At 45.5% G+C, this 72,089-nt stretch overlaps 1 long non-coding RNA gene and 5 other non-coding genes across 6 annotated transcripts; 4 read left to right on the top strand and 2 right to left on the bottom strand.

Moving 5' to 3' along the window:
- Nucleotides 1–13,471: 13,471 nt before the first annotated feature.
- On the bottom strand, nucleotides 13,472–13,542 carry TRNAG-GCC (transfer RNA glycine (anticodon GCC)). Its single transcript has one exon. It is a non-coding gene; the product is annotated as a tRNA-Gly (tRNA).
- Nucleotides 13,543–17,436: 3,894 nt separating this feature from the next.
- Nucleotides 17,437–22,617, bottom strand: LOC135914721 (uncharacterized). Its single transcript, XR_011512480.1, has 5 exons — nucleotides 22,201–22,617; nucleotides 20,995–21,113; nucleotides 19,808–19,891; nucleotides 19,646–19,738; nucleotides 17,437–17,497 (listed from the first exon to the last, which is right to left on the bottom strand). It is a non-coding gene; the product is annotated as an uncharacterized lncRNA (long non-coding RNA).
- An 8,545-nt stretch (nucleotides 22,618–31,162) lies between these two features.
- Nucleotides 31,163–31,233, top strand: TRNAG-GCC (transfer RNA glycine (anticodon GCC)). The gene has a single exon. It is a non-coding gene; the product is annotated as a tRNA-Gly (tRNA).
- Nucleotides 31,234–40,956: 9,723 nt separating this feature from the next.
- TRNAG-GCC (transfer RNA glycine (anticodon GCC)) lies at nucleotides 40,957–41,027 on the top strand. Its single transcript has one exon. It is a non-coding gene; the product is annotated as a tRNA-Gly (tRNA).
- Nucleotides 41,028–50,618: 9,591 nt separating this feature from the next.
- TRNAG-GCC (transfer RNA glycine (anticodon GCC)) lies at nucleotides 50,619–50,689 on the top strand. The gene has a single exon. It is a non-coding gene; the product is annotated as a tRNA-Gly (tRNA).
- Nucleotides 50,690–53,997: 3,308 nt separating this feature from the next.
- On the top strand, nucleotides 53,998–54,068 carry TRNAG-GCC (transfer RNA glycine (anticodon GCC)). Its single transcript has one exon. It is a non-coding gene; the product is annotated as a tRNA-Gly (tRNA).
- Nucleotides 54,069–72,089: the final 18,021 nt, after the last annotated feature.

Consider the following 72,089-nt stretch of genomic DNA (forward strand, 5'->3'; position numbering starts at 1 on the left):
AGGCTTACTCTCACGGAAACGGGCCGCAGCATTCTAAACAAGCTTAATATTACCTACCAGCGTCAACATGGAGATAAACACCCAATACCAGGCGACATTCAGCAATGGATACACGCCGACCCTATTCCGAGAAACATGCACCCAGACTACAACAAAGAACGCAGGAAGGCACGAGCTACTTCCCTCATCAACGCTTACGCCAACACCGCGGGCGTCACCTTCGTCGACGCAGCTGAGTACCAAGATGGACGGCGCTTTGCGGCGCTTACCACAGCACGCGGCTTGCTCCGACATGCTGCCAGCATCATTACCGAAAATGCCGAGACGGCCGAGGAAGTGGCCATCGCCCTGGCCACTCTTGACCCAGCCTGTCACACCATAGTGAGCGATTCTCGCGCAGCAGTCAACAACTACATCAAAGGTCGCATTTCTCATCAATCACTCCGCATCTTACGACAAGCCCCGCATTCGTCTGAAAATCAAATCACCCTCGTCTGGATCCCAGCACACGCCGGCGTTGTACACCCGCACCTCACCAACCTCAACGAGGTTACACACTCCGTAGCACGAGGACTAGTCAACCGTGCCGGAGACGGTGCAGGTGCACCCGCAGGACGCGAGCGCCTTACAAGATACAACGACCTTATAAAGTCATTTTACCTCGCAAGAAGAACCTTCCCCTCCCCTCACTGCAAGTAAAACAGGGCACAGGCAACCACCCTTCGCCTGTTACAGACGAATACATACCGCTCCCTCACACGCTGTCACACTATATACCCCGACATCTACCCGAGCCAGACGTGCAAGGTCTGTAAAACTGAATCGGCAACACTCCCCCACATGCTATGGGAGTGCAAACACCAATACCTAGACCTTAATCCCGTGACCCTCTCGTCGAGATGGCACGCCGCCCTGCGCAGCTCCCACCTAGACGACCAACTCTGGGCGACCCATCAGGCCTACGAAGCGGCGACGAGGCAAGACCTCGACGTCCCATCGTGGGAGGCCTAGGCCCAGCCAACAAAACTGCTGGTGCTTATTAAAGTTCACTCTCTCTCTCTCTCTCTTTGTCACTGGCCGTTGGTCTTCGCTAATAATATGTCCAACGTCACCATTAGTTGGAATTTGCTCTGACCAACAAAACTTAGTTTAACAGTCTCGGAAGAGAACAGCAGTTTACAATAGGCAGCGAGGCACTGGAAGTCGTAAGGGAATACATCTACTTAGGGCAGGTAGTGACTGCGGATCCGGATCATGAGACAGAAATAATCAGAAGAATAAGAATGGGCTGGGGTGCGTTTGGCAGGCATTCTCAGATCATGAACAGCAGGTTGCCATTATCCCTCAAGAGAAAAGTGTATAATAGCTGTGTCTTACCAGTACTCACCTACGGGGCAGAAACCTGGAGGCTTACGAAAAGGGTTCTACTCAAATTGAGGACGACGCAACGAGCTATGGAAAGAAGAATGATAGGTGTAACGTTAAGGGATAAGAAAAAAGCAGATTGGGTGAGGGGACAAACGCGAGTTATGACATCTTAGTTGAAATCAAGAAAAAGAAATGGGCATGGGCAGGACATGTAATGAGGAGGGAATATAACCGATGGTCATTAAGGGTTACGGAATGGATTCCAAGGGAAGGGAAGCGTAGCAGGGGACGGCAGAAAGTTAGGTGGGCGGATGAAGTTAAGAAATTTGCAGGGACGGCATGGCCACAATTAGTACATGACCGGGATTGTTGGAGAAATATGGGAGAGGCCTTTGCCCTGCAGTGGGCGTAACCAGGCTGATGATGATGATGATGATGATGAACAAAACTTGCGTAAGAACATTTTTCTGTGAATTGGGTCCCAGTTTTGCGATTTTGCATGTTGAAACAGGGAAAGCCACGCGCTCAGTGTTTGCTTTCTGCATATTAACGATCCACCATATAGTGACAATAAAGCCCTGCGATTCATTTAGGAACCGGAAGTCGCATTTAGGAACCGGAAGCAACAACAATTTTGTGCGCAAGGTGTTCGTGTGTTACATCACCTTTCCCCGCAGCTCACTCGTCGAGCAAGTTTTCGGTGTGTGTCTGGCCTCAACAAACAAACAAACAAACAAACAAACAAACAAACAAACAAACAAACAAACAAACAAACAAACAAACAAACAAATAAATAAATAAATAAATAAATAAATAAATAAATAAATAAATAAATACCACGATTCACACAGCTTATTTTTTCTCGAGCGCACCTTGCCATCGGCCGTCCACGTTCACTGATGGCACGTCCAGCACACGGGACCCTCTATCAGACGAACGGTCCAGACTCCTCTCGTCTGAGCGGGCGTTAGAATTTCGGCAAATCCATTTCGGCGCATACCGAGAGCGTAGGGTCAAAGAAGCTCGTCCGCCTTTTAAATCTGCAATGTTTAGAGGCACTGTAGGCACCGGTGCATTAAGGACCCTAAAGCCGAGCATCGCGAACCGAGCGCCTCGCGCTTGTGCGTGCGTCGACGCGCCTGCGTGTCCACTCGTACGCGCCAGCCAGCGTCCGCGAGCAACGCCGCGCGTCGAACCACTTTCACGAAGGTCGGCGCGGCTCGCATGTCGCTGCGTCCGCCGCCTTTTTCCCCGCACCGCCGGTTCCGTGTCCGCCGGCGGTGGCCGCGATCGGCGAAACTTCGCGTTCGTTCGTGTTTCGAGCGTGTTCTGGTTTTCCCGTAACCAGCTGCTCTCGCACGCGCAGGGAGACGGTCGCCGGCGCTGCGAGTGCAGACCGCGCTAGGCGCGGCGTCTATATATAGGACACCGCATCGAGTGGGCACCCACGACACAACACGCCGATATCTTTCCAGCCTTGTATGTATGTATATACACTGCGTGCTCCCACCCACCTCCGTTCAGGAGGGTATACAACCAAATCGGACGCTGCAGCCTACTTAAAATGAAACTTATGAAAGCGGGCGAACGGTGAAACTGCATGTAGCCTTTCTCCAGGGCGCCTCGAACGACGACGACGATTCGAACGTGAGGTTGCCTGCGACGACGCGCGATAAGCTCTCCGAAGGGGGAAGTCACCGGAGACGACGTGGGAGGCCTGACATTAAAATGAAGCGAAAACCGTGAATCGTGTGCTAAGAAAGCGCAAGTAGTGGCGAAGAAAGATAACCTCGGTCAGCTCTTTAGACCAACTGCATGGAAGGAATACAGCCGGCGGCGTTTTGTCTGCAAGTGACTGCCTGTAAGGCGGCTCGCTCGAACTTGTGCCATTTCGTATTACAAAAGCTTTACAGCGATACTGACAGACACGACGAGATAACTTCAAGGCCAGCTTAAGAAAACATGCGCTACCCATCACGGTATAGCCCAGTGGCTATGACGGTTCGCTGCTAAGCCGTACAATGACGTGGTTTCGATTCTCGGCCGCGGCGAACGCATTTCGATGGGGGCGAAATGGAAAAATGCCTGAGCACTTACATTTATGTGCACTTTAATGCATTGCAGGCGGTGAAAAATAAACCGGAGCCCCTCACTACATCGTTGCTCGTAATCAGTTCGCGGTGTTAATTAGCCTGTAAGACCCCCGAATTAATATATTTTGCAACACGAGCTTCAACATGCGAATACTTTAGGTTGCTTCGTGCCAGATCAGTTAGGGTCAAAGACTGCGACGGCGCTAACGAACGGCATTTACTAGCAAGTAGTCCGCGGCGTCCATTTCACGCTGCCTGACCTGCCGGCTGAACCCGTACGTTTAACTTTGTTCCCTGTACTACTCTAAAAAAAAAAAATGGAAGATGCGCGAGTTGCTCAACTGGGACATTGCACCGCTCACATGTGCTTAATCAGGCGGTTGGTGCAGCAATCGATTACAATAATTGTTGCAATAGATACCATTGGAAAACGAGGTGTTTTTCTTAGGACCCGCTATTACACTTATATAAGGATTATAGGTTCATAATTTTTTTCTGCTTGTGCACTACAAATCCTGAAAAAATATATAAAAATCAACAGACCAGCAATTCCTCCCGCTACGAACATTTTTATACTGCGATAATGGGATGATTGTATAGCGGCACCGCTGTGTTCCCAGGAGCAACTTCCTCGCGGCGCACAAAAATTAACGCCAGCAGCGTTCGCTACAGTATCAGCCGCTCGGTCCACCTATGTACATGAGTGCACAGACGCCAATATTCCGATTGTCCACGTGGGAAGCAGTGTTCGCATAGTGGTAGCTTTCTATGCGTGTTTTTCTCGCTTTACTGTCGCCGTATATGGGCATCTGGTGCTCGCAATACTGTACATAGCTCCTGTACATACACCTTTTTATTTAATCGTACCAAAAACAATGGAAAATAAATTGCGCGATAGCCCCGCTTAAAGCGTGTCCGACCGCTCATTCTTTGTTGTCGCATGGCTGGCGCATGGACGTGAGTTCGAATGCCACTGGCGGTGTATAGTATACGGAAGGCGTGAACACGAGGATGCGGAGATGGCCTATACCTAACGGGGATGACCAGGGTCGCCTGAGGGACGGTATGTACGTAGGGACGCATCAAACAGAGGCAATCGGTGACATAGTAAAATTAGTTAAAGCCTAGTCGACTATACAGTGCATATTTGCTCGAGATAAAAAAGAAATTAACTAACAATGCATGCTTATATATAGGATACGAGCGTTTTTTATATACATGCAAGAATTTGCGTGAGTGCCCTTGGTCAGGCTGCTTTCGTGTGACTGTCAGGCCGAAGAGACTATTACAGCTTGTTTGCGTGCAGCCGGCAACCAGGGTGTCCGCATAATAACCCACACGCGCGAGTAGCCGTTTTCCTGTTTCGCGCCTATATATGGCGAAGGTTGTTGGTGCGATATAACGCAAACGACGAAACCGCGAGTCCCCTTTTTGGCGTTATTATGTAGGATGGTGCAGTTACTCATGCTGCGTGCAAATCGTGCATGTTTGATCTGACAGTGCGGAGCTTTGGACGTAGTAAAAGAAAGGGCTAAGAATACAGACGCCGCATCTCACGCTTCCTTGTTGATTTGAATTGACACTGCCGTGCACCTGCCGGCACTCATGCGGGGCGATAATAATATGCTGCCTTAACCACGCGCGCGCTGCGTTTCCCCTGCGACTCCTAGGTCGAGGTAGCGCATAAAATAAACTGCGCACGCTGGTATTAACATGCAAATAGCGGGGAGCAGGTGTGGAAGTCGCACAGCAAGAAATAGAGTAGACTAGCCGGGCTATATTTCAACTACAAGCAAGCACTGCAGTGCACGACGGTGGAGCAGGAAAACAGCCCAGTAGAATACAATGTGGACGGGGCAGTGCGCTGCGCGTAGACCCAAACAACAACAACAGCGTCGGCATTCCGTTCCACGCAAACAAGAAGAGGTCACGGGCCCCGACGCCGCACGCATTGAGGGCAGGATATAGTAGCCGGCAGGGAGCTCCCGAGAAAGAGCCGAGCAGAGCAGCGAAACGGAAAACGAACGCCGGCCATAGGACGCGAAATCAGGTTAATCACCACGCGCTGTAGTGCGTCTTGTGCCCTTAGCGAAGATGGGATGGAGGGGGGGGGGGGTATGTCGGTAAGCGTGTTGTGAGCGGGCCTCCCGGAAAAGAAATCCGCACCGCTGCCGCAGTATGAGCCTACGGCCTCCAGGAAAGAGCGAGTGTGAGAAGCAACGCCCAAATGCGAAGAGGGAAAGCGCTCACTCCTAGTGAGCTGGTAGGCTTGGGTGCTTGACCAGATAATGGACGCACGGAGCTGTGTAAGGTATCTGGCTGTGGGGCTTGCCGTTCCCCCCCCCTTTTTTTTTTGGGGGGGGGGGGTTCGCTCCGTGTATACGAGCCTCAGCACACCAGATTTCTTTCTTTCTTTTTTTGCGGCACGTGACGTAACCCTTAGCGTATCGTCTCGCTGGAGCATCATTGGTTGTTCGCGCGCACTGTGTATAGCATGCGCGGTTACGTGAAACCAACTAGCCTACGAGCATATCGTCATCAGGTCAGAGTCTGTGGCTATTGGTTGGTGGTCCAGACATTGGAACAAATAAGGCATCGTGGCACAGGGACCAAATAGAACACACGCAGTGCAGATTTCTGACAACTTCACCTACTCCAAAACAGCGAGGCTACATCCGCCTGCGGCCAACAACATCCTCCTCATTTGTGTTCTGAAACCGGTGTACATTTTAACCAGACATACAATATTGTCATGTCACTTCTGCCACTGACGTATAGATGCCGTCATTTTTTATGTACAGTGCCAATGATGTCATGTTAACGCACGACGCTCCCAAGTGACTAATCTCGCTAGCCTCTGAGATTTATCTACTAAACTGTTTGTCATGCCAATAAATGATTCTCGCGCCTTAAGATTCATGCCACAGCCATACAGCTATAGCAATGACCTGCCGATGAAGTATCTTCTTTTTCAACAGAGTTCCCTTCAATAATAATTACTAGAGGGAACTCTGGTGCTGCGATCGTTCAGCCACCTATGGGAACGATGTGTAGTGCATGGATTTGCCTGATCTTCGTCCCTGGGGCTTCAGACGTTCAGTGGATTTCTTTGTTACGCTTTATCTGGAGCTAAATTGGCCGCAATTTCAAAGCACTTTGTACTTTTTTACTTTTTCGTAATGCAGAAGTAATCACATGCCAAATCACTGCTAATTGCAGTGGTTCAGCTTATTCATGCGTCCATGGCACACTGATTTTAATATCAGGCTACTGTGCTTGAGCTCTGTTCGAATCCTGTGGTCGGACAATTTTCATAATGTTTCTGTAATTATTCATAACGCAGCATTTTTTCTAATTATGGTCACTTTGTCGCGAAGCCATATTTTAAAGTTAGAAGGACGAAGTTTAGGCAGATCTACGTACTGCCCATCATCCCCGTGCTGGCTGAAGGGCCCTTCTTGTAGCTCCCATAGACATTAGCGCCACAGTTCGTTCTAGTAATTGTATGAAATGCTATGTTCTTTTCTTCTCTGATTGTCTTCGTACTGACTGTGCCTATCGACACACCTTCCAGTGTGGCCGATGGAATATGCTTGCATGCCTCAAGATAGCAGAATACCATGTACTACTTCCCCTGCACATAAGACTTGAGGGTTGCGTGTGATGGCTACTTTTTTCTGAGATATTTCCGCGACACAAAGCAGGCAATTTGCGAGAAACCGAGCAGACGACATTAACCCACTCGTAATTTTTTTTTTGGGGGGGGGGGCTTTTGGCGATTGTATTAACGCATGGAATGACTGGTATTTCATTTCTTTGCTCGTTTATGACCGTGAATAAACCATACACGTTCAACTATGCCAACACATTACACATACCCCGCCTCTTGCGTTAATTAGTCAAATCTAAATGAGGTGCCCCATTTAGGCTACCGAGGACGCTGAGGGAACATATTGCAAACCTCGTATATATAACTCATGGAATTAAGCAAAACTCGATGGTTTTGTCCCTTTCTATTTCGCACTGACATACGTTCTAGCTGCAGTACGGACTCACCCAAACCACCACCTTGTTGAAAAAGGGTTCAGTAATTATTTGCAAAGCTCCAAGTTAAGCCACTCGTTGAACTTTGGTCATGCATCGCACTTGACACGACGCCTATTTTCACCAAACCTACGCCTGATATGACGTGAATTTATCTCAGAACACTAGACAGCTTCAGTTACACGTACGCAGAGGCTTCACGTACGCAAACGTGAAAAGCCTACGTACCTTACGTGCATGCCATCTGAAACGCTTTTAGCTACACGTACGCGACGCACGCCAAGAGGGACCGCGTAGCCCCAATGTCTACGTGCGCAAGAAACGCACGCAAAGAATTGAATCTCACGTACGTCCGTGAAGCGCGCGCGCACCCGCTAGGTTCTACGCATGCGCACTGCTGACACGTAGAAGCTCTACGTACGCAATGCCTCTACGTACAGGCGCCCAAATCTTTAACTGGCGTGCGCGAGCAGGGACTTTTCCGGGTGTCAGCGCCGTATGACGGGGCGAGGCTGGAAACAGCCTAGCAGACGATTGGCTCAGCTGAGCGGGCTTTGTCCGCATGCGCTTAGCTTCAGACTGTTTCCAGCCTCACCCCTTCACACGGCGCTGACACACCGAAATGTCGCCGCTCGCGCACACCAGTTAAAGATTTGGGCGCCTGTACGTGTAACTAAAACTGTCTACTGACAAACAGCGTTCCCGTCCAGCTCCCTCACTCGGCGTGTGACGTCACAGAGCGCCAAGCTGAAGTGACGCCTACGCTGAACCGATAGCGCTGATGCGATGCCACTGTGCGGGCTCCAGTTATCTTGTTCAATACGGTTTCACCTTCGCCGGCGCTGCCTATATAAAGAAGCAACGCCACCGCACGTGTTTATCTTTTGTCGGCGAATACGAAGCATTACAGCCGCGTTTGTTCTGCTTACAGCCGCGTCTCTGGAACAACGCTAACCGTAACAGCATAAAGGTCGCATAACGCCTTCTGACACTGGTTAAAGGAACTTTTTTTGCAATAATAGTAAGTGACAGTAAGGTTGGAATAAAAAACAAAAATATAGCCACGGAGATTTACATTTAAGGCTACATAGAGATGAGGAGGGGAAATCTTTACAATAACACAAAGGACAGTGCCTTGACATTTGATACCCAGCGTGACTGCCTGAGCACAAAAACGCACATAAAAAAGCTGCATAAAAAACGAAAAAAAAAGAAAAGTAGAAACGCCTCAGAAAATCGCGATAGACTGTCAAGGTATTCACTCAGCAGGACTCGTACAAAACATCCTTCGTCCCGAAGCGCTGGGATTCTAAGCTGATGGAAGCGTTAACTGGTCAGTACAGTACAATGATAAAATAGGGATGTTTGCAGTATCGGTCAAAAAAGCAGGGAAGAGATTGATAGAACCAAAGCCGTTACAGACATAGGTAAGTCAGATCCGACACAGAATGTTTACTGAAGATTCCAAGCGGTGGAGTGTTACGTCACTCCTCCTCGCCTGTGACTTCTCTCCCTGTGAGCCATGGTCCAATTACCATAGCCTGTGCTCGTTGCATCGTCATCAAGCCCGTCATCGAGCTCGCTGAAAGCCACGGACGTTGCTTTCTGCAAGAGCTCTTTTGCTGTCAGTAACCCTTGCTGTATCATTTCATCGTTCCTTCTCATCAGAATTAAAACGGTTAAGCTTGCATCCGGCTACTGGTCGTTTATCGAAGGCAACAATCTTCGCCAATGGCACCGCTACAACTTGGCTAGCCAGATGGAACGCCCGCCACCTAGGCAGTCGTAACACAGGGTAACCACCTGACCTCATCATCTCCGAAATATGCTATTGCTCTGCACTTCCCCTCAAGCCAGGGGAATGAGCTAACTATTAAAACAATTTCACACAGAAATTGTTAGTATGCATGAGCATTGTACCGCTTGCTCATGCATACTAACAATGCTAATTATCAATGTTATGCAACTTGATCCGACAAGTATAAACGAAAGCGCTGAAGGGACACGAGATGCTCCGGAAATAAAGCAGGCAAATGCCACTCAAGCTATTGTGTTCACCGACTCAATGAGCGTCGTTAGAGCCATAATGAGTGATTCTAATGAGCTGTGCACATTGCTATATGCGCAGTGTACATGGTCAACGAAGTCATTGCGCTTTGCTGATTACCTGGCCACAAAGGCATAAATGGCAGTGTATATATGGCTGCTGACGAAAGTGCCACATCGGCCGCCTTCAGTGATACCGAATTAAACCCACAGCGGCCACAGACCTCACACCTTTCTCACGGCATCAGTTGAGGAAGTACTGTAGCATGACCCCCCCTTGGAGGTTGTAGCTGCAATGGAAGTATATTTGTAGAGCACGTGCCTACGAGCCATTGTGCCCAAAGAGATGTGAGATGTTAGTGCTAACGTCACCTATACGTCACACTAATCATGCTTCGTCGGAAAACATGTATTTTCATAGCCCACATCCCTAATCATTGTCACTATTTTAATATATGTATCTTCTAAGCAATTTACAATGACTGATTTTAGGCCCCTTTACAGCCATGTTACATCCTTTGTTCCCACTGTTAACTCATCGCACCATGCTTTTGGAGCTCCTTGGCCAAAACTGGCCCTTCCACCTTAAAACCTATTAAGCAATTAATCATGTGCGTTCGAATATTCAAAATTTTTATTTCGAATCGAATATTCGCCGCTATTTGATTCGCATTAGATTCAAGAATACATGATATGCGTCATTAATTTGTCGAAATATATTCGTTTCTTTTGGAATATAACAACACTTGTTGGAGTCTCGAGGTACAGATATAGGTGTAATGCGAGTGAGTACTCTTTCGAATCATTGTGTAAAGGAGAGCCGCGTTTCTCGTGAAGTAGCACGAGACCTTGAGCCAATGCATGGGGCCGATAGGTTCCGCTCAATAACTTCGAGTCAGTCATTAAATATACCGCGCTTTTGCCCAGCGTATGCACGAGTTTGTTGTCTCGATTTGGCAAAGTACTATAATATCTGACCAGTCTCGCCGTGTTTGCATGCTTTTAGGACTATGCGCTGCGTCCTACGCACGAGTAGTATCGCGTTTCTCTCCTTCAGCGAACGCCGAACTGTACTTGCATTTGGTTACGTCATGCTCCCTTGCTTCCTTAGTGCGGTTCTCATAGTACATTAGGTAACTGAAAACGGCTCTTTCTGATTTACACGCTTTACAGTTCACCGGACTTCCATTCGCGAACGGCATTGCAAGCACGTATCGCATACTGTAATAAAGAATCCTTTGTTTACCGCACGGACTCCACACAAAATTTTTCTTTCGCTTTGTTTAGAAATGAAAAAAAATATCAGATACTTGCTTCGATACCCGGAGGTCGTCTTCCTCGAACATCCGTATACAAATATATTAAGAAATTTCACTATTGCAGCACTCCTCAATAATATTCAAGCTCTGTACAGGTTTTATTTTATCCAATGTTGATCTCAATGCATTGCACAGGTCGCAATATTTTTTTAAATACGTTGTCTGTTTGTTTGCCGCGCAAGTCACAATTTTATTTTATCCGATGTTTATGGAAATGCATGCAGCTGTTCGCAATTTATACCGAAATGTAAACGCCAATTCGTGTGGTTACATACTGTGACAACACGTCGACACAACAATTCAAGAAAATCGCTGCTGCTTGTCGTGGGCTGAAGAGTTAGCAGAAGCGCACGCACCGAGATGTACGACGGATACCCGAGTACATTTGCAGCTTCTATGCCCCCTTGTGTCACATTGACACATACCGGTGATGGAAGATTGGCGCACGATGGTCACGTGCCCAGTGGCACATACCCAGAAGACACCAAGGCTTCGAAATGTCATCGCAAACGCAAATTCCACCTCGAACAGACGCTTGTTTAGCCGCGACACGCGAGGGCCAGCGCTCTTGACCCCGAGAGAGCAGCGATGCCGAAAGGTTGTCGGCGTTGTTGACGAGCCGCGCCCTCCAGGCGTGACGGACCGCGCCTATCGCGGGCTAAACAATGGCGCGCTGGCAGCAGCCGTCGAGACGTTACGTCACAATGGCTATTGCACTGGCTTCCGCCCGCGTGAAGAGGCCTCGTGGGAAATGCTGCTTCCTTTTTTCTCTCGCGCGTTGTCGGGATATGTCCGCGGGGGTCCGCATTACATGGCGAGGTCTATTCGAGTGCAAACCGTGAAGAGACGCTGCCTGAGGCGGCGCGTTGTGCTACTCCATACAGCTGCGATCGTATGTTGACAACGGAAAACTTTCGCGCACTATGCAGAAAAAAATACTAATCTCGTCTTCGGCTACAGTTTCTTTTAGACTGATTGAGTTACGTTGAAATAGCTGTTTTTCTTAATTTCCTGGTAATATGTTGGCGATAAGGAGAGAAAAATTAAGATCAACGTAGCAGCCTGCGTACGTCAGGGCGACACCACGGCCTTCGAAATACCTGCTCGTATTTGGCCGATTGTGGCTCGCTATATGTAATCGAAAGTTGCAATTTGAATTTTACGATATTTTAAAACACAATGTACTACATCTTTACCGAACACAAATTAACTAGCCCCACGCTGAGGACAGATTAACTATATGCCCGGGCAGACATCGTTTGCAATAAAAGGCAAAACTATCCATTCACTTATTAAACTAATCACGCCAATTAACTTCTTGGTTACAAACCTTATGGTAATCATTTATATTCGAAAGTTGAACAGGATCGTCATAAAATTCGAGCTCCTTGTTTCAACACTTAACACCGCGCGCGATAAGGTGGTCCATATCACCCCTGCTGCTAGAGTGAGTGTGCATCCAATCGGAAGAAGTACACTGTGCCAATCGGAATACGATCGTGGGAAGAAGGAAGCGTGACGGCAGCTTCATTATGCACCGCCATTCCACGTCACAGGATGGTTGCACCGGGAACAACGCCCCTTCGAAGTGTGGCGTAAAAGATCTGCAAATTTGAGGACTCATTTGAGGTCACCTACGTATTTCGGTGTATATGGCCGCTATGATATATTGAAACGCTTAACATGATTTTGTTACAACCCCCTTCAATTGTTTAGTATAAACATATGCCGTAAAGTTCGTAACCTAAAATATCAATGAAGTGTTTGATTAAAGAATGAATTGCTTTGTTTTTTTCTCGCATATTGTGTCCACCTGGGCGAATAAGTTAATGTGTAGTGACGTATTTCGGTAACATTTGCAGACTTTTTTTAAAGAACAAGTGCTTGGGATATAGAGAAAAAGCACACTATGGAACGATGATGTTTCATGTGAATGGAGTTTTAAATTGTTCGTTGTAAATAGTGATGTTATATTCTAAATGTAAAACTTATGCTAGTAACAAAATGTTCTTATTTGTCATTGCTGTGTAGCGTTTAGTTATTTACTTATTTTTTGCAAATAGCCGATAGTTTGCAGTGCGTTAAAAAATGGTTTGTGTAAGTAGTTTTGATCTTTTCTGTTTTATTAGTTGTATTTGGTTTTATTAGTATTGACCCTTGTAAACTGCGACTTCTGTTGCTCCAGCGAAGTAAAGGCCTTAGTCAAGAGGTTTACGCCCTCCTTTTGCTTTACCTTGCGGCCGAACCTCCTATTTTTTTTCCCCAAATAAAGGACTTGCACTAAAGAAAAACGTTCACGAGAACAGTTATTAAAATGGTAAAAATACCCACCATGGTAGACTATAGTGGCCATGGCTTGCGCTACTTAGCTCGAGGCCACTGGTTGGACGGCGGCGCTCTCATTTCTCTGTGGTGCGTATTGCAATGTCGCCCGAGTACTTTTTGGTGCAGGTTAAATAATCCCAGGTGATCAGAAGTAATAATGCCGTGTGCCTCCCGATCAGATCGGGTTCCGACACATAAAGCCGCTGAAATAATTTCGAATTGAAGATTGCAGCCATACCATTTGGAAGCAACGAAACGAAGGAAAAAAAGAATGCATGCGTCGGCCGGGAATCGAACCCGGGCCACCCGCGTGGCAGGCGAGTATTCTACCACTGAACCACCGACGCCCTGTTCTCAGCGTTGCAGCGGTCAGCTATAGAAAGGCGAACCGGTTGCGCAACTTGCTCGCGGTATCGGGGTGATCGCGCCGATGAGCACTTGCCAGGAAAGGGCGGATGGCATACATCGGGGAAACGTGGGGCTACACAAATGCTGGTAATTTAATTTGAATTATTCCGAACAGCGCTTTTGAGACGCGGTATTCTGAAGAAAAGCTAATTATTTCCTTATGAAATAAAAAGAATATACAGATCCCACGCATTGTGGGAAGAGACGTTGTATGCGAAGCATTTTGAAGGTACCTGGATGTCTAGCTTTGTTTGGGGTTCCACTAAGCGATACTAGGCGGACCAGGGTGTTTTTTTTTTTTGCAAATTTAGTGGTTACGTGTGTGGGTCGCGAGATTACGTGTCCGTGAAAACAGCGGCACTATTTCGACGCCGGTCGTTCGATGTGAGCTCATGACATGGCATTTTTTGGTTTATACATAGGCAGTGGATGAGCGCAAACGAGAAAAACACGGATTGCGACGTCATCAGCGACGGCACGTTATGAGATTTCTCTTAGCGTGCTAAGAGAAAAGTGCTGGGAACGTCCACCAGTCCCGCAGATAGTAAAGCTTACTACACGGTGCCTCAGAGCGCTAACTATCACAAAAAAAAACAAGAAGACGAGAAAGTGGCACGAGGCGGCACGCGCCGAGCTTTTCGCAGAGCTAGCTGGCCGTTATAAGTCACCCTGATTTACTCTTTTGCTTTGGTCTTTCTCTCTCTCTCTCCCACCCCTTTAACCTTTAGCCTCCGGCTTCTTGGCCGATCCCATGCAGTGGGCAAGCACCGCAAATGAGGAACAAGCAAGAAAACAAGCTGGCTGGCTTTGAAAGGGCATGCGTGCGATCGTGGCCTAAAGCACAGCTCGCGTAGAAGCGGATGTATGCCATCGCTAACTGCCTTATAAGCAAATGTGCAAAGCCAAGACCATGCGGGAGGAACAGGTTATCTAGCGCCGTATCGCACATCATTCGCCTTCTTGTGTTGCGACCACTGTTGTTGAAAACGTTGATCTGTATGGGTTCGAAACGGAAATAGCTGATGCTCTCTTATTTCTTCAGATAAGATTTTACACAGCCTACTTATTTACATCCAATTGTAAGACCTTGAGGAGGCATGTTATTGACGTGTGCTTTCCCGTGCCAATGTACCGTACTATATTTGGTAAACATCATTTGTTCGTTCTATCGAATTGCGTTGAGAAAACGTGTTTCTCCGAGAGCCAAGACTTTCTTTCTTTTAAATGCATGCCTCCACGCTTCGTGGGAAGACGTGGCAGAAGGCTAAGGGATTCTTTCCTTCCTGGGATACAACTTACACATTGTGTAAAAAAAAAAGCAGGTACAATTGATCATTGGTTTATTTATTGACGCGTGACAGTACGTTTGTGAGATGTCCTAGAGGGAACATTGAAAAAAGCATTAAAAAGTGAAGCACATCACTTTCACATAGCTCGACGTGGCAAAAAGACAAATCATTGCCATACTACCCGATTGTCCTTAGTAGATTACATAGTCTCTGGAGATCGAGAATACCAGGCAGACATGCTCGAAATTTCGGAGTAAAGAAAAACGTCTTACAGGAAGAAAGAACACAAATACGCCGCATATACACTCTTAGCACGGTAACCTTTACTAAAGGGGTACATTCTCACAGATTTGTGCACCTTTAACTTATAAGTTACAAATCAACCTTTACAAATTTAACTTCTATTAAAGGTAAGAAAGCGTGCACCTCAACTAGAGGTTACAACACTTTAACCTCTAGTATAGGCATACAGTATTGAGTGTCTTTGCCTAAATATAAAGGTTACTTTTACAATATACCGGTTGAACGATTAAAATGTTCACACAAAGCGGCTTGCAGGAGGTCCCAGATGGACACCGTGCTGCGCATGCTCCGTATATAGAGCCGGAGTCGCCTAGCAACGGGGACGCGGCTCTTCTTTCTGCGGTATGTTTCATAAAAGCCCGTTGCTCTGCGCATGCTCCGCCAAGGCAGTTGTCGCCTAGCAACAAAGGCGCGTCTCTTCCTTCTTTCGCGCTTCTTTCTGCTTGCGCCTCTTCTTTCTTGCGCGCTTCTTTCCGCGGCCGGATTAAGCAGACTACAACCGGGCGCGGAGAAATGTGAGCCTTCGCGGAGGAAGCCCCTCGGCCAGTCCTTTCCGGACGCTGCCTTTACATGCGCTTGCGCTTCGAAATAGTTCACGTGTCCACCTCGTGCGGTTTTCGGGACAAAGGGTGTCGCTGTGTCTCTCTGAACCTAAGTAAGAAAAAAGAAAAAAAAAGAAACATTGCGTTTTGCAGGCAACTTAGACCTTACGCATACCGCAACATCTCTTGTTTGGCCTAAAAAATATTAAGACAAATGCAAAAAGTACAACAAAGGTGACCGCGGGAGCCAGAGAAATTTCTTTACTTTTGAATAGTATATTGTAAGTGACAGACTCATTTTTTTGGGCTACAGTTCTGTAGCTGCTAATCAATAAATGAGGCAAATTTTCGCTTTGCCAACGACAAGTGTTCAGACTTTTGGCTCACGCTGTTGCGGTTTTTATCCTCCTGCACATGTGTTTGTGTTTACTCGGTGGATTGTTCCTAAGGTATCATCTAGCACGCGAAAATGAAAAAAAAAATGAATTTCAGCTCACTGATTCTACTTTTTAATTTTTGCATGCTGAATGATACCCTTGGTACAATCCACACAGCAAACGCAAATGCATGCGCAGGAGAAAAACACAGCACGGGTAAAGGGCCTGAACACTTGCCGTTGTTCATAAGCAAAGCAAAAATTTGCTTCATTTATTGCTAATAGCTACACAATTGTACCCAAAAACAGTATGCGTCTGTCACTTGCTATGCCATTCGTAAGTGGAGATATGTACTCCCGCACTCCTCCTTGTTGTGATTTGTGATAGCTAGAAAATTTTTTGACTAGATATCATTGCAGTCGAAGAGATGTTACGGCTTGCGTAAGTTGCCAGCAAAACGCAGTGTTTTCTTTTCTTTTTTTTGCTTAGGCTGAGAGAGACACAGGGACACCCTTTCCTGTGGAAACTACACGAGGTGGATAGGTGAACTATATCGAAGCGCAACCACGTGTAAAGACAATGTCCAAAAAGGACTGGCCGAGTGGCGTCCTCCGCGAGGGCTCACGTTTCTCCGGGCATGGTTGTCGGCTGCTTAATCCGACCGCGAAAAGAAGCGCGCAAGAAAGAAGAGGCGCAAGCAGAGAGAACCGCAAAAGAAGGAAATGACGCACCTCTGTTGTTTGGCGGCAGCCGACTCGGTGCACCATGCGGAGATTTGGCCTTTCTGGAACAAAACCCAAGGTGGCGCCTCCCCGTTGCTAGGCCGCACCCGGCTCGTCGGACCATGTAAAGAGCGGGGCCCACATGAAATTCTCTGAAAAAAAAAAAGGAACGCTCAACTGAATGTGGTGTCAAAAGTTTACTTTCATTTAAATCACTTAAATCGTTGTATTTCAGCCAACGAAGGGCTACCATGATACTACTATACTGTATCCCTTGGGATTTCTGACGAAATGAAACTCCCCGTGCGGCACCTTTTGAGCAAATATGTAACGCTAATGTTCTCAAAAATACAGTTCAAAACACAATTTGAACGCCTGAGGAGGAGGCGCCGTTAGCTTGTATAAATAATCTGAGTATAAATTGACAGTTCCACAGGCAGTATAAGGTTAACTTCAGAATGCAACAACTTTATTTGAAAATACAACATAGAATACACCAGAAGTACAGCAGGCCTTGCTGGCACATGACTAGATCTGAAAATTCAACAGAATACTATCACTTGCATCATAACACAGGAATTTTTAAAATCATATCACTATGTTTCAGCCATGCATGTCGTCAATAACTTCGTGTTAACTGTCCATGTAAAAACTTGTACTGCTGTCAGGAAGCAAGAAAACAAGGCAAATATTAGTATATGAGATTGAAGGAACAAAAACTGGACACTTGTGTTCAGATCCACATTGGACACTACATAAAAAAAGCTTTGCACATCAATGTGCAGCATTAGAGCAGGTCAATAAAGACGTTGCCAATGCAATGTAGCCGATGCAAAGAATATAAAAAGTATTGGCTATAGGTGAACGTAAAAAAGAAGACTGGACCACAAGGCCATGCATGCATGCAGCCCATCTATACCTGAGCAACGTTTCCTTAGTGTTAGCATTGACCACCATTGGCATCAAAAGACAACTTGTTGCTCTTACAAACATCAGACAAAGCTTAACCAGGAGATGTGCGAAGTGCTGGCTTGTGGGCCAAATGACAAAAGGCTGGAAGTGGTTATGCTTACAGCATAGTGAACTCTCAGTTTAGATCCTTTTGACAATGCAAACGTGAACATTTTTTATTAAAATTACTACATGACACATTTTACTATCTAGCTAACAATGTCAAGGATGGGATTCAAACTTCTTGAATGCACTACCTATTTAAAATAAATATTGAAAAAGGTCATTTGGGCACTGCTATGCAGAGTACTGCACAATTACGCTATCATCTAGAGGCTAGCAGTTAGAATAACTCAGTGACAAAGAAAGGCCGCCATAATTCACATTGCACGAATTTAAGAATTTTGAGCAGCTAAATAAAATACTTGTGCACAATACTAAATGCCACTTGCATGAATGGATGTATTACCTCAGTAATTTTCAATAAAACAGTTATAGAAAGGCATGCAACTGTAATGCACAAAGTGATGCATCTGTTCACCACCTCCTGGCAACAAGTGAACATTAATGCAAGGTGAAAATTGTTAACTAGACTTTGAATCAAATCACATTCTTTTTCTTCAGAAGAGCAAAGAAACACTTCAATCTGTTATTTATGAGCCCTCTAGGCACAACATTGCTGGGAAGCACAAGTTTCTGCATCAGCGCCAGGAATGGTGCAAATGCATATGGATAATCGAGGTTCTTGATGTAGTAGGTTAAAATACAATAAATTACAGCTAGCTCCAGGCTGCCGTTCGAGACCCAAATTATTTCTTGCCTGCTGCCAGCATAAACACACGTTTGTTCGCTGCATGTGTAGACGTGGGGAGCTGCAATCTGGATATCACCACTGGGCAGTGGAGCCTACAAGGACACTTAGAGCCTATAAACATTCGCCTATCAAACATTAAATATGCACAGCATAATGTGAACTGACGAAGTAAAATTTATCAAAAACGTGCAGTACTGCAGATGCAGAGCACAACTCAACCCGAAAGAGCCCAACCATTCTACATCAAGGAAAATTAGAACTGGCTCACCTTTAGCTCTCATTAAAGCATGCAGGAAAAAGCAATGAAATGTTATTTTACCGAAAGCAATCAGTATAATACCAATTTTCGTTTGTTTGCTCAACTATATACAACTGAAATCTCACTAAAGGATACTACTGTTTAGCGCGTAATTATGCCCTGTTCCCACAAGATACGCATTAACGAGATTTCACCAGGTAAATTGGTGAAGCATCGCACACTTCATGAGCTGGCTGTGTGCACGTTCCGTCCGACAGGATGTCTCTTACGGTTTTTGCTTACCTCACCTTTATTAACTTTGAAATGCAATAAATCACATTTAAATTAAATTGTTAAATATAAATTAACAATTTCATCTAATTTCATTAATTTGCTCCTTCTCTACATTTTGTGCCTTCATGTGTTAATTATCGTGCAGTCTAGCTAAACGGAAGTAGTGAATAAAAAATAGCACCAAAATACTACCATACCTCAATTTAAGCGCATATAAAGTATGAGCAATGCCTCCATCCTTAGTATTATTTCAGGGGAAGAAAATCTAAGGCGACAACATTAAATCGTGTAATGATGCTCCGCTCGACTCGCACCACTGACCAATACAAATGATAATGCTACAATATAAGTACTGAACAGGAACACAGATGTGAGTAAAAGTAATCACAAGGTGAATGCAGAAAGCTTTCTGGACGATATGTGAAAAGTTTACAAATGAGTGTAATATTTAGTATCGTTACATTTGAGATGTTTTCCTTATGAACTAGTAAATTATATTTCACATCACATACCTTGGCCGCATTCAGTATCGCGGATCTCTTTGTCCATGGCAACCACTGGGCTGTCAAGTGGGGGCTCTTGCACATGGGACTACGGTGCGGAGTCTGGAACAAACAAGTGAAAACAAAGCACCCAATAAAACCAATTCTTTCCTGTATGCGCTATGCATTTACCTTTAGAGCAGCCAGGTTGTGATTCTTGCACAGGCATTCAGGCCGATTCATTTTCTATGGAGGCACCAACTGGGACAGTCCTCTCTAAAGCAAAAAAAAAGAAAAAGAATATATATAAATCCCACGCACTGTGGGAATCGATGCAAGCAAAGCTTTCTGTGCTGTTTGCGTTCAGTGGCAATATTTGGCGGTGATGTTGACGGCCTACGACAGTCGTCATGCGATGTTAAATGTTACCTTACGTGCACCACTTGTGTTTGCCTACGTAGTACACCAAACAGCGAGGCGTGTTTGCTCGAGGCATTGTTGTGCGCCATTGTTCGTATGCTGCAAGCAATTTAGCACTGCCATTCTTCACACGGGCGCATGGCATCGTGGCTGAAATGTTTATTTGCTCGACAGCCGCTTGCGTGTTGTCGTCTTGACGCTGCGGTACTGAGTGCAGCTTTGCGTCTGCACGCCTGCATCAGTTGTCATCATGTACAAACTTGCAGGGTGTTTATTTTTCAGAAATAGCAGAAACGTGCCGTTTCATTCTTAAACTAACATTTTTACAGTTTCTCCGCAACTGTTGCCATGTCTTGTAGCGACTCTTTTATTTAGGCGACCCGAAATGAAGCATGCTTTCTGGTGGCGTCTTTCCATTCTTCCACATCATACTATGTATGCAAGGCGCCATGAGCGAATATCAACTATTATTCATCCGTTTGGTCAGGACGTTGGGTTTACAAATTTTCTGTATTATCTTTCCATTGACTATCTCCCCTCTGGAAATTTGCACGTGAGTACAAAAGCGCTGCAGCTTCTACAATGCTTATACCGCAGGCTAACGCGTAATTACAGCGCTCCAGAGGTAATTGTGTCGATGGCCGAGGAGTTTCAGAGGACATTGTGACGACTAAAGAACTCCAGAGGGCATTGTGGCGACGCCCGCGCAGTTCTTGCTGGAAAGGGCTCACAGACGTCACTCCCGCGTCCCTACTATGTACAAGTACAATGTAATTTCTCGTACACTGCGTACATTATGTACATTACGTACTCAACCACTCCCCGACGCCGCGTGCAGGTCAGCGACAGCAGCAGCAGTGGAAAAGCCGAAGGAAGTGGCAAAAAAAAGCTTCGCTTTAAAATATTTGATACACTAGGCAATCAAAAAAGCTTTGGCCAACATTCCACATTATACTAACCATATTGCACTGAGGAGACTAGATGTGCAAGCTTCCACAGTTTCATGTGACACTGAGGCCTCGAACAACGGTGCCTGGCACATTGCATTGCACCTTTGCCTCGGCTGCATTTTTCGTTTCTGAAATTATAGACGCAACGAAACGACATCATTAGTGTTCACAAAGTAATGCAGAGCGCATTGCAGAGCTGTAGGCAAAAAAAAAAAGACGCGTACATAAGCAAAATTCGTGCGAAAGCTACACAACATGTATTCTCTGAAACAACGCTGTATATAATTATACATCATTGTGCGAAATTGGAATGCAAGTTGTAAGAGAAGGGGTGACGTTGCGGTAAAAAGAGAATTGTGTATTCTTCGCAGTTAGTCAATGCTAACCACCGATTCTTACGTTAAATTACTGGCCCGTTTGACTAAAAGAAAATAAAAAACACGCATTTTTACCCAAAAAGCGAAGCACTAATAGCGATAGCAAAGCATTAGACCACTACTCAAACTAAGGTACGTAGTTTTACCTGCCGTAACAGTAATCATTAGCTTACTAATAACAATGGTGTCACGCGAGCACAGGCATTAATGAACATATCTCATTTGACGACCGCGAACAATCGCTATCAAGTTGACTTGAAGAACGCAGAGGGGAGCGAACGTTTGTTTTGTTGCTCCCTTAAACGCGTCTCCGAACTTTTGAGATTACGCGACCTCCAGCACTACTCGCACCGAAAGAAAGCAGAAATGCAACCACGAACCGCCTCGGCTTGCCCGAACTCTGCACACACCGCAGATTACCTCCAGGCCAGGGCGCGGGCAGTCACGCACCACCACAGCATGGCTAACGGAGGGTGCACGAGGCGAGTTGTGCAATACTGAACGATTTCTGTCAAGCACATCAGCCCAAAGCACGGCGTCAGTACAAGAAACGTATTGTTGAGGTCATTTAGTTGCCCTGACACAACTCATCCCGCCGACAAGCTCAATATTTTAGAAAGGTCTAATCCAATATTTGCACAAAATGACAACATGACAACATCGAATTTAGCTCAATGTAAATCGAAGAGCATAAAGAAGCAAACATATCAACAATAACCTTTTTCAGAAACACTTACGCGAAGCGAGAGCATGCATCATGTCAAATGTTGAATTGCGAACTATAAAGAATTCACGTACTATCCACCCAAAAATAATTTAAAGCAAAAGTTCTGCTTACCGAGATCACATATTTTTCCGTGTGCATTTGGGACGTGGTCACAATAGTCACACCTCACCAGGTTGTCACTTTCCGACAGGCGCAGAATGGTGTATCGCTTGCACTCACAACCCGGCTCGTTGCAGCGACCGCGCAACACACCGAAAAGGTCTCTGCTGCACAAAGGCATGAGGGTGCAGAGGATGGCGCAAGTTCCCAGTAGAAGCGGTAATAACTACTGCAGACTTCAAGTGGTGGCAGCACACAATGGTGATCGGGTGGTATCCAAACACGTCAAATATAATGGCCGTCTCAGAACGACAACAACGACAGGACGACAGCGCGCTAACCACTCCCGCCGGCTCCGAGCCTCCCGCTCCCGCTTAAAATCTTCCCAGCGTGCAACTCGAGCTATCTCGATTGGGCCGAGGAGGAGAGATGATAGCACCGTGGATGGCCGCGCTCCGGTGTGGCTGATGCCTGGTCGCTGCTGCCATGTTAGAAAAAGGCACTTAGAGGCATAAGCAAAAATGAAAAAAAAATGAAAACAAGCAATGAATTACAGAAATAAATGTCAGAGGTGCCAGTGATGTTATTGGTGTGATGGTGGAAGCATTTCGTGTTTGGACAGTGGTAAAGATTTCATTTCTCAGTTGGCGGCTTCACACATTTAACGCTCTTTTCATCTGTCTATGTCTCCTAAAAAAGACAACGGAGCGGACGGCGCTCGCTTGTATGTGAGTGTAGCGGCATCCTGTTCATTTCACTGAACGTTTGGCGCGTTTCGTGTCTGCTGTAACTTAAATTTGCGGTCGTTGTAATGCCAATCTTCGGCACAGCTTATAATGCCCAAAGAAAGTTGGCAGTGGAATCAGTTGCTACAAGCTTTTAAAACATCCTAAGTGCAATGCAGAATGGTTCGCCGACATGTAGGTTGTTTATTTAAAAGCAGTTACGCCGGTCGCGTAGCGCGTACCGCATCCCCAGCTCCCTCGCCGCGCGTTTATACTTCAGTACGCACGCTGCCTAGCTGGTACCGCGTGTCAGCATGGTTTTCTTATTCACGCGCTTCTTGCACACTAACTATTAACCTCATCTTGAGCGCTTATGGTTGAATTAAGCATGGGAAATTTTTGGTTGACAGCATCAAGGCAGTGCAGGGAATGAAACGAACCCGGTTAAAGGCAGAAAATGTATGCAGACAACTGAAAGGTTCTGAGCAGGGACATTTTAGTAGACAAGTTGAATTATATTGATATGTGATAGAACCATCCAATGTTTTCAACAACCTTTTACTGAAAGACCCAACGCGTTCGTGTGCTTTTCATTTGCTGTTCTTCCTCGCCTCGTACATGAATTTTGTTAAAACATATTCACTTTTTCTAAAGAAACTCGCCCGCTATTGTTTCTCGTGTTGAAATACCGATGTTCCATGCCTGTCTCATGGTGGCTAGAATGCGTGCGAGAGCAGGGGGCTTCCGTCACGTTCGACCACTGGGTTTCGGCAGGCAGTGCACGCCACATCATTCGATGACACAGTCTTCGTTGCTGATATTTCAAATAAGGCTGTGTGCCAAGTATGGAGGGTCGTCAAAGAACAGCGCGCAGATGAACTTGCAAGTGCGATCATGCTTGATTTATTTTTTGGTTTTAAATCGTGAAAAATGTAACTGCTTGGCTGACAGAAATTAAGACCGAATACAGCCCGAACTGCCGAAGTCCTACGTTTGTAATAACCAGATCATAAATGCAGAGCACGAACACATTAGGATACATTTATCAGCAAACGTCCAATCCATGATGTAGGTCTCCTCACTGATGCGCTGCAGTGTTCTTTAGAGGTTAAAATCTAAAGGTTACAAGGCGCTTTGCGCTGAATTAACCTTTAAATCCGTCAATTTTGACTCTTGTAACCTATAGATATATATATACGTAACAACATTTAATTAAAACATCAACATATTTCGCATGTAACCTTTATTTTATAAGTTACTCGTGATTACAGGTTACCATAAAAGGTACCGTGCTAAGAGTGTACGAGCCTTCTAGTGAATCTTTTGGCTGGTTTTACCTATTCGATTTATGTTTAAGTTTACCTGATTATTTATTTGCGGTGGGTTTAATGTAAGTGCTACGGTTTTGCTTCCCTGTAATAAAGGGGGGAAAAGTGCAACCGTGGCCTAATGTTTAGAGCCCCACACTGCTGTGCTCGATGGCTGGGATTCGGTTCCACCATCGGTCACGCATTATGTTCTATTATTAAAGCGAATCACGACAGGAGCCTACCTACCTGCCGCAAAGTGTCAAAAATGAAGGCAAATAATGCATCGTATAATAAAGTGGTGGAGTAGTAAGTCGGCAGTAGGATCGTTGGAAACAGGCGAGTTGAAAAGAACGAACGCCTCTTTTCGATGCCGCAGCCACTTAGTTTTCTTTTTCTTCATCCCAGCCTAATTTAAAGCAACTGTCTCTTTGGGGAGCCAAGCTGTCCAGCAAATAATTATTTTTCTCTCTTGCTCTCTCGCTTGCGCAAGACGCCAAACATTAAACTGTTAGGTGTTTCTCATTGCCACTTAAATATGTGCTGCTTTTGCGAAAGCTTTCAAATGCAGTCATGGCTGTCGCCCGGCAGAGCAAATTCATTCTGTACAGCAGTGTTATCTGCAAGACAGTCACCGCTCCCTGCCGGTAGTTGTCACAAATGTTATCTACACGCTGTAGCCTTCATCATCCGATGAAGGCTACAGGAATGCGACAGCTCAAGCCTCGTCTGCGAGTCTAGAGGTTATCGCTATGCGTGACTCGAGTAATCGGCGCCACATGGGGGGCGCTTCAGCCTCCCGCTTAAGAGAGCATGAGAAAGCGATCGAGCGGACTCTTCCTCATCGTTACAGCAAAATCGCTCGTGCCACCGATGCTTCTTCGGCGTAACCGTCACGGCGAGCACATTCACCTCAATCGCTCCAGGATGCCAGCTCGCTGCGAGGTTATTTGTAGAGAGCCGTTCGGAGTCTGGTCCTCAGATAGTTGTGGCGGAGACATTTTATTGTTGCTAATAGGCGTTCACGCATTTACGAGCTCTTTGGCCTGTTGTGAGAGCTATACACAGTTCTGCGCGTTACGCTGGGCCCATCGTCGAAAGACGACGCTGCATCAGTCGAAAGTGAAGGCGATTCTTTTCCCGTCACGTTCCTATTTTCGTCCTCCAGGAATGTTACGGTCATAAGTTCGCTGCCGTTCTCAGCTTCATTTCGCATTGGTCATCGAGAGATCGCGACCAGAGACCTTCCTCGCTCATTGCAAAGACCATCGCAGATATTTGCGGCGTTTGAACGCCGGCGTAGCTTTTACTTTATGTAAGCCATTTGCGACTTGAGTTACTGAAGTTAGCAAATCAATCAACACAATACATGTGCTCTCATAGTGTAACCACTATGGCGCACACGCAAGCAAAATGGCAAATGAGACACATGGACCTTAGTGAGAATAACTGACCGGTTTGCTACCGCATTTTTTTGTAAGGGCGAAACACTAGAACAGATGAAGAGAACGAGAACGGGGATTTGAAGAAAGCTGCCATCGGCGAAGATGCGTTGAGGCGCCTGATAATGTTCACAATCTAAGTTTCCGTTTAATCAGAAGTCAACCATTCATACACGATGGTTGTAGCCTGGGAGCGTAGGCGATTGAATGCATTAAAATACACCAGCCGCTGTCCTCCTACATGTGACTGCCGGCGGCGCAGGAAGTGAACACGTTCAGTTGGACTTGCAGGTTTTTCCTTATGCGATATCGGCGCGAGGGAACGGGAAGCGTGACGAAGAGCTGTGCGGTGTCGCCTGCATCTCGTGCCTCATAGCAGTGCCGTCGCGTAATTCGGCGTATGAAATTTCACATAACTATACATTACGATGCGGAATAATTAACGCAATTTTCGCAGGATTGTGCATAAATACAAAAAAGAAAGAAAGCAGGAAACAGCAGACATACACATTTACATATCATGTTATCACAGACACAAAGTTACCGACTAAACACATCTTGACATCTCAAGTATACTGCAGGATTCATCTCTATGCAGCGTTTCTTAATGTTACATACTGCAAATACACTTGGAAATCACATTTTGCACGAAACAGGCCTGAAATGCGATAATGAGATTGATTCCCTGGTCTGGAACAGAAGCAGATGAAGATGACGAATAACAAGGCTGTGCGGAAGGGAGGAAGAGGAAGATAGAACAGAGAGATCGAATATGGCGATTAAGTAGATGCAGATATCTTAATAAATGCTAGGAGGCTCCAAGCTTTCGGGGACTTCTACAGTTTGGCGCAGTCGGCTACGGACTTGCTCATGTGGGTAACGTCCTGCATGGCACAGCGAGGCCAGCCAGTCATCACAGGCTACAAGCCGTATAGGGCGGTCTTGGCTTGTGCACTAGACGATAGGACCACCACGACTCTGCTCGAAGTCATCGTCACCAGGGCCAGTATTACAGTGGAAGACGTCATTGCTAAAGGTGCTGCAAAATAGAACGCGGCACTGCGTGAACTCGTCCTTTGAAAAAGTCGCGGTCTTCCAGCTAGCTGCAACACAACCATAAGCGCAACTTTGTCTTCCATTATTCTCTCAGCTGCATGCGTCAAGCTCGCCGCAATACAAACAGAACAAGCTCAGCAGCAGAAAGCTCTTATAGCGGCTCTTTCGAACTACAGAAGTGTTGAATTACCAGTGGAACCTGTGCGATTAAACGGTATTTCGTCAAGCACCACAATACATGGCTCGACTACTATGAGTACGGCTGTGAACACAATAACTAGTGCATCGATACTAATGGCATGTTTCACATGCCGAAATACTTTCATGGAAATGCTAAAAAATGGTTCGACCTTCACACCTCAGGGCACACGCATCATTGGAAAGCAGGGAGTGAGAGCTTTCTTCGTGCATTTGGAGTGAATTCATTTGACTTGTGGAACAAGGTGATCGCTTATAACCAGAAAGATGAGGGTCTTTTGAATAACTTTTTTTTAAAAGCGCTGGCTGTTGCACATAACGGAACACAGTCTTCCAGAGTCATGAATGGTGCCACTTGCGATGCTTTGAGAAGAAAATATCGTCAACAAGTCCAAATCAGGCGGCCTTCCATCATTAATTACTTTTTCTACTTTTTAAGATAGGCCACCATCTCAGACCCACCAACTGCTGCCAAAACCACATGTCTGACAATAGGGCAGTGGACTGACAAATCGGGTATGAGAAAAGTTTTTCTCCTAGAGCTTTTTCTCAAACATCTCTTTTTTTTCTTTTTTTTGGCGCGAGTATGCGTGCATAGCGCTACGACTCGTGTGTCACCATGTCATTCAATGTACACCCGTGAGCAAAAGTATACGGACCACAGGGTAGCCAAATAAAACAGAATGTCTCTGTAATTACCACGCATAAACGGAAACTCATGAGTGCACTAGAAAATTCGTAATGCCAAGTTTGGACTACAGTCTTTAATTTGAAGTTGTATTAACTCCCAGAGTAGAAAATGAGTTTTACTGTGCAATGACTGGTCCGTATACTTTTGCTCACGGGTGTACATTATGACCATATGCCATCATCTTTCATTTCTCGTTCTTGCTGCTTTTTCTATTATTGTTTTGTGTAAAGTGCTCCTTATCAAATTTGTAAGCGTTCTTTCGATGCCCCTCCCCTCTACAATGATGTAATCCTTTGAGGGTACAATAAATAAATAAATAAATAAATAAATAAATATATATATATATATATATATATATATATATATATGTATATATATATATATATATATATATATATATATATATATATATATATATATATATATATATATATATATATATATATACAGTGCGTATGAATCATTGCGAGACGGCAATTTCACAAATTAGATTGATTAAATGTGAGAAACTAGTTACGAAGTCACATTACAATAACGATGAAGGAATCAAACAAAAACAGATCATATTTCTCGTTAAGACACATGTTCTTTTTGTCGCTTTGCTTGTAACTGACCGGAAAATGACAGCGTTGGTAGATACTGGGGCATCAGTCCATGAAAAAAATTGTAGACACGGCGATATTTACCTATGGAAAGTCACTTCGAATCTACAGTTATGATGGAGCCTCGCAGGAGTTGAAACGATGAACAGACGCAAATGTACTGTTTAGAGACCACGAGATCACGGTGATATGTTTGGTATTGTCTGGGGTTGAGTTCGACTTTATCTTTTGAAGACAAGACAGGAAGCTGTTAAAGAATATTATACTGTGGAATGACAGGATCACTACAGATCGCTACAAAGCAGAAACGGAACGACCATCGAGAAGACAAGAATAACTGGGCCCTGTTCTGAAGATATTGCCTCTACGTTTTCAGAATATGCGCAGGTGCATATCCACCACCCGCAACGGCTATAGAAGTTCTATTTGAACTGCGAGACGTGTTCGTTGGGATGACAAAGCCTTATAGCGTAAGCCAAGAGAAAATGTACTGGCTTAAACAAGAGCTTAAGAAATGCTCGATTACCTGGTATTCTTGGGCCGTCAACTTCACCTTTTGCTTCCAATCACCAGCATAACCAAGGAAGACGAATCACTATGCTTATGCATGGACTACGGATTCATAACATGCAAACAGAACTCTGGCCTTTTCTAGTGCCAAGCATAGACTAAATAATCGATGAGACGGGTGGGCGGCTGGGAATGTTTCTTAAGAATAGTCCTTTGTAAAGGGTATACTGGGAGGTCCCATTAAAATAAGAAACGAAGAAGTTCACAGCATTCGTTACACCCTTTGACATATACGAGTACAACAGGCTACCTACCGTTCGGGTGGACAAATTCTGAGGCCTGGTTGAAAAAAAATTATAAAATTGGTTCTAAAATACTGCTTAGGAAAGTTCTGCAACGCCTACGTCAATGATATAATCGTGTAATCGAGTACAAGTGCTGACCACGTGATCCTTGAAAAATCGAAAAATCCTTGAAGCACTCAGTCAAGCAAGGCTGATGATTAATATCAACAAAAGTGAGTCCTTTTCCACGAGTTTGTTTTCTTAAGCAGGATTTTCGATGAAACAACGTAGAGCACCAAAGAGGAAAGTGTGCAACGCATCCCGCAACTCGTCAAACTATACGACTTGCATTTTCTCTGAGTATCCTTAGGATTCGCAGGACACTTCCAAACGTTCAATAAAGACCAAGCTACGAAGACAGTTAAAGCCTGACAGCTTTAACGCAAATATATATATGGTCTGAAGAATGCGATCGTTGCTATGTTAAACTCGGTAGGACTGTTTCATCAGACCCTATACAGACACTTCCTGACTTTAATTTGTCTTTCGAAATGTATACTCGCGCTTTGCATTATGGGATTGGCGCTGTTTTTTTACCAAAGAGACATGAGGAAACCCAGCGGAAGGCAACAACAAGTGATTGAGTACTACTCCTACACGATTTCAAAAGCACAGGTGAACTATGCAACTACAGAAAAAGAGCCACTGGTAGTAGTCATGACTCAATTGTATTTGAAGAGCTACTTGGAAAGGTGCACTTTTAAGCTCTGCACTACACATAGACATACAAGCGTATAAACATTATCACGCTTCATTATCCCTGTTATCATCGGCGCGTAAAGTGCCACTAAAGCATTGATGGTGTTTCTGAGGTGCTAAGGCCTGAACGAAACTCTGCGAATGTATTTATTGTATCTTTGAATGCCCGTGGACTGTATGTGTTGTTTGTGGGTTTATGTGTCCACTGTGATCCCTTCGTCGTTGTGGTGCTTAACCCGCGCGCGCGGGATCATATCGCGTCCACAGCAGCCGCATTTCGCTGCGGGCGAAATGCAATAACGCCTTTAATTATACCGTGCATTGGTTGCAGGGTAAAAAAAGAACACATACACGTGGTCAAAGTTAATGCCGAGTCCCCCACAATGGCGGAAAGTCACGTAAAGTCCCGGAAATGATAAGTAAAACACGTAAAGTCACGTAAGATAGACAGCTCAAATTTAGAATTTAAAATGCTTTTGCTTTGTTTTCTACCTAGAGTAGCATTTCAGGCAATGAACAACCTATCATTAAATTATTACCTATATTTCTCTGCCTGTCCTTGTTAGCACTGTTCCAACACTGGGCTAAGCAAATAGGATCATGGATAAACATTACAAAAAACGTTGCACGGCATTTTATGTGGAGCCGCTTACATATTCCACTTTCGGTTTCGGCGCCCTCGGTTGACGTTTTTTTTATTTCTCTCAACTCGACTGCCAGTAGCGATCGTGCTGCCGACTTCCTCCTCCGATTTTCGCTTTTTTTCCTGTACTTTTTTAGGCAAAAGCTTTAGGTTGCTCACGGGTCGAAAAATCTGGTGTGCGGCATATCGAAAAATTGATCGTCCGCCGTTATGGCACCAAAATTCAATGTCGCCAAAATTGATGGTGCCACCATTGATGGTCGAACGCACGATCATTGGTTGGAGCTGAACTCACGACCTTTCGTGTTAATTAAGGCGAAAGTATTGAAGGCGCAATTAATTAAGGTAGAGTAAATAAAGGCCCTAGAATACACGGCCTTCGGTGGGAGAAGACAAGTAATAGGAAATAACAACGCGTTCGAATCAGAATGTCAAGTAATTTAATGAATGTCTCGGCAGCGCGCAGCCTTTCGCCTTCGTCCTCTCTAGCGTATGTTAAAGCGACTGTCAACTTCTTTGTTTTTTTTTAATTTCACAAACAACGAAACAGCTTTTGTCCAGAACGACGTGTTCAAGTTGTCCTATCCGTCATCATCTTGATGAAATCGCAAGGATATATGCAGCGCGACGTTTACCCCACGTATACGCAGTCGGCCTCTCTTACATGTTCTCGTCGGCACGATGACCTCAATGCAGTGAGCAAGTTGCGCAACCGGTCCAGCTTTTTATAGGGGACCGCTGCCGCGTTAAAAACAGGGCGTCGGTGGTTCAGTGGTAGAATACTCGCCTGCCACGCGGGTGGCCCGGGTTCGATTCCCGGCCGACGCATGTAATTTTTTTCTTGCCTCTAAACTTCAGACATAATTTTTGAACAAGCCTGTTTGAAGAAATGCGTTCATAAACTGGTAGAACTAATATTTTTAAAGGTTCTACTGGACTACTTGAGCGTGCTGTGACGTCAGCTCCTAGCGAGACCAGTGCCCAACGTACACCTTCCAGAAGCGTTTGGATGTGAAGTGGACGGAAGCATCAACCAGTGAGCAGCAGAGATAAGCAAGAGACGTTTAGAGTATTGCTGGAAACAGAGCAGGGAACAGTTCGATATGACCGGATCATAGTAGCGGTGCAAAGTACATGTAGAATTTTTTTAGAAAATGAAAGAGATTAAGGAGATGTATACAAAATACTAGGATGTCAAACATTTATAGCATAGCTGACTAAATCAAGCAGGCCATAGGTGACTATTCCTCACCGCCCCGTTTTTAAGTGTATGTCAATAAATCATCATCATTATCGAAGCCTGAAAGACTAATTCGGCTGCAGTGAACGTCTCATACATGACGCGTTTCTCAGCATTCGCACGCACTGGCGTGGCATGCATTTCAGAGGCCACACGCAGTGTTTCCGGCGGCACCGCTAGACGGCGCCGCAGGTGCACAGATGCTCGCAGATGTCCATATACGTCCACAGGATGTCGCTAGATGGTGTAGCATATCCGCGAGAACAAGGAGCCCGGCTAACCCACCTGTAGTTTAAAGATCGTACCCACCGGCTCGCCATCAATACAACCTCAGAAGCCACGAAGAGGACTAAGTGCGTACTTTCCGGTGGCACTGCAAGATGGCGCAGCATGCCAGAATGGAAGTGGAAGAGAGTGGTCCCCGCGGCAGCACACGCCTCATACAAGACGCGTTTCGGACGGGAGCGATACTTTGCGTCGCTGCATTGCTTCAATACTGATCGCATTACCGTCGACATTTATCGGGAGACGGGTTCCGCAGAAATGTTTGCTTTGTTGAACGCCGTGTATGGAAAAGCCACAGTATGTCATATGTCTCCGAGTTGCCTCATATGTCTCCATATATGCTTCGAATGTAGTCACGTCGTCGGACATTTGAAGTACGTGACTGCTGTCCATTTCGAGCATTTCATCTTCGAAAAAAAAGAAAAGGTAACGTTCTTGCTTGTAATTTTTGCGTTAATGGTAGGACTGATTGACTTGTGCTTGCGCATGCTGTTAAGAATGGCGAGCTGCAAGGCAAAATTGCCACCCAATTACGACAAGGGGGCAAGACGCGCATTCCGCACCCTCTCCGTCGCTGCAGCTAGGAGGCGTTCGAAGAAGCGGCCTTTGTGCTGAAAACCGCCTCCTTCCACCAGCCCCATCGACATTGTGACGGAACGAGTTCGGTGTGTGAACAATGGTTCCGGAGTTCCCCAACGTGGACCTGATCTGACACGCATGGACAAGCTGCCGCGGGAAAGCCGTATTTTGGTGCTTCTCATGCCTCGGCGTGACGCAAGACAACGAGCTACCCACGATTGGCACCGATACGTCCCGGAACGGCAGCCCTCCTACGCCGTCGTTTGGGCATCGGAATGTGTGTGCCTTTGTGTACGTAAACTGTTCCGCGGAGCGGCAGCAAGTTGGCGATGAGTAAACGAACAGTCGCCGCCTCGTATGGCCGGCGGACCGAGTGTATAAAAACTGTTGTTGTGCGAATGCTGGACACACTTCTCTTGAGCAGTCATGTTAGACTGAGTCACTTCTCTCATGCAGTCATGTTGGACTGATACTCTTTTTCTCAAGCAGTCATGTTAGACTGATTTAATTTCTGTAAATAAACCCATTTTCCTCGTTCTCGATGAGAAACAGTTCTTCACTTCATCAACGACCTCAGCGTAAATAAGTTGGACGACGGCATGGGCCAGCTACCTTCGAATTCATGCCGTACTCCAATCTTGGCAAAGGACCACGAGTGATGGGATTGAGCCCCCAATCCTGACAACTGGCGGACAGCGGTGAGATGGACTTTGCGACATGATGCTGTATCTGCGGTGAGTGCTTCGTTTTTGCTTTGACTCTCTAGGCTTCATTTTGTGGTTGTTCTGTTTAGAACAGTAGGGAAGCTAGATTGTTGTGTGTTAGCTAGGTTGTGTTTTCCTAGCTAGATTTAGAGAGCAGAATCAAGGCAGTAAAGCAGCAGTCATGGAGTTAAAGACACGGCTGAGAGACGAGTTGTTGATTGTTGGTGAGGAACTGGGCCTAGATGTAAGCAAGGAAATGCTAAAATCAGAATTATTGCATATCATTTCCGAACAGGCCAGTGAGGAAGAAGCTGAACTGGGGTTTGAACTTCTGAAAAAGAGAGAAGAACGAGAGAGAAAAGAAAGGGAGGAACCTGATAAAGATCGCGAGTTAAGAAAAATGCAACTTGAACTTGAAAGCAAACGTTTGGAGTTGTCTCAAGGAAGTGAAGGCGCTCTGGGACGATCAAGTGAGGCAGAATCATACCGCATGGACAGGCTATTAAAGCCATTTGATGTCGGGACCGACATAGGCTTGTTCCTAAGCAATTTTGAAAGGACTTGCGAAAAGATGAACTTCGGCCCGAGTAAAGGGCCACAGCGGTTGCTGTCTATGTTGCCGTGTGAGGCAGTGGAAGTAATCGCCAGATTGAGTGTGCAGGATGGATATGATTATGCAAAAGTTAAGGCTAGTCTCCTGAAGAAATAACGCCTTTCAGCCGAAGCTTTTCGGCAAAGGTTTAGGAGCACAGGCAAGAAAGATAGCGAGGGCTATCCGGAGTTTGCATATAGCTTAAAGGCCAACCTAGTCGAGTGGCTTAAAAGCGCGGAAGCTTACGACAGCAGAGACTTGATCATTGAATGCATGTGTCTAGAGCAGTTTTACAAAACCATCCCCCAAGCTGTGAAACTGTGGGTGCAAGACAGAGGTAATGTAAACACTGTGGAAAGGGCGGCTGAATTAGCCGAAGAGTACGCAACCCGTAGAAAGTTGAACGCCGAGGAGGGAAACTGGGACGGTCGAAATGGACCGCGGAAGCCATTTCCGTTCAAAAAGGGTGCGCAAACAAGACGATCAGAGCCTGTAGACATGGCGGAAAACCCGCAGAAAAGAGCGAGGATAAACTTAACGGAGAAACCACACAAAAAGAACAGAAAAGAAAATTCGAATCTGTTAGACCAATTCGCTGTTACAAATGCCACAAACTGGGACATATAGCTGTAAACTGCGAGATGTCTAGCGTAGTTTTTTCCTACGTGGAGGAAAAAGATGAGAATATGGAACTTTTAAGTCCATATCTCCACGACCTGCAAGTTAATGGAAAACCATGCCGAGTGCTAAGAGACAGTGCCGCCACGCTGGACATTGTGCATCCGTCTTACGTAACGGTAGATGACTTCACCGGAGAAGTAGCATGGATAAAAGAGGTTGTAGAAGAACACAGCGTGTGTCTGCCCATGGCCAAAGTCAAAATCAGTGGACCATTCGGGGAGCTAGAGACTGAGGCTGCAGTTTCCAAATTTTTGTCACTGCAGTATCCTTACATCTTTTCGAATCGTTCGAATCAGTTACTGCGTGACAGAGGGCTCAAACTGGGAGAGGGCATAGTACAGGCATTGACCCGAGGCCAAGCTCGTAAGATAGCGGCGCTTTAGGCTGAAAATGCTCAAGCTCCTCCAGCGGAAGCAGAAAAGGGAATAACTTCAATACCCGAATCCGAGCTAGGCCCGAGGGACAAAAGAACAGTTGAGGAGAGCCTGCCAGCTGACCAGCTCAATGAAAGCGTAGCACTAGAGTGTCAGTGTCAGGAAGAGCAAGTAGACGCGCTCACAAGCGACACAGGGTCGTTATTATCACCGGCCTCAAAGAACTTTGATCAACTCTTACGCGTGGATAGAGAGTCACTGGCAGCTGAGCAAAAGAATGATGAGAGCTTAGCTAAATTACGTGACACAGCTAAAGAAGGCATTGCTAGGCGCAACGTAACGATACATGAGAGAGGAGGATTGTTGTATCGGCATTACAGAGATCGAAAGGGTAAGATTTTAGATCAGTTAGTCATACCTACTAAGTATAGGGAGGACCTTTTGAGTCTTTGTCATGGAAATGGGTGGTCCGGCCACCTAGGCATAAACAAATCAAAGGAAAGATTGCTTATGGAATACTACTGGCCTGGCTGTTTCAAAGATGTAGAAAACTTTGTAAGATCATGTGACGTCTGCCAGCGTTCTGGTAAACCAGGAGAAACATGGAAAGCTCCACTGAAGGTAGTGCCCTTAATAACAGAGCCTTTCAGACGACTTGTAATAGACACGGTAGGGCCTCCTCCAAAAACAAAATCAGGCTACAGGTATTTGTTTACCAAGCTGTGTCCGGCTACCAAGTTTCCAGAAGCAATCCCTTTGAAAGAGCTCAGCTCCACCGAAGTAGTAGACGCGCTTTTGACAGTGTTTGCACGAGTTGGGTTTCCAGCCGAAATTCAGGCAGATCAAGGGTCAGTATTCACGAACGCACTGACTTCCACATTCTTGCAAAGGTGCGGGGTAAAGTTAATACACAGTTCTGTCTATCACCCTCAGTCAAACAGTGTAGAGAGGTGGCATTCGGTGCTTAAGCGAGTTTTGCGTGCGCTCTGTTACGAGCACAAGGAGGACTGGGAGAACTGTCTGCCGGCAACTTTGTTTGCTTTGCGAACGGTTCCACATGAGGCGACAGGGTTCTCACCAGCAGAACTAGTGTATGGGAGGACACTCCGGTCTCCACTGAGAATGTTAAGAGAGATGTGGGAAAAAAGAGGGGAGAGTCCAACCGTGGTTGAATACGAGCTAAATTTACTGGAACGGCTAAGCGCAACCCAAGAACTAGTCGGAAAGAACATGGCACTAGCTCAAAGAACGCCAAATTCTATTACGACAAGAATGCGAGGCTTCGTACGTTTAACGCCGGGGACCAGGTAATGATCCTCAAACCTTCAAGAAAGAACAAGCTTGAAGTTCACTGGGACGGGCCCGTTAAAGTGTTGCACAAACTTTCAGATACTAACTATGCTTTGAGAATGCCCGGTCGCAGGAAGGAAGTGAGGATATATCACTGTAATTTGATGAAGCCGTATGTAGAGCGGAGCGGAGTCGTTAACTATACCGTCAAAGAGCCGGATGGCATTGGTACCAAGTTTAAGGAGTATAGGGCGACCTCCAACTCTGAAATCGGCCTAGAAGAAGTAGTAGAACACTCGGTAAGCTCGCACGCTCTAAGACCCGAGCAGCTAGATGAGCTAAAAGGGGTGTTAGGGGAATATATCGACAGATTCAGCGATCGGCCGGGTAGAACCGAACTGATAACGCATGAAATTGAGCTGACATCAACCGAACCAGTAAGATCAAAACCTTACAGGGTGTCTCCAAGACAGAGAGAGATTATGGAGGCATAGATACAGCCCATGCTAGAGTTGGGAGTTATTGAGCCCGCTGAGAGTGACTACACGTCACCGCTAATACTCGTAGAAACCCCTAACAAGGACCCTCGTCCGTGTGTTGACTACCGGAAGTTAAATGCCATCACTAGGGATCAGCTGTACCCGATACCCAACATTGAGGAACGAATTGAAAGAGTTTGCGCTGCTAAATACATTTCAACTATAGATCTCGTGCGGGGGTACTGGCAAGTTCCCCTTTCAGAAAGTGCCAGCCGCTATGCCGCATTCATCTCACCTGTAGGCACTTTTCGCCCTCTCGCACTCAGCTTCGGGCTGAAGAACGCGCCGTTTAGCTTCTCTAAATTAATGGATATTGTCCTGGAAGACTTGCAGCAGTTCGCCTTGCCTTATCTCGATGATGTGGCCATTTTTTCGGACAGCTGGGAACAACACGTATCGCACCTCAAACAGGTGTTCTCACGGTTGAGGGAAGCCGGCTTAACGATGAAAGCGGAAAAGTGTAGGTTTGGTTGTTCGCAGGTTACTTATCTGGGCTATGTTGTCGGTCAGGGCATGAGACGGCCGGCTGAGCTGAAAATCGCTACGATTGGAGAATTTTCTCAGCCGCGCACGAAAACGGACCTTCGTTCATTTTTGGGACTTGTGGGGTACTATCAACGGTACATTCCGAATTACTCGCAATTGGCAAGTCCATTAACAGACGGCCTCCCAAAGGGAGCACCGAGTAACGTACACTGGGATAAGGACAAAGAGAACGCTTTCCAAAGTTTGAAAACGCTATTGGTTTCTCGCCCTGTGCTTCGCGCGCCAGACTACACAAAGGAATTCATAGTTCAATGCGATGCAAGCGACAGAGGTATGGGCGTGGTACTTAGTCATGTCGGCGACGATAACGAGGAGCATCCTATCCTCTACGCCAGCCGTAAACTAAATGTAAGAGAGGAAGCCTACAGCGCTTCAGAAAAGGAATGCGCTTGTTTGGTTTGGCCCGCCCAGAAGTTGTCGTGTTACTTGTACGGAGCAAAGTTCATCTTCGAGACCGACCACTGTTTTCTGACGTGGCTCAATCAAATGTCACACAAAAATGGCCGCTTGCTCCGACGGGGCCTCACTTTCCAAGAGTAAAACTTCTCCGTTAGATATAAGAAGGGAAAGTTGCATAGCAATGCGGATGGTTTGAGCAGGCTAATTTGAATACTGCGTTTGAGGGTCCCGCCTAAATTTTAGGGTTACTAGTGTTAACTTTTCTTTAGGCGAAGAAGATCCCCTCTCATTTAGCAGAATTCCCTCCATGATTGCTGAATTGGTCAGCAGGAATTTGCTTCAGAAATTGGCATAGCGAAATGTAACATTTGTTTTTGTTGCAGCACTTATGTTGTTGTTGTTTTTTTTTTTTTGAAGCCTAGCGAGTCTAAAGTGAGAGCCAATGCGCGTCATCTCGGCGCAGACCCGTGTTGTGGGGTTCATTTTGCAGTTGCCTGTCCTTGTTGGATGTTTTGGGGCGGTGACATCAATACACAAGTGGTCACTGTGAGCCAAGCCATCAATCCCCCCTGACCACGAGCCGTTCTCTTCCTGCCTAGTGGTTGTCAGCGCTAGACAGTCGAGATTTTTCGGGCCATGGAGGCGCTGTTAAGAATGGCGAGCTGCAAGGCAAAATTGCCACCCAATTACGACAAGGCGGCAAGACGCGCATTCCGCACCCTCTCCGTCGCTGCAGCTAGGAGGCGTTCGAAGAAGCGGCCTTTGTGCTGAAAACCGCCTCCTTCCACCAGCCCCATCGACATTGTGACGGAACGAGTTCGGTGTGTGAACAATGGTTCCGGAGTTCCCCAACGTGGACCTGATCTGACACGCATGGACAAGCTGCCGCGGGAAAGCCGTATTTTGGTGCTTCTCATGCCTCGGCGTGACGCAAGACAACGAGCTACCCACGATTGGCACCGATACCTCCCGGAACGGCACCCCTCCAACGCCGTCATTTGGGCATCGGAATGTGTGTGCCTTTGTGTACGTAAACTGTTCCGCGGAGCGGCAGCAAGTTGGCGATGAGTAAACGAACAGTCGCCGCCTCGTATGGCCGGCGGACCGAGTGTATAAAAACTGTTGCTGTGTGAATGCTGGACACACTTCTCTTGAGCAGTCATATTAGACTGAGTCACTTCTCTCATGCAGTCATGTTGGACTGATACTCTTTTTCTCAAGCAGTCATGTTAGACTGATTTAATTTCTGTAAATAAACCCATTTTCCTCGTTCTCGATGAGAAGCAGTTCTTCACTTCATGAACGACCTCAGCGTAAATAAGTTGGACGACGGCATGGGCCAGCTACCTTCGAATTCATGCCGTACTCCAATCTTTGCAAAGGACCACGAGCGATGGGATTGAGCCCCCAATCCTGACAATGCGGACTGTTATTGTGCAAAATTCAAAAAGAGGGAAATAGTCACTAACGCCTGGTATAAATACCCCAGCGTCAAGTTTGTTCGAACCTTTCGTAAAACAAAAGTCGTGTAGACAAATTGATGCTTTTGACGAGGTTGTAACAGGTGCACGAGTCTAAATCATGTCGCTGGTTATAACAGTGTTCAGTCAAGGCATTTAATGGTACATTGCCTGTCACCAAAATGTTTCCAAGAAGCTAAGCTACAGATATAAGACATTTTGGTTTAATCTTCTGAAAAGTTTTGTAAGTGGGGCGACATGACCAACAATTTGAGTTGTAGCGTTTGACTTGGACATGTTTCTTGCGGTTCAGGATGTACTTTTGGATGTCCCTCCCATACAAGCGTATAATCATTATCACGCTTCATTATCACTTCCATCACTGCCTCGTTAAGCGCCACGAGAACATTGATGGTGTTTCTGAGGTGCTGAGGCCTGAACGAAACTTTGCGAATGTATTTATTGTGTCTTTGAATGTCCGTGGACTGTACGTATTGTTTGTGGGTCTATGCGACTACTGTGATCACTTCGTCGTTGGGGTGCTTAACGTTGGGGTGCTTAGACGCGCGGAATCATATCACGTCCACAGCAGCCGCATTTCGCTGCGGGTGAAATGCAAACACGCCGTTACACCATGCATTGGGTGCACGGAAAAAAATAAACACAGGTGGTCGAAATTATTTCCGAGCCCCCACTGTGGCGGAAAGTCACGCAAAATCCCGGAAATGATAGGTAAAACTCGTAAAGTCACGTAAGATTGACAGCTCAAATTTAGAATTTAAAATGATTTTGCTTTGTTTCCTACCCAGAGCAGCATTTCAGGCAATGAACAACCTATCATTAAATTAATACCTATATTTCTCTGCCTGTCTTTGTTAGCAAATCAAATCAAATTTTTTTTTTCAAATCAGACTTTATTTCAAATACATTTGTTGACAGATTTTGTTTGCTGGTCAATCTAAGCACATCGTGCTTGTTAGAAGACCAAGCAGCAGGTGGTAATGCTTTCAATAAAGATATGAAACAAGATATGTTCCAATACTGGGCTAAGTAAATAGGATCACGGGTAAACATTACAAAAAACGTTGCACGGCATTTTATGTGGAGCCGCCCATATATTCCACTTTCGGTTTCGGCGCCCTCGGTTCACGTTTTTTATTTCTCTCAACTCGACTGCCAGTAGCGATCGTGCTGCCGACTTTCTCCTCCGCTTTTCGTTTTTTTTCCTGTATTTTTTTAGGCAAAAGCTTTAGGTTGCTCACGGGTCGAAAAATCTGGTGTGCGGCATATCGAAAAATTGATCGTCCGGCGTTATGGCACCAAAATTCAATGTCGCCAAAATTGATGGTGCCACCATTGATGGTGGAAAGCACGATCATTGGTTGGAGCTGAACTCACGACCTTTCCTGTTAATTAAGGCGAAAGTAATGAAGGCGCAATTAATTAGGGTAGAGTAAATAAAGGCCCTAGAATACACGGCCTTCGGTGGGAGAAGACAAGTAATAGGAAATAACAACGCGTTCGAATCAGAATGTCAAGTAATTTAATGAATGTCTCGGCAGCGCGCAGCCTTTCGCCTTCGTCCTCTCTAGCGCATGTTAAAGCGACTGTCAACTTCCTCGTTGTTTTTTTGTATTTCACAAACAAGGAAACAACTTTTATCCAGAACGACGTGCCCAGAATACCCTATCCGTCATCATCTTGATGAAATCGCAAGGATATACGTAGCTCGACGTTTACCCCACGTATCCGCAGTCCGCCTCTGTTACATGGTCTTGTTGGCACGATGACCTCAATGCAGTGAGCAAGTTGCGCAACCGGTCTAGCTTTCTATAGGTGCTCGCTGCAATCTTAGGAACGGGGCGTCGGTGGTTCAGTGGTAGAATACTCGCCTGCCACGCGGGTGGCCCGGGTTCGATTCCCGGCCGACGCAAATGTTTCTTTTTCTTCAATAGCCTGTAAACTTCGGACATTATTTTTGAACAAGCGTGAAAGAGGAACCCGGCTGCAGAGAACGTCTCATACATGACGCGTTTCTCAGCATTCGCGCGCACTGGCGTGGCACGCATTTCGGAGGCCACGCGCAGTGTTTGCGGCGGCACCGCTAGATGGCGCAGCAGGTCCACAGATGATCGCAGATGTCCATATAAGCTCGCAAGATGTTGCTAGATGGGGTAGCATGTCTGCGAGAAAAGAAGACCGGCTAAGCCCCCTGCCCTTTGACGATCGCACGCACCGGCTCGCCATCGATACAAACTCAGAAGCTACGAAGAGGACTAAGCGGGAACTTCATGGCGGCACTGCAAGATGGCGCTGCGTGTCCGAATGGAAGTGGAAGGGAGCAGTCCCTGCTGCAGCACACGTCTCATACTAGACGCGTTTTGGACGGGAACGATGCTTTGCGTCGCTGCATTGCTTCAGTACTAATCGCATTACCATTGACATTCATCGGGAGACGGATTCCACCAAAATGTTTGCTTCGTTGAACGCCGTATGAGGAAAAGCCACAGTATGTCATATGTCTCCGAGTTGCCTAGTACGTCTCTATATAAGCTTCAGATGTAGTCACGTGGCCGGGCATTTCAAGTACGAGACTACTGTCCATTTCGAGAATTTAATCTTCCAAAAAAAGAAAAGGTAACGTTTTTGCTAGTAAATTTCCCGTTATTGGTAGGACTGATTTTCCTGTGCGTGCGTTTTTGAACGGTTTTTGTGCTAAATGCAAAAAGAGGGAGAGAGTCACTAACGCCTGGTATATATACCCCAGTGTCAAGTTCGTTCGAACCTTTTGTAAAAGAAAAGTCATGTAGACAAATTGGTGGTTTTGACGAGGCTGTAACAGTCGCACGAACCAAAAGCAAATCTCTGGTAATAACAGGGTTCAATCAAGGCATTAATTCGTACATTATCTGTCACCAAAATAATTGCAAGAAGCTAAGCCACAGAATTAGGAAATTTCCTTTAAACATTTGAACAGTTTTGTAAACTGGGGAACATGACCAACGCCTTGACTTGTTGGCGGTTGATCTAGACGTGTTTCTTGCGGTGGGGGATGTACTTTTAGATGTCACTCCCATACAAGCGTATTATCACGCTTCATTATCACTGTCGTCACCGCCTCGTTAAGCGCCATGAAAGCAAGGATCGTGTTTTTGAGGTGCTCAGGCCTGAAGGAAATTCTGCGAATGTATTTATTGTGTCTTTGAATGTCCGTGGACTGAATGTGTCGTGTATGGGTTTATATGACCGCTGTGATCACTTCGTCGTTGGGCTGCTAAACACGAGGGTGCGGGATCAAATCCCGACCACAGCAGCCGCATTTCGCTGGGGGCGAAGTGCAAAAACGCCTTTACACCGTACATTGGGTTCACGGAAAAAAAATACACATGTGGTCAAAATTAATTCCGAGTCCCCCACTATTTTGTATAGTCACGTAAAATTCCGGTAATGATAAGTAAAGCTCGTAATGTCTTGTACAATTTACACGTGAAATGCAGAATTAACTTTCTTTACCACAAACTCCTGGCCGTCACCTAGGCGGGGCCTTCGACCCTCTCCACCAACTCGCAAGGCATGCAATAAAATTATTTCCTGCTCCTCCTCCTGGAATAGCATTTCAGGCAATCAACACCTTTCTCTCTCTGTCTTTTTTCGCACTGTTCCAACACCACTGGGCTGAGCAAGTAGGATCACGGGCAAATATTAAAAAAATAACGTTGCACGGAGTTTTATACAGAGCTGCTTCAATATTTAACTTTCCGAACGGTAAGGATTTCCCTTAAAAAAACTATAATACAGCAAATCAACGCGCCCTCGGTTGATTTTTATTTCTCTCAACTCGACTGTCAGTAGCGATCGTGCTGCCGACTTGTTCCTCCACTTTTCGTTTTCTCTTGTACTTTTTTAAAGGCGGAAGCTTTAGGTGGCTGACGGGTCGAAAAATCTGATGTGCTTCATTATCGAAAAATTGACCGTCTGGCGTTATACCACCAAAATTCAATGTCGCCGCAATGTATGGTGCCACCCACGACTATTCGTGGGACTCGAACCCACCACATTTGGCGGCACAAAAATCCAATGGCATCAAAATTAATAATGCCACCACTGACGGTCGAACGCACGATCATTGGTGGGAGCGGAACCCACGACCTTTCGAGTTAATTAAGGCGAACGTAATGAACATGCAATTAATTAAGGTAGAGTAGATAAAGGCGCTAGAATCCACGGCCTTCAGTGGGAGAACACAAGTAATAGGAAGTAAGAACGCGTGCGAATCATAATGTCTACTAATTTAACGAATGTCTCGTGAGTGCGCAGGCTTTCGCCTTCGTCCTCTTTATTTATTCATGCTGTCGATCCCATCAGGGATAACAGCAGGAAGGGCATACATAGGTATCTTGCAATGTAACGATAATAATTAGCGCAATATTAGGATTACGCATAATAGACATGCAATTAGCAAAGGCAAACAATATAGTAGGCAGAAAAATAACGTAGTACATTGTAATAATGTTACGAAAAAATCAAGAGGTAGTCAAAAAGGTAGAAAATTTGCAAAGGTGAACAGCATGGTAGGCGTTAATTAAACAATAACACATAGCATTAAATTTAAGAGTAACAAGGGGTAATGAGGTAGTCTGTCAAATACCAATGGTGGTAAGCAGTAATTACAACAGAAGAAAAGTAAAACATTTGCATAAATAAAGAAAAGTACGCAGTAATGGCAAGTATTACAAGTTATAAAAGTGAGATATACACAAGAGGTAGTAATCCATAAGATACGTTTAAGGGGTCGTTAAATAAATTGTGGTTATGTACACAATATAGTGAAATAAAATTACACAGAAATAAATGGTGGCACAGGAACGTCATAATTGTAAAGCACGCAATTCATTTTTGGCTAATGTTAAAAAAGTAGTTATGGATGGGCTGTTTGTAATACTAGGGTCCAGCTCATTCCATTAACGTGTCATTGAAGGGAAAAACGAATTCTCATGGCTTTCCGTATAAAATGGGTGTTCGCTTAATGATAGTGAATGTTTATGTCGGGTGAGTCGTGTTGGTGTTACAGATAAGTATTTGGAACTCTGTTTCCACGTCATTATGAATAAGTTGATACATAATTTTTAATCGTGGAAGCTTGGCTCGATTTTCTAAGGTCAGTATACTGGCCTGTTTTAGCAATTGAAGGTTGAAGGCTGAAGTTTATTTTCCTTCAAAGATGAAAGAGGGAACTGCGGCAAAAGGCGGTAAGCCTGTCGAGGTCACAGTTCCCCAAAACAGTCGATACAGCAGTGAGCAACACAGAAATAAATATTAACATAGTATGACAGTGAACAAAATACATTGCATCAAACGACAGTATTACCATGAGAAATATTACTTTCGATACAAAGACAGTGTTCCATAAATCAAAGGCAATGTATAAACATGGCATGAGGTCGCTAAAGAAAACACACACACAAACAACTTGACACAAAAACAAGAGATGCTTCGCTAAGTAAAAAACAAATTATATTGAGTCGGTGCTGATTACTAAGTTCTTGATGTCTTTTTAAAATTTATTCTTAGGGAGATCAAACATGAGACTTAAAGATGGGTTATTGAGGAAGACTGGAATCTGGTAATCGAGTTTTTGTTTGCCGTAATTTGTCCTCGTTTTAGGGACCAAGTTTCTGCGTTGCCGAAGGGGGTATTTACTAGGAGAACGGTTTGGAGCAATGGAAAACAAACGATTACGATGGATGTACTGTAACAGGCGAAATAGGTAAACATGGTTTGCTTTAAGTAAATTATGCGTATGATAGAGTGGTAATGTTCGTAGGTTTTCCGGCGTGCCATGGTAACCCTCAATAGCCCGCAATGCCTTGTTTTGCAAAAGCAATAACTTCTGAAAATTACTTATTTTTGTAGTGCCCCAGACCAGTGCACAATAGGACAATTTAGAAAAAAATAGTGCGTAGTATATGGGCACTTTTAGGGAAACAGGCAAGTGATCGCTGATCCGTTAAAGACAACCAACAGTTTTACTAAAGTCCGTAAGAAGTTTTGAAGTATGCGTGTTCTATGATAAATGTTCATTAAACCATACACCAAGAAACTTCTGAGTTGTTACCTGTTGCAGTTTTGTGTTGGCGTATATTAGGTTAAGTGTGTAATGAACAGAGGCAATAATACGTCTGAAAATTATGTACCTGGTTTTTGACAAGTTTAAACTAAACTTATTCGCCTGCATCCAAGCGTATAATTTTACGAAATAAGCGTTTACGATAGTTTCTAATTCCGGCAGAGTACGTGATGTGAAAAAAATATTTGTATTGTCAGCATACATAACCAAATCTGGAGAGTCAGGTATGCTACAGATGTCGTTTATATACAATAAATACAAAAGTGGACCTATTATAGATCCCTGCGGAACCCCTTGGGTAATGCGCAAACGGTACGAAAGAAAATTACTCCATTTAACGTATTTTATTCTGTTATTTAGGTAACTTGTCAGCAGGTTCAGAGCTATACCGCGCATCCTGTAACTGTTCAGTTTACTCAAAAGAATTTTGTGCTGTACGCAGTCAAAGCTTTCCTGAGGTCTAAGAATAGACCGAGAGTGTATGCTGTGGATTCAATGTTGTCAATGATCTTTTCTTTACCGGCGGGTAAAGCTTGCTCAGACGATTTATTTTTCAAAAAGCCATACTGAGAGGGGTTAATAATGTTATGAGCGCAAAAGAACTTTTCTGATCTACTATTAATGGCTCCTTCGAATACCTTCGATAACACTGATAACACGGAGATGGGATGGTAGTTTGTGATTTCCTTTCTATTTCCTCCTTTATATATAGGACAAACACAAACAATCGTCAGTTCATCTGGGAACGTACCACTTGTGAACATCAGATTTATAACATACGCTAGAACCTCACATATTAATGCAGACGCACACTTCAATGGTATCGCTTTGATGTCGTCATGGCCTGCTGAGACATTGTTTTTTTTTTATTTTCCCAATGCAGGTAGCTACTTCTTGTGGGATCACAGGCAGCAACGAAATAGAGTTAGGTAAAGTGATAATGAGGTTGCATACGGGAGCATTAGAGAGAGCTTGATCTAATGTGGGCTTGCCAGCTCCGATGAAGAAGTGGTTTATGGTGTTAGCTGATTGAGTTCCGCTAGCTTGGGAATTGGATGCAGCGATGTCTGAGTGGTTCCTGCACCTGTGTTCGTTTAATAGTTCGTTTATCTCACTCCAAACTTTGTTGCGGTCATTATAAATTCTGGAGAACCGTTTTGTATAGTAAGCTGATTTTGCAGAATTGAGGTCTTTATTTAGTTTATTCCGAATTTTTTGAACTCTCTAAAATGGGCTACATCGCGAGTACGTACAAATTCACAATACATTTTATTTTTAATACGTATTCTGCTATATAACACTTTATCAACCCACGGCTTTCTAGATTTTCGGAAGTTATGTTTTACCTCGATTGCAGGAAACGCTGCATTATAACATTCCAAGAACTTGGCAAGAAAAGCTGTATAAGCCGAGTTGACTTTAGATATGCATGCTGTGAAAGTTCTCCCAACACATATTCTGAATAAGAGTAATAAATTTGGCGACATTTTCATCGCAAATGACTCTAGTTACCCTGGAGGCATTTTTGATCGCAAATGACTCTAGTTACCCTGGAGGCATTTTTGTATACTGACTTGATGCGTTTGAGTTTACCCGCCGTGGTTGCTCAGTGGCTATGGTGTTGGGCTGCTGAGCACGAGGTCGCGGGATCGAATCCCGGCCACGGCGGCCGCATTTCGATGGGGGCGAAATGCGAAAACACCCGTGTGCTTAGATTTAGGTGCACGTTAAAGAACCCCAGGTGGTCAAAATTTCCGGAGTCCTCCACTACGGCGTGCCTCATAATCAGAAAGTGGTTTTGGCACGTAAAACCCCAAATATTATTATTATTGATGCGTTTGAGAGGAAGAAAACAAAAAGTCGGGATGTGGTCACTGATTTCAGAAGATAACAGGCCAGACTCCGCTTCTGGAGACACCATATTTGTGACACAAACATCCAGCAGGGAAGCTGTGGCAACGCTAATTCTAGTAGGCGTGTTTATAGTATTTAAACAACCTTAAGATGCTATAAGGCTATCAACTTCGCGCGTACTGGGATCATCGTGCATGAGGTTAATGTTAATATCACCCATTATTACAAAAGGCAACCGGGAATTGGCGAGGTTCAAGAGTAAGCTTTCGAGGAACTTGAAAAAAGGTAGTTTGTTCCCTGCGGGAGGTCTGTATACAACAGCTACAATGACATTGGACAGCGATACGGCTAAAGACTCAACATTGGAATTTGTTACAGAAATTTCGTCTAACACACATTGTGGATAACAGCTCTTTACATACATGGCAAGACCACCACCTCTCATATTCGAGCGAAGGAGGCCATGATACTGGTAATTTTTGAATGGAAGATGATCATCATGTGTCGTGAGCCATGTTTCTGTAAACAAAAGCACATCAAACGTTCGGCTTATTGACCCAAGGAACATCTAGACCGTTGCGTTTGTTCTTCATACTGCGGTCATTAATATGCATAGCAGATAACATTTCTGTGAGAGGAGTAAACTTATTGTTAAAGCAAGAAGCATCATAATGAATACAGTGGGCGGGTAATCCATGACAACGACTGGCTAGTCACCAGCTGACAAAGGTGTGGATGCCTACTCGGTCATATTACTCAAGTCGGATCATGCACAAATTTTTAGTATGTGAGATGTTTCATCCCTGCGTGCAAAAATTTGCAAAAGATACATCCACTATCAGTGAGACCAAGGTCCTTGTTAGATAGCGCGTGCTTTCTAGCCTTAGAAAGAAATGCATGGCGCTTATCTCGGCGGACAAAGCGGACCAGAATGTTGGTTTCGCCTGTACTACTGGTGGGAATTCTGTGACACGTGTCTAAGTCGGCGATAGAAACTTGTTCATTGATGGTCTCGCCAAGTTTCTCAATTACTTCTCTGGGTTCAGTATTTGATTTCACACCTTTGATGTCTAGGTTGTTTAGGCGGCTGTATTGTTCGAGTTCTTCCAATTTTTGAGCCAAGCGTTTCTTTTCAGAGCGAAGCTTTTCCTTACAGTTTACAAGATCACTAATCTCCTTTCTTAGCGCCTTGATATCAGAGCTGATAGCTTTCGTCTTGTCACGAGTGTCGCTACAGAACTTCAGGCTATCCTTGACGGAACGCAGCTCAGCCCTCATCTCGCGTTTGAAATCTTCTAAAGCCTTCATAATTTCTTTTTCTTTCGACATGGCACAAGAACAGCAGAAAAGCAAATACGCAAATGTTCAAGTTTGGCAGCAGCGCACAACAAACTATGCACTGAATAAAAGGCGATTCAAATCGCTCATCTGCAAAGAGCAGAGGAAATTAGCGACGTGCTTTCCGTTTGCGCACCGCTGCCAAACTGTTGCAGATCCAGGAGTGTCGCTGTTTTTAAGCTCGCAGAAGACAGCTGTCGGGCGCCGATTGGACGCCGATTGCGGCGCAGGTACCGCAGGAAATCCGCTGTGTCCAGGCAGGAGTGATTGCGCAACGTAGTCCGATGGAGCTTAGGTACGTGTGACGAAATGCAGACGTTTGATGCTGCAAAGAGGAGAGGGAATTAGCGACGTTATTTGCGTTTGCGCACCGCTGCCAAACTGTTCTTTGGGTGAGTCTGTTAACCTATGTTTGTTGTAAATTTATCTTAGTGCCTTCCTTTGAGTTGCTTCTAGTTCGTTAAAGAGTTCTTTGGTGAAAGGAAACCAAACAACATTAGCATATCCTAATACTGATCTGACAAATGTGTTATATGCTAGTAGCTCTGTGTTTGGGGGTGCTAGTCTAAGACGTCTGCTTAGGAAATTAAACTTTTTTAGTGCGGTCAAGGTAACGTTGTTAACATGGCACTCCCACATGAAATCGTGTGTTAATGTTAAGCCGAGGTACTTGTACTCCTTCACTTTGCTAAGTGTTGGTTCATCTATAGTGTAGTTAAATTCTGATGGGAGCTTTTTCTCGTAATTGATAAAATAACTGATGTTTTAATATTTAAAGTCATTTGCCATTCGTTACACTATTTGTATACAAGCGACAAAGCGTCGTTCAAGGCCACATTGTCATTATAAGAATTGATTACCTGATACAGAACACAATCGTCAGCAAAATTTCTAACATTGACTGGAATTTCAGAAGGCAGATACTTAATGTATATGAGAAAGAAAACTGGAGCCAGAACTCTTCCTTGTGGAACTCCGGATCTTACGCTAGATTTAATGGAATATTGCTGGTTAACTTCGACAAACTGAGTGCGGTTAGTAGGGTAGTTTTTGACGCAGTTTAGAATAGGGCCCTGTCCCAAAGTAAGTTCGAGTTTATAAATTATTTCTATTGTGTTACGCGATCGAAGGCTTTTGAAAAATCTAGAAAGATTAGATCGATTTGTTTCTGTAGGTCCCCACTTAACGATACATCGTGAACAAGCTCAATTAGTTGTGTGACCATGGAAACTCCTTTGCGAAAACAATGCTGACAATCTGTTGGTATTTCTTCCTGTTCAAGGTGTTTGTTTATGTGCTTTAAGATAATGTGTTCTAGTAATTTACAGACAGTGCATGTTAGTGAGATTGGCCTTGTAGTTAGCGGGTTCTGTTTTACTTCCCGATTTATGAATTGGTTTCACTTTAGCTGGTTTCCAATTTTTAGGGAGGGTGCCTGAGGAGGTTGATTTGGTTAAAAATTATTAATAAGTATTTGGCCATCCACTCAGCGTATCTGCCAAGGAATGCATTTGGAATACATTCAGGTCCTGGTTATTTATTTGGGTCTAAGTTAAGTAATAGGTTAAGTACGCTTGTTTCTATTAGTGTGAGCGGCTCTAGAGGCTTATTTCTAGAGAAGCCTGCTTGTGGTAGTGTGCCATTGCCCTCAGTGAAAACGAAGCAGTAGTAGTCGTTAAGCAAGTGAGCAGAGTTTCTGTTATCTTCACTTAAGGCTCCGTTTTCGTTACGATTCTTTTGGTGAATGTAGCTCCAGAACTTTGTGGGAGCAGTTTTCAAAAGGTTTGTGAGTGTATTAGTAAAGTAGAACTGTTTGCATTTCTTAAATTTTGATTTCATAAGTTGGATAGCTGCGCTGAAATTTTCATGCGTAAATTATCATGGGTTAGTTTTCAGCAATTTTCGCATTCGGTTTACTTTACGTTTCGCATGTATAATGTCACGTGTCACGTGTTAATGTCACGTGTTTTTTTTTCAATTATATAAACAAGGAAGCCACTTCTCTCCTGAACTACGCGTCCCAGTTGACCTATCCGTCATCATCTTGATGAAATTGTAAGGACATACGTAGCCCGACGTTTACCCCGCGTATATGCAGTCCGTCTCTCCTGTATATTCTCGTCGACACGATGACCTCAATGCAGTAAGCAAGTTGCGCAACCGGTCCAGCTTTCAATAGGTGACCGCTGCCGCGTTGAGAACAGGGCGTCGGTGGTTCAGTGGTAGAATACTCGCCTGCCACGCGGGTGGCCCGGGTTCGATTCCCGGCCGACGCATGTATTTTTTTCGTTATTTGCCTCTAAATTTCAAACATTATTTTTTAACACACCTCTTTAAAGAAATACGTTCGTAAACTGCTAGAACTAATCTTTTTAAAGGTTCCTTTGGATTACGTGAGCGTGCCTCCACGCTAGTACACAGCGAGACCAATTTCCAACGTACGCCTTCCAGAAGCGTTTGGATGTGAAGTGGACGGAAACATCAAACGATCAGCAGTCTAGATAAGCAAGATACTTCTAGAGTATTGCTGGAAACAAAGCAGGGAATAGATTGATACGACTGGATCATGTGTCACTATAGACCGCGGTACAAAGTACATCTAGAAGTTTTTAGAAAATAAAACAGATTAAGGAGATGTATAAAAAGTGCTAGGATGTCAAACTTTCATAGCATGGCTGACTAAATCAAGCAGGCTAGGTGGATATTCTTCACCACCCCCTTTCAAAGGTGTTGCCAATCAATCATCATCATCATCATCATCATCATTGTCGTCGTCGTCGCCGAAGGGTGAAAGAGGAACCCGGCTGCAGTGAACGCCTCATACATGACGCGTTTCTCACTCTTCGCACGCACTGGCGTGGCACGCATTTCGGAGGCCACGCGCAGTGTTTGCGGCGGCACCGCTAGATGGCATAGCAGGTCCACAGATGATCGCAGATGTCCATACGCGTCCACAGGATATCGCTAGATGGTGTAGCATGTCCGCGAGAACAAGGAGCCCGGCTAAGCCACCTGCCCTTTGACGATCGCACGCACCGGCTCGCCATGGGTACAATCTTAGAAGCCACGAAAAGGACTAAGCGGGTATTTCGTGGCGGCACTGCCAGATGGCGCAGCGTGTCCGAATGGAATGTGAAGAGAGCAGTCCCTGCTGCAGCACACGCCTCATACAAGACGCATTTCAGCGGAGAACGATACGTTGGTTCGCTACATTGCTTCAATACTATCGCATTGCAATCGCATTACCGTCGACATTTATCGGGAGATGGGTTCCGCAGAAATGCTTGCTTTGTTGAATACCGTGTAAGGGAAAGCCATAGTATGTCATATGTCTCCGAGTTGTCTCATATGTCTGCATATATGCTTCGAATGTAATCACGTCGTCGGGCATTTGAAGTACGTGACCACAGTCCATTTCGAGCATTTAATCTACGAAAAAAAAAAACGGCTAACGTTCCTGGTAGTAATTTTTTCGTTAATGGTAGGACTGATTGTCTTGTGCTTGCGCTTGCTAAAGAATTTTGTGCAAAATGCAAAAAAGAAGGAGAAAGTCAGTAATGCCTGGCGTAAATACGCCAGCGTCAAGTTCGTTCAAACCTTTCGTAAAACAAACGTCGTGTAGACAAATTGATGGTTTCGACGAGGCTGTAACTGACGCACAAACGGAAGTCAAATCTCTGGTTATAACAGGGTTCAATCAAGGCATGTAAGGGTACATTGCTTGTCGCCAAAATGTTTGCAAGAAGCTGTGCTACAGATATAGGACAATATCGTTTAATCATTTGAACAGTTTTGTGAGGGGGGGTGCAACATGACCGACGACCTCACTTGTTGGCGGTTGACGTTGACGTGTTTCTTGCGGTTGGTGTTGCACTTTTTGATGTCACTCCCATACAAGCGTATAAACATTATCACGCTTCATTATCCCTGTTATCACCGGCTCGTTGAGCGCCACGAAAGCACTGATGGTGTTTCTGAGGTGCTCAGGCATAAAAAAAACTCTGCGAATGTATTTAATGCGTCTTTGAATGCCGGTGGACTGTTTTTATTGTTTGTAGATTGATGTGTCCACTGTGATCACTTCGTCGTTGCGCTGCTTAACCCGAGCGCGCGGGATCAAATCGCGTCCACAGCAGCCGCATTTCGCTGCGGGCGAAATGCAAAAACATCCTTGTGCCGTGTATTGGGTGAGCCGTAAAAAAAAAAAAAAGGCAGGTGGTTAAAATTAATTTCGATTCATCCACTATGGCGTAAAGTCACGTAAGATTGACACGTAAAATCAAGAATTTAAAATTTTCTTTTAATTATGGGGTTTTACTTGCCAAAACAACTTCGTGATTATGAGGCACGCCGTAGTGGCCAGGCTCCGGAGATTTCTACCACCTGGGGTTCTTTAACGTGCACCTAAATCTAAGTACACGGGTGTTTACGCATCTCGCCTCCATCGAAATGCGGCCGCCGTGGCCGGGATTCCATCCCGCGGCCTCCGTGCTAAGCAGCCTAGCACCATAGCCACTGAGCAACCACGTCGGGTAGTTTTCTTTTTTTTTTCCCTGGAGTAGCATTTTTGGCATTGAACAACCATCATTATCTTTACACCTTTCTTTCTTAGTATTTGTTAACACTGTTCCAACACTGGGCTGAGCAAATGAGATCCCGGGTAAACAATAAAAAAAAAGACTTTGTTCGGTGCTTTATGCGGAAACACTTCAATATTCCACTCTTGGTTGTGGTGCCCTCGGTTGATGTTCTTTCTTTTTTCTCAACTCGACTGTCAGTAGCGATCATGCTGCCGACTTGTACCTCTACTTTTCGTTTTTTGTTGTATTTTTTTTTTTAGGCGAAAGCCTTAGGTGGCTCACGGATCGAAAAATGTGATGTGTGTCATTATCGAAAAACTGACCGTCCGGCGTTATAGCACCAAAATTATATGTCACAACATTTGATGGTGCCACCCAAGACTATTAGAGAGACCCGAACCCACCAGATTTGGTGGGAATCGAACCTATGAGTTTTAGTGTTAATTAAATCAATGTTAATTGAGGCACTCGAACCCACCACCTTTGGCGGGACGAGAATTCTGTGGCACCAAAATTGATGGTGCCAAAATTTATGGTGGAGCACACGATCATTGGGGGAAGCTGAACCCACGACCTTTCGTGTTAATTAAGGCGAACGTAATGGAGGCGCATTTAACTAAGACAGAGAAACTCCAATCCAGCGCCTTCAGAGGAACAAGATAAGTAATAGGAAGTAACAACGCGTTTGAATCATATTGTCAACTAATTTAACGAATGTCTCGTGAGTGCGCAGGCTTTCGCTTTCGTCCTCTTTAGCGTATGTGAAAGCGACTGTGAACTTTTCTTTCAATTTTATAAACAAGGGAATCAACTTCTCTCCTGAACGGCGTGTCCCAGTTGCCCTACCCGTCATCATCTTGATGAAATCGCCCGACGTTTACCCCACATATAACGCAGTCTGCCTCTCCTGCATGTTCTCGTCGGCACGATGACCTCAATGCAGTGATCAAGTTGCGCAACCGGTCCCGCTTTCTATAGGTGACCGCTGCTATCTCCGAAACAGGGCGTCGGTGGTTCAGTGGTAGAATACTCGCCTGCCACGCGGGTGGCCCGGGTTCGATTCCCGGCCGACGCATGCGCTTTTTTTCTTGTAATTGCCTCTAAACTTCAGACGTAATTTTTGGACAAGTTGGGCACGTGCATTGGGGCCTTTAGACCCCAATGGGCAATGTGCGTGTGCGAAGTCACACGATAATTTAACGGCGATGTAGCACATATTTAGCCGCCGGTATTTTCCCTTGAAACTAGAACCATGCTTAGGCCTAGCCCCTTCGCGCCTTCGAACGTCAAACAGAAAAGAATATATATATATATATATATATATATATATATATATATATATATATATATATATATATATATATATATATATATATATATATATATATATATATATATATATATATATATATATATATACCCAATCTCGCTCGTACAGCAGAGAGACGAAACACGAAAGGCAAGCAAATTACCATAGGACGCACTCAGTCGACTGCCATATCCTAGAGGAAGAATAAAAGAATAAAGACACATGAGAAGGACTAAGAAACACGATGAAGAATCACACACCATGAACACGTACGCAGGTAAATGCTCACTGACATTCACAATCGTTCGTATCCAGTCCAGTCTCCTTCAAAAAGCGCAATAGGCCTTTGTGGCTTTGTGGAGGCAAGAGTGCTTGCATTCGCAAGCGCTTAACGTGTGCACACAGCTGGTGCCTGTCTGAAGTCATGAGTAAAAGCCGGGTCCGCTCTATTCATTGTCTAAGCGTCATCCAATCAACCAGTTCTGCGGCAGCCCGCGGGGTGGAGGAAAGCTCACGACAGGGAAAGTTAACATGCATCCCAACATCTAGCACGAAGCTGCAAGGGAAGCACAAGGGAAGACACGAAGTTTTGGAGCTGATCGAAAATTCTTCCTGTACGGGGATCGAACCCGGGCGTAACGTCTTTCAGGGGCGGTCGCTCCACGGTCTGAGCCAATCAGGAGGCTAGCAGGTCGCAGTGCGAGGGGAAATTATTGATAGCTTGAAGCGCAAAACGTTGAATATGGCAAATCAGTTGTGCGGAAGCCCGCCAGGTAGAGGAACCCTAATGAAATGGGAAATTGCTGCGCTAGTGCGCATATATAGGCAGTTGGCAGGGGCGTAGCCAGGGGGGGGGGGGCTTATGGGGCTTCAGCCCCCCCCGAAATTTGTTCGTGCTGTCTATGCACCACCGACCAAAGCGAGCCCCGGCGCCGGAAATCACCCTGAATTTTGTCTAGAATGTCTTTTCGACGCTCGAAAAGACATTTAACCGCGAAGATTGCAAACTCGGGCTGGATTTCGTGGCAACGCCCATACACCGGGAGTCACATAACGCCAAGCAGTCCCATCCGAGCACAAAGTTTCAAGGGCGCTTTGATGGTGAGCGGGCTCGCCGCGGCATCTCACTGAGGCCACGGAATCTATGGAGCGCATGGATATCAATTGCGAAACTTTAAGGGTATAAATCTCGTAAGCTCTTGATGTGAAAGGTGCATTGACATTTCCAAAGTCGTGCTTTAGATTTTCAATTGCGGAACTTTGTGGGTTTAATGTTGTTATAAATATTTGACGCCAAAGGTCTATTGACTTTTCTAAAGTCTTACATCGGAACATACAAAGAGACAAGCCAAATCAGCACACTAGCAGACGAGTTTACAAAGCAGGCAGCAAGGTCCAATGAGACGAAGCGTTGGGGTGGTTCATTTGTGCCGCCATGTCACATAAAAAAAATATCAACATTTTTTTTAACCTACGCCAGAACATCCATGTCAAGACACTAAAGCCAGCCAAAGTAACTACGTTCTTATTTATTTTTTCTACTTTGACTTTTATTCGCGAGGACACATTGAGCCTCTTAAATTTTTTTTTTTTGTTCTCGCTACCCTACCCGCGGGCTGCCAGGGCCAGCCAGAGCGCATACGTTTTTCTCGTATGGCCCCGACCACCGTGCTCTGGCCGAGTGGATTTTCACCTGACAGAGTTTTGGACGCTTTCTGGCTAGCAGACGAGAAAAAAAAACAACAATGGTCGCTCCCGCCATCACTGTGGGGACTCGAAGGATTGCACCGCATTCCTTGAGCGGAACCTTTCCGGAAAGTCTTGTTTCGCCGCTGTAGGATACTGAGCAGTATGCGTATGGTTCTCAGTGGACCAAGCGTCTCATATTTTCTTCGGTATTCCTTCCGTAGCCCCATTAGGTGCCCGAAGTAGGCATTAGATTCTGGCCAACATACTTTCCTATGCGTTTTTTTTTCATTTCCGTGCCTCCGCCTAACAGAAAAAAAATACATTGTTGCGGCGCAGCAAATTGTCGCATGGTGAAAGTTCGATTTTGATACTTCTTTTGCGGAAAGTAATGGGCGACGGGACGCTTCAGTTGCCGGATACGTTTATTATATTATTGCGAAAGCAATTATATGGACAATCCAGGCGCATTCCGGCCGTCGCCGTGGCCCTCATCTTTCGTATAAAGTCCAAGGGTGATAACATCGTTACCACGCGCTGCATGCTGTATGTGCGAGTGAAAGCGTAGGAGGGGAGGTGGAATGGGTGAGCCGACGATGGTGGCTCAGTCTTGTGTGCGCAAAGGAGAAAAGGGGGGAGCAAGCGCACCGCCTTCCGTCGCGCGCAATACATTGGGGGGAGTGGATGGAATGGGGGCGGAATCTAGGATTCTGTGAATCTATGATTGTTCAACATGTTTATTTGCCTTGTTTGACGCATTATATACAGTCACTTATTCTTACATACATAGACTCATTGGAGACTTATACGTATACCTAAATATCTTGTTGCGAGGTTTTGTGTATACATGCAGTGAACTTTGTTTCCAGTGACACTTTTTTGTCCTTTATCAAGCCGTATTTTCGCATTTGTATATCCCATTGTATCTTTGCATTTCTTATGTACGAGGGCGAGTCAAATGAAAGTGAGCCTACCCTAACCGCGCAATAATGGTTCGGTTCATTATCTGCGAGGCATGTGCGTAGGAGAACGGCATGTCTCATTTACAAAAGTGACACACAGGTGTGAAGATAAATGTTCTTTAATGCTCTCATACACTGGGTTGAATATGGTTGGGTCACATAATGGACACTTCAAAAGTTGAACAGCTCGGTGTCGCGAAGTTTTTGACAGCTGAAGGTGTTTCCAAAACAGAAATTAATCACCATATGACTGCCGTGTACGTTGAACACTTCATTTCATTGACCACTGTGAAGCGTTGGAGCAAACGGTTCAAAGGACGTTGCAAAGACATTCCAAGACCGGGCCAAAACCATCGACAGCGTCATTGAGATTTTTCACTGGCCATTGCATATATACAAGAATGTAAGCACGGTTCTTGAATGACAAAGTTTCATTACCATATTTGTCCTCAACTTGTTCAGTTCATTGCCTTTTAATTTTTCATATCAGCGGCATGCACTGCTTTCCTGGTTTCGAACTGATATAGTTCTAAAGTTCGTGTGATATTTTCTTTACTCAATAAATAGACAAAAAACATGGAAGCATTGACGTCAGTTTTGTTGGGCAAAATTTTTGGCGCATACGAGTATAATATTTTATGAAAAAATACATATTTTACTTGCATTTACAGTGCGTAGCTTTCAAGAATTCGTTTGCAGCATCTTTTGCAATGACAATGCAGTTATTATTCATGTATTTGATCCCTCGATAAATTGTTTAAGAGGAAGCTTTAGCTCGGACCCAATCCGACGCGGCCTATTCAAATACTTGTAAAACGCAGAAACGCTTTTCTGAGATAATCCTGCTAATCGCTTTTATTGAAATTGGTTGCATTTGAGAGAGAAAGTTAAATCCTAGTGTCTGTTGGAAACAGAATTTCGATTTAGGGCCTGAATTTTGTTTAAAATATTCTGAAAAAATCGAAAGTTTGAAAAAAATAGAAGTACGACGTTTAAAAACTAATAGCTACGCATGAAGAACAGATGTTGTGGTTCTGTAAACGGCATTTATTATAACAGTCAAAGCGGACAAGTTTTCTGTGTCAATTTGTATCTTACGTGAATTGGTTACGTTGTGTACAAGGGTTCTGCAAAAGCCGTATTTCCACAATACTAACTTTTTTTTTTAGATTCATGTGTAGCATATCTATTTTGTCCGCTGTAGATGTACTATTAGATGCGATTCCCAGAATTGTGATATCATTTTTCATTGTTGATTCACGGAGCTTTAAACTTGATAGTTTCGTTTTCTGAAGATTTTCAATTTTGGCCAATTTTTAATAAATAATTGACCACCTAAATGAAACATTCGAAACCAGTAGTCACTAGAATTAAACTTTTTCTTTTATATGCAACAAACCTCGTCAAATTTGGTGAAATGGTTGCAGGGAAAACGAATTCCCCTTCTACATGTACTTAAACAGGAGCACCCGAGCTAAAGCTTCCTCTTAAGGAGGAGGCTGAGCTGCAACGTGCAGCTATATATATATATATATATATATATATATATATATATATATATATATATATATACATATTGGGCCAGTGGCGTAGCCCCCCCCGAACAAAATTTCTGGCTACGCCACTGGCAGTTGGGGACATGTTACAAGGCAATGCTTCGCCCTAAACGATTTGGCCAGGTTATATGAAACTCAAATGCGGTGACTGCGGTGAGCTTATCATATGTTGCCCGCCGATACCGCAGTCTTTCACAAAATGTGCAAAAATGTTTCTTTTTATCTTAAAGAAGCGTGAACTGCCATTTAACGGGAGTCTGCATGGAACTCAGCCAAACAATCTGTGTTTGGGGCTTCGTTGGAGATTTTCGTGAGTGTTTGGCTTGTGTTACGCCTGCTGTCCTAAAATTGTTGCGCAACCTAATTAATGCCGCAATCGCTGCTAATCTGGCAGCGATTATAAAAATGCCACCATCCCTGTACAACAGAGATAAAATACCTAGTGAATGCGCGCCATACCACCGTACATAAACAATTGTATGCCATCGTCCCCGTTTCTCTTTGTTTTCTTTCTTTTTCTTGCTGCGAGATGCCCACAGTTAATGTGGTAAATAAAACAAATTAGCGCAATGTGACAGGCATCAAGTTATCAGGATTTGCAGGTCGTACGAAATTATTTATATAGCAGTAACACTAAAAACGCCTCACTTAAGCACAGGGTACGCTTGCATGGTTGTGCGCAAAATCATAAATATTTGTGAGGGTAAGATTTTCCGCTTGTTTTATTTCAGCTAACAATGGCCGCCGCTGTTTTCTGTCACGCTGAAGAGTGAAAGAAAACTACAGTAACCGCCTTTCAGCTCAGCGTAATGGCACCCTGCGTGTAGAGACTGTTGTCATACTTGATTCTCACCAATACCCTAAATGGTCGCCTTCCTTTTGTACCAGCAAGTCAAAGCCCAAAGACACCACCATTTATTAGCTAGGCAAATTAAGTCGACCCTCGTGGCATCTGAACCACGTAATAAAAGAGCAATTCAGGTCGTCCTGTAATCCTTAAGTGAGACTCTTGCAATCACTGTTATCGTGATGAAGTTATCGTAATATTAAGTATGTGATGCATTATGATGTGAGTACTTGCAAACTATTTTTTTTTACAGCTGAGCGACGTTTACGCCATTCGTTCCTCTTGGTGCGATATCACAGAGATTGTGGAGTACAGGTGTGCAAAACAAACGAATAATCACTCACGTTCACTCAACAATATTCTCGTACGTTTTGTACGTTTCTGCTCATTCTCATTCATGTTTACTCAGATAGGCGGAAAGCCTTGTTTTTCCGGGTTGGGTGGGGGGTGGCTGGAGCCTTGGAGAAACTTCCTCCTCTGATCTCGAAGAATTGTTCACCGAAGGAACGACCTTATATGAGTATTTACAAGACCTCATAGTAGGAGACAGTTCAATTTCACAGCCCACAGCCTGAGTCCTGTGGCACCACCAAGAATCTGGCGTCTCTCGGTGGTGTAATTTTCCTTCATGTAATTGTCTTCTACTTCACTATCACTAATAGTGCTTGGTCTTTCCGAATAATCTGCAGCTTCTGTTTTCTAGTCTTTTTTTTTGTACTGTGAGTCCAAGTATAAGCCCTGCTGTGCATGACTTCTATTGATTCTGATTTCGAGTGAGTTCGGGTTGGCATCATTTCGGTTACTGAGTGAATTATATATATTTACGACCTATGCGGTGAAAGTGGCGATGTTTTCATCCATAATAAATACTGTAAATTATTAGATTTTTTTTGAGTCGTTAGCATTGCTTACTGGAAAGATAAGCTACACTGAATTGCCATACCATTACCCGTGCATTTCGCACTCACTGGGTAAAAGACTCAGCAGAAGCGGTCACTGAAGCCTGCAGATCTTTTTCAGGGTCAAAAAGCACGCAAAGCAATTTGAACCGATGTCAACATACAGTAACATATTCATTCTCTAGTGGCAAGGGTAAACAGAGCACCAGAACGACAACTGATTCTCTAGGTAGAATTCTCGCGGAGCTATACCTGCCATAAGGAATAATTGTTAGTTAGCTACCTCCTTCTCTTTAAAAAAAATAAAGTTTGTCCTGCGTATATATTTAAATATACTGTTTCGGCGCATAGTGTTTACAGCGGAAATTCATTGAAAAAGGAATGTTGACGGGAAAATTGTGCATCAGGTAGCCACCGCTGGTGCTTCTAATGCGCTGGTCCTCCTGTTCGCAGGATTTGCAGAAATAAATCGAAAGTATGAATTTCAAGCAGTGCCCGTACGTCCGCGCCCACAATAATGCGGTAAGCTTTTAGCCATAATAAAAGTGTAGCTGAAAGTTAGAGGCAACTTAACAAAAGTTAGAGGCAACTGAACAGAAACTTCGAATGATGTGGGTAACAGGACTCTGGTGATGACACGTTAGGGGGATAGGCTACGGCATCGCGCGGGGGGGGGGGGGGGGGGGTGCGCGCCTCCCCGGGAATCTTCGGAGGGGACTCGGGCCGCCGAGCCTCCCAGCTTCGGCGCAGTGGCTATTCACACTCGTCGGTACTCACCCAGGTTCCTACATAGCATGCCCATTCCTACTAACCAACGCTCACTCGCGCTCATAATATGTTCTATATATTTACACTTAGATGCACCCACCCACGCTAATACTAGCCTCCGCTTCCACTGGTCGGCTCTCACTCACATACGTACACTCACGCACGTGCTCACACTCGACGACAGTAACCCGTGTTCACACGTTCACGTTCACTTAAAATAACCGCCAGTGACTTTCGCTCGTATACTAACGCCAACCGGCACTTCCTCCTGCTCATACTCTCTCTCGTTCATACCCACGTCCGCTCCCACCTTTCCTCACTCTCTGACGCTCTATCACGCGCTTTTGAGATTAGTGTAGAACGAGCAAGAGCCACGGGAGGCAGCGCTCGTGAGTGAGTATGCTGATGTATATTGCGGAGTGATCAACATCAGACAAATCTCTAAAGCGCGGAATTTACGTGTCGGAGCGACCATTTCATTTGTTTAAAACGAAGCAATATTGTTTTCCTGATGTGATCAAACACAAACATAAGATAGGCATTATTGTTGCAAACGGAGGGCGGGGACAGTAACACAACACGTGCTCGACATGGGAAGATCACTGATCTTGTTAAAGCGCATTAACGACAGATGCAGGACTAAACGCTTCTGTACCTCATCGAAAAATACATACCTGTATTTACGGTCGTTATACGACCCCGTAACAAATAGTCCTTTAATTATGCACTTCGACCCACGCGTACAAATTCTAGGGCCTAGCAGACGACGCGCGGCACGGCGCAGTCCACAGTATATTCCTGGTTCAGCCAGGGCCCGCCAGGTGGTTGCCCGACTCGATCGCAAGACTAACAGGGGAATTAGACTTCGCCCATGCACTCTAGCAAGAGGTGCAAGTGAATGCGGGCCCTCGCAGAAGTGCATGGAGCGCTTTAAAAAACAACACGCAGGAAGTACAGGCACTAACACAGTCAGCTGCGCTATTCGGCACACGCTCATAGCCGCACACTCAAAAAGAGGAGCCACAGAAACAACCGTAACTTTATTACGATCGACACAAGAAAGGTGATAGCTGCGCGCTTTGTGCCAAGACTGAACCAGTACAATTTACAAAAAACGCGAATTGTTCTGTTTTGCTTTGTCACCCGTTTTAGCGGTCGGTGATGCGCAGTCGGACTTTAGCCGCCGATACAAGCAGTGCGTGCTCTCCCGTAACCGTTTTGTAGCTCTTGGAGACGCACCTGCTGTCGCGCGATAGGGAATCTGAATGTGCACATGCTGTGGTTGAGCGCCCTGGAAGGACAGCCCTTGCATTTTCTCGCCGTCCTCTCTTTCTTTGGCGGCTGCGGAAAAGGAGGATGGCAGTCGCCTACCATGCCGGCGTTCACGCTGTTGAAGTTGGTACACATGGCATGCATTGGACTTGAAATACAGTAAGTTTGGGCATGTCGGTGTTCGATTACTGCATCTAGCTCACGACAGAAGACAAGGACAGAGTGAAAACCCACTTCGGCCTTATATTTCTTTGTCAGTTTTATATGTATAGCGTTACGTCTTAATACGGCGATGAGCATCCCTTAGACGTTTTGCGCGAAGCAGTCCTTTCACCAGCGCGCGCTCAGACGACGCGGGGTCCCAAGTAAACTGTGACGCGCAAAAAAAAAAAAGGTGCTCACTTCGAGGTGACAACTCCCGATAGTGTCAGTCTACCTCAACCTGACCCTGACAAGCGGAACTAATAGACGAAAAGGGCCGACGTCGAAGGCGATGACGTCGTCGTGGGAACAGCGTCGACCTCGGGTTGCCAGATTACTACGCGCTTGCGCCATATGCGGGGACGATGGTGCAACATAGGAGGCGGAACGGTGCGACATCATGGGAGGGATATTGCGACCAATTGGACGATTGTGATTGCCCGAGATACAGTCACCAGATTCCCTAGTCTAGTCTCCTAGGGAAGACAACCGTGCTAAAAGGGGAGACATTTGTTGCAGTGAGAGAGGTGGTGCTGACGTGTCTTACAGTGAACTCAGTCATTTAATATGCTCCTACATGGAATGGGCTCCCGTATCTGAAGCCAATGTAAATAACATTAAGGAAACCCTTTTCCTTCGTTCCTACTACCGGACGTACTCATCAATGGGCTGGGTGTGTTCCTTGCTCAAACGCCACATCGAACCGCAACAACAGCCACCTAAACTACCACTGCAGATGGGATGATTAATGGCTTTCTCCCCCAAATATTTTTGCAGCGGTGCTAAGTTGACTAAATATATTCACTGTAGCAAATGTGCGCCATCAATCGGATCATTCTCGTAATAAATGGAATATCCTAATAGGAGAGTTGACATTGACAATCAATGTCGGCTGTTTCTGCACATTTTTCGCAGGGTTTCCGAGCAGTTGCTAAAGTACAGATTCCATTTCACCGCCAGAGGCGACCAGCATTTATTGCGATTGGCCAACACCCCGACCGCGTGGGGACAAAGCTCGCGTACTCCAAATCGGGGTCTAACGTACGTGCACCACTCGACATTGTGTGAATGGAAGGTTGACGTATATATCGAGCGGCAGCTTCGAAACGACGCGGCACAGAGCGACCTGTATTATATCGGACTCGAGATAACGAAACTTGTTTTGACAGCGCCGAAGCAACATAAACTTCCGTCGCATGCCAAACAAGCATCTTCGATACAATGGGCTCAGCTTACTACCGATAGCGACGAATCAGAGATAACTATAGACTCTGCGTTCTGTCCTTCACTGCGGTTGACTGTCGCCATCGTTTCCCGTTGCTTGTGAGCGACGGTTGCAGCGGATGCTTGCTATCGTTTCTCCTCGGTCGATCTCTTTGTCTACTAAAACCTTTGCATTGTCTTTATTTGCATTCACCAACGCGACGACTGCGTAGGAGCAGGGGCCATGTTGATCGTTTTAGTTGCGGCGACCTATTTGCACGTGCTTATAAAGAATACCGCTATCGCTCACCCGGCTTGCGAAGGAAGATTCCGTTTACAACCGTGCGGGCAAAACCGCAACGCGCATGTGAAATTTCATTTTATACGGCATTTCGAATAGCCTCACATAGTTGTCAATTCCAGATAACACAAATAAGCACACAACCACACTTTAGATAAGGTAGCCTGTACACTGGGAAGTCAGAGAGGACGCTGAAAGACGTGTGTAGGTTCGCAAGTGCATAGGAAGCATTGCATATAAATGTTATCTACCGTCAGCTCTGCATCGAGTTGAACCAGAATACTCTATTTTTTTGGAACTGCATTAACGGATCAGCCATCGCGTTCTCTGCTTCAAAGCAAACTGCAGTTGTCGAATGAGTTCTTAGCGATACTAAAGAATGGTGTCTCCAGTGTTCCAAGCAGATTTGAAGAGCATCCTTTTTGTTGTGTCTGTCCTTAGCTGTGGCCTCGTTCATTCCAAAGAGTGGCTAATTTTATAGCTCGTGGAAGGCGAGGAGCGATCCCTAACGACTGATCGCATACATTTCGTTAAAAAATACGTCGGTAAGAACGACAGCGCTCTGTTTCCAAGTATGGCGTTCACATTAATATGCTACAGCACGATCATAACGCGTTTCTGGAATGTTGTGGAGCCTCGTGTCACTCGACACCAAGCCTATACAAATTGTGCACGCACAAAAACAGCTCTCCACGACATGACTGCAAAAGATGTCTACCCTAAATGTTCATACTATGGGGGCATCTGGAGCCCGAAAGCCGCCCAGTACACCCTAATAGAGTAGTTCCGTACACCCTAATATACACCATACACTGGAACTGTCCACACAGTCAACAAGTCATCTCCACTCAGTTTTTACGACACTACCTCAAGATCTCCAAGCGCACTTGAAGAGCAACATAAGTGACCCAACTTCAGGCAAGTGGCTGTGTCAGCCGATTTTGACAGGGCCCTAAGGTTCGCTATATACTGGTGGAGGCGGATCGTGCACATCCTAGAGAACAGGCTGTCAACGTTTCACCTTGCCTTTCTTGTCACAAATGCAAGGCTGAATAGCCTCGAACAGCGGCTACTCCTTAATTATAGCACTGTATTTTTTCTTGTGTATTACTTAGCGTAGAGGAGAGAGAGAGCAAATGATAAATGAAAGGTAGGGATGTTAACCAGGACTGAGCCCGGTTTGCTGCCCTACACTGGAGAAAGGGAAAAGGGGACGGAAAGATTAAAAGAAGCGAAAGCCCACTGGGGATATCATTTGTTGACTCAGTCCGGATCTCAGACGCTCACTCAATCCGGTAGCTTTCAGATATCGCAGCAGCGCTTTTGTGGCCTTTTGTAGCTGCGATATGCGAGGTCATGGTCAAAAGATTGTTTTCAAGGTGAACAGCTTTCTATCGAACTGATTGAGAGCTGTACAGAGGTCATGTTTTTTCATTTTCAAAAAATGGGCAGTAGCACAGTAGATGTTCTATAGTTTCCTCGACACCGCAGGCATTGCACTCGGCGTTATCAGCCATTCCAATGTAAAAAGTATATGCATTGGTGAATGAAACGCCCAAGCGTAAGCGGCACAGCATCATTACGTCATTACGCGGAAGCCCTGGTAACAGCCGCAGTTGCATAGATGGATCGAGGGAATGCAATCGATGTTGAGTGAATTCAGGTGCGTGTCACTTCTCCAATGCCATGCGGTGCGCTAGCTTGCTTAAGTGTTGGGCTGCGTCAGCCCGCGATAAAGGTACAGAAACAAGGGTTGTTCCTTCGTGTGCTTTCCTAGCAGCTTCGTCAGCGAGGTCGTTGTCGGAGATACCGCAATGGCCAGGCAGCCACTGAAACATGGCGTCGTGTCCTTTCGCGATCATATGATGGTGCATTTGTCGCATCTCCGGAGTTGTTCACAGGACCCGCGATGAAGAGATGACAGAAGACAGTGTAAGGCCGCCTTCGAATCACAGAATATCGCCCACCGATTAGCCGGTTGGTTGTTCTGGTGGAGGTCAGCGATCTCCGTCCACACCACGGAACTCAGAAGTGGTCGGCACACCGAGCTTGTCACCATGCCTCCCGGTGACACGCCCACCTCTGCAACGTCTTCGGCATGTCCCACTGCTCCAATCGTCACGGTCGCCCCACATCACGACCCAGGTGTGTTCTCTGGCCTGGAGGGCCAGGATGTTGACGACTGGATCAAACTCTACGAACACGCCAGTGCTAATAACAGGTGGGACCCAACGATTATGCTCGCCAATGTCATCTTTTATCTCGGCGGCACCCCACGCATGTGGTACCAAACGCATGACGACGAGATAACCAGTTGGGACAATTTCAAAGAGAAGCTACGGGAACTGTTCGGCGACCCCATTGGGCGCAAGGCTGCCGCGAGAAAGGCTCTTGCGTCTCGGGTACAGTCATCTACGGAGCCGTACGTTTCTTACATCCTCGACGTCTTAGCTCTATGCCGCAAAGCTGACGATGGTAAGTGTCGCATATTCTAAAAGGCATCGCCGACGACGCTTTCAATTTGCTTGTTTTCGGCAACGTCTCGACTTTCGACGCCATCATCAAAGAATGCCGTCGCCTTGAGCAAGCTAAGAGCCACCGTATTACACACCACATCACACGACTACCCAGCACCTCCACCAGAATGTTGCGTGTGGAAAGACACAGACAGAAGAGGCTATTTACAGGCTATTTACACTGGAGCCAGGCAGCGAACCTGACACTCGCTCGCGCCAAGCGCACCGACCAACTTCGCCGTCGTTCTCGCGGCGGCTCGTTCCTTGAGCATCGCTTGAGCATATCATAATAATATAAACAACGGCACCTCGGAGGGCAACAAGCTCCGAACAGGTGGATGTTGTCAAGTGAGAAATCTTGTATCGGATGCCTATTGATCGTGATGATATAACCAGTGCGCTGGTGGAGCTGGTCTGAGTGGAAGAACCATCCGTATATATGTGGACTCGATGAAAGTAGAAAGTGTGCCAACAATTCAGACCTGCTTGCTTCAAAGCCAAGGTAGGCAGGTTGGTCTTCTTCCGTATGCCTGGAACCGTAAGGCACACTTGAGGTTGTTTTAAGCACCACAAAGCTGAGATTTAACGTGCTGATGGTGTGAAGCCCGATGGTAAGGAGGCATGATGTATGCTGACCTCGTTGGAGAAGGACGCCTGTGGTCGTCGTTCTGGCAGGCAGGCAGGCAAGAAAGCTTGACTGCATCTGTGACACATGACGAACATGGGCCCTAAGCGTGTCGGTGCCAATGTATGTTGTGATCAGATGGTCTTGAGCCATTATAATGGTTCCTGCTGTCGAGACGCTCCGCGGAAGGCCTAGGCAAACATGTAGTGCCTGTGCTTGCACGCTCTGAAGTTCCCGAACATTTAACTTGCATGTTTTAGCAAGCACATGAGAGCTATAGCGTAGGAATCCGTTAAAACGTCCTCGATATAACTGAAGCATGAAGCCCACTGACGATCCCCATGTTTTGCCGGCGATGAACTTGAAGACGTGAACAATAAATGTGAGCTTTTTCTTCAAGTGGACAACCTGAGGGCTCCAAGAGAGGTCCCGGTCAACAATGACGCCCAAAAACTGATGATTTTTCCTGTAGGAGATCGGCTGGCCATGGATGCATACTAGATAACGAGTCATCACTTTTCGCGTAAAAGTGACCAGCGCACATTTTTCTGTTGACATGGTAAGACCTTGTGTGTGAAGGTAGTCAGATGCCTGTATTGCTGCTTTCTGTAGCCTTGCGCGAACCTGCAGGCGAGTGACCGCTGAAGTCCGAATGCAGATGCATTGAGACACTCACTGTTTCAGGTAGGGATTCGGTCAGCCCAAGAAGTGCGAGGTTGAAAAGAATAGGGCTTATAACACCGCCTTGGTGAGTGCCTCGGCCTGTGTAGTGGTCGGTAGTCAGACCATCTTCCGTACCTACGAAGAAGGACCTTTGTGTCAAGTAGTTTCTGATCCATCGGTAGACTCGCCCTCCTAGTCCAATTGTCAAAAGTGCGTCTAGAATGGTTTGATGGGAAACGTTGTAAGAGCCTTTCACGTCAAGAAAGAATGCTACTGATAATCGCTTCCGAGATTTTTGCTGTTCTACAGATGATACCAGTTCGATGACACTGTCAACCGATGAACGACCTCGTTGAAATCCCTCCATAGAGTCAGGGTAAATTTTTCTGGTGTTTAAGGCACAGTTCGAGACGCATGAGGGTCATACGTTCCATGAGCTTCCCGACGCAGCTGGTAGGAGCTATAGGCGGATACGATGTCAGTTCGACCGGTGACTTCCCTGCTTTTAGAAGCGGTAGCAGGCGGCTGCGTTTCCATTCCTGTGGGACGACAACATCTTGCCATGAACTATTAAAAAGGCTGAGGAGTTCTCTTCGTGCTTCTCAAACTAGGTGGCGCAAAGCAGTATATGTTATGCCATCGGGCCCTGGTGAAGACGAACACCTACAGAGCGCCATAGCAGCTTCTAACACATCTATAGAGAATGGAGCGTCCATATACTTGTATCTCGTCGACAAGGTATATTGCCCAAAGCCATGTCAGGGACTAAAACTGTGCCGCCGGCGACTTTCGCATAAATTCCCTCTGCAACGTCTATCTCACGGCGGTTCTGATAGAGAGCAAGGGCGTTAAAAGGGCGTCGTTGCTGGGGAATTGAGCAAAGGCCCCGTAGGGAACGCCACACACGGGACAATGGGTTGTGGGGATCCAATGGCTCGCAAAAGCATTTCCATCTTTTATCCGCTAGCTTATCCATTCGGCGTTCTATCTTCTTTTGCATGCGCCGAGCTTTTCTGAGGTCAATAATTGACTTCGTGTGCCTCTACCTCCTTTCAGCTCGGCGACGTAGTGCACGGAGCCTTTCCAATTCAATGTCATTCTATTTACGCTTTGTTGAATGTGTGAAGCAGCATGTACAATCTTGCATTGCGTCTGCAATTACGCCTTCTAGTCTGCGTGCGATATGTTTCTTGCATGTGTCTTCTACACGATCTTGAAAGGCTGACCAGTCGATTTGGCAAGATGCAACCGGTAATGCGGTGTCTAGTCCATCGATTTTCACATAGGATGGAATATGACCCCTTCCATGAGTTTCAATATGAATGAACAACTGCAAGCTCAAAGTCAGGCAACATGACACCAAAGTGAAGTCAAGGCAGCTGCTGTACGTTGTTCCTCGCAGAAATGTCGAACTTCCATCATTTAGAAGACACAGGTTGTGGCCTGATGCAAAGGATATTAGTGACCTGCCCCTCGAATTTATCCTGGAGCTTCCCCATATATGGTGGTGAGCCTTGAAGTCCCCTCTGATTATCCAAGGACCGGGAGTAGCAGCCATAATATCTTCTAGTCTTTTCTATCAAACTGACTTGTTGGGGAAGGTAGACGCCAATAAGAGTAAACGACTGCCTCTTCTTTTTCACAGTAACACAAACGTATTGGTTACCGTCGTGTGGCGCTACGGGTTGCGGAAAATACGTAAATTCCTTGCGAATGTAAACCAGAACCTTACTACTACGAACATGTGTTTGAAACAAAAGGTTCATATCCTGATAATCTTATGCAGGCTGATAAGTTCGGTTCACAGATGACCAGTATAGAAGAGTAGTTTTCAAACACGAACTGCCGAAAATCTGAAATACGTGACCTCAGGCCTCTTGCATTCCATTGGAATATGCAGGCACTTCTAACATCATCCCGGAACGATCGCTGGTGTTGTCGATGAGCCATGGTTCTGCTGTAGAAGTTCTCAAGCACTGGACTTCTGAAGGCTCGCTAGAACCGTATCGACGGCATCCAGAACTTACAACGCCTTCGAGCTGTTCGTATCTGTAGCTTGTCCTGAAGAACACGAATAGCACTCACCAGAGAGCTGATCATGACAAAAGTTTGTTGATCTTGGTCCGTGAATTTATCAGGAACAGACGAAGTGTCCCTTGATGTAGAAGTCTGATTTCGCTCAGTAGGGGCACGTAGCCTCGGCAGTGCATGCCAAGCGTCAGCAGCCGTGCTGCTCGATGCACATTTGTCCTTTGAGCTGACTGCATTTGGCCTGGGCGGAAGAGTGGGTGGTAATACACGTGGGTGTCGTTCTGCAAAGGCTTTGGAGGCTCTTGATCGACATCGGCGACGTGATCGTCGTCGCTTGGTAGATGTTGCTGCTGCTCGGTGAAACGAGTGGTCTCTAACCATTTTGTTCAATATTGCCATTTCCTTTCGAATCAAAGGGCATCATGAGGGCCACGTCGAATCATCATGAGGGCCACGTCACTTTGCACTTGAGCACACTGGCCTCGCACGTGTTAATGGTGTGGGGCCCAGTGCAGCGAGAACAGACGGTAGTGTTATTGCACACACTACTCACATGGCCAAGCTTCATGCGCTTCCAGAACTGCAGTGGTTTTGGTATAAAGGGGCGAACTGCGTGTCGGAAGTGGCCCACTTTTACATGCGCTGGGAGGGATGCGCCCTTAAGCAAGATCTTAACACACCGTGACGTGCCGAGACGAAACGCGTTTGTGGTGATGGTGTTTTCTGTAGCTGGCTTGATTAGGATCGAGAGATCGGAGTCCACAATGGTCTCGTTAACATCGGAAATCACGCCAGTACTGACTTGTTTGCCCAGCAGAATATGAGGGTGGACTTTCATCCCGTCAGGTTCCGTGACTTTCCGCAAAGAATCCAACGCAGCCACGTGTTCTCCGTCAATCGCTTGCACGTTCTTACGGGTGTTCACTCTGATGACATTGATTTCATTCGGAACCAGCGCCTCTAGATGCTTCGACACGGCTTGCCTGTTGAGGCGTCTCAGGTTGCCAGTGGCGAGAACTGGCGCAAACAGGATAGTGGGCCCCTCGGTATTCCGCGAAGATCTCACGGTGGACTCACTCGAATTCGATGATGCGCTGAGAAATCTTCGCTTTGCTTTACGACTCCGCACCAGCTCGAAGGTGTCGTCACAGGATTCTTCACTGCTGACATAGTACTGCATGGTGTCGTGGCTATCAGTGTCGCTCTCGGTGCCATTGCGTTTCCTAGAGGCAGCCGCCGCGCGCACTACCGAGTACGGCGGACGCGTGTGAGTCTCCATCTCCATCGCAGTTAAGGAGGAAACAGCAGTTCACTGGCAAAGTCTTGACAAATTCACAAAATGAGTAGAGCTAGAAGTCTCGGCGTTCTGCCTGAAAGGTCTCTTGTAGAGGAAGTGTGCATGGGCCCTATAACGTAAAACTATTCCAATATCTTTTCATTAAAATATCCTGACGTCAAATTTATGTAACCGCCCACGCAAGCACCGGGCATTGACCCGCAGCGTTGCCTGAACAGTCCACTCAAACGCTCTCCTCGCTTATAGGGGGTCAACTTTTGTTTGCTTTCAAAACCAATAACATTCTCTACAATGAGCAGCTTTTCTTATCTAATTGGCTGACAAGAGGTGAGGAGCACGCTCAAGTGGAGAGGGTTTCGATGTGGCCGAGCGAGCGCACTGAAAATAGTTAACCGGATGAAGAGGCAGTTGCCGGTGCCTGCGACTGGTTCGCTTTACCTCACTTAGCTTGCGGTGGCTTGCCTAAAATAGCGGCGGCATGCAACGGACAGTTAAAAATTTCGCTAAACCCGATCCTCAACAAACAATAGTTGGTAGAGAGATGTCGTATACGTTCCGAAAGGGTTCGATGACGTTATGCTGTCGCGCAAGAAGTTTTGTTATACGCAAATGAACCCACGCTCTCCGGCAGGTGCGAGTAGCCAGTGCCTCAAAGATCGGGCGCAGCCGTCTTGTATTCCTTTCAGAACGGGCAGTCTCCGCCTATTGAGAACAAAAAAATCTAGTTTTGTTCGACATTTTAAGGCGTCTTTAACGCGTACACGTCACGTTGACGCAACGAGGTTTCATGGTTTTGTGACCTCGAGTGACACACAGGTGACGTTGGTGCAGCCTGAAACCTTTTGAGAAATAGCAGAGGGTTAATGGCACAAAGGCGTCGAATCAGAAATAATTATTTTTTCTTTGATCGGTCAAATCACGCATAATTAGTGTGTACACATCATGTCAAATTGGGAGCTA

The sequence above is a fragment of the Dermacentor albipictus genome, chromosome 3 (assembly GCF_038994185.2).
Source record: "Dermacentor albipictus isolate Rhodes 1998 colony chromosome 3, USDA_Dalb.pri_finalv2, whole genome shotgun sequence".
Lineage (NCBI taxonomy): Eukaryota > Metazoa > Arthropoda > Arachnida > Ixodida > Ixodidae > Dermacentor > Dermacentor albipictus.